Source organism: Onychostruthus taczanowskii, unplaced genomic scaffold (assembly GCF_017590055.1).
Source record: "Onychostruthus taczanowskii isolate IOZ18803 unplaced genomic scaffold, ASM1759005v1 scaffold30, whole genome shotgun sequence".
Lineage (NCBI taxonomy): Eukaryota > Metazoa > Chordata > Aves > Passeriformes > Passeridae > Onychostruthus > Onychostruthus taczanowskii.
In genome coordinates, this window is record NW_024500350.1 from 8445318 (window position 1) to 8512552 (window position 67235).

The following is a 67235-nucleotide window of genomic DNA, read 5'->3' on the forward strand; positions in this document are numbered from 1 at the left end:
CGGGGGTGACGAGGGGCTCCGGGTATGTGACGGCACGCCGGGAGAACCGAGAGCGGCGCTTTGCCGTCGGGGCGCTCCGTGGGCGCTCCCGCAGGGAACCGCTCGGGGATTCCGCCGTTCGGTGCGGCCGGAGCGGGGGCTCAGGGCACGGCGCCCCCGAGAACCGATGGCTGCAGGACACGCGTGGGTCTCTCCCACGAGCTAAGCCGATGCGGGAGGCTCCCCAGCGCCCGTGGGTCTGTGCTCCTGGAAAGAACGGCGGCTTCTCTCCGCCGTGGGCACCGCGGAAGGAAAAAAACCCGCGCTTTGCCCCGGGGCTTGGCACAACTCCCCGGGGCTCCTGCGGGCGCTCCGCCCGGCTGAACCGGCGGTGCGGGGGGGCGGCCCGGGGCGGAGGCGGCGGCAGTGCCCCCGTGGGGTGGCAGGAACGCCGCCGGTTGCGCAGAGGCCGCAGCCGCCATTTCCAGGAGGACGGTGCCACCTATGGAAAGCACCTGGAATTCACCGGGCCGGCGGGGACGCGCCGGGAAGTGCAGCGCTTCCGTGCGGCACCGTCGGGACGAGGCCGGGCTGCGCCCGCCGCTTCCCGGACGGGTTCATGGAGCATCAGAGGGACTTGGCCGCCACGGTCCTCGGCACCGACTGCCCCGGGGAAGATGTGCGGCTCAGTCCCGGGGCGGCGGCGAGACCCGAGCGGGACGGGCACTGAACTGCATCTCATCGGGGCGGTGGTTTCGCTGACTGGCCAAAGCCTCCGTAACCGGGCAATAACGATCGCAGGGGCGGAGAGAAGTTCCTCTGCCCAGGTGCCCGGTAGAGTCCCCGAAGCCGGGATCCTCTCCTCGCTCTGTGTCCGTCCACGCCGAGATCTCTCCGCGGCTCCGCCAGCCCACTTCGGTCCCCGGAGAAAGGGCAGCAACCGTACCCGGTGCCCTCCCAGACGTCGGCCGGCCCTGAGCCGTGCCCGGGGGGGCACGGTGCCTCCCGTCGCCACGTCGTCTCCGGAGCCGCCGGGGAAGCCCTGCCCCGTCATGAATTCGATGTCAAACACCTCGACACGAAAACTTACTCGCACGGGAATTTCTGGGATCTTATGGAGCGTCGGCGTAGCCGCTGCATGGGCACACCCGAGATCTCCCCTCCTCGGACCGGATACCCCCGCGCTAGCCGGCAGCAGCCCCGGAGGCACTGTGGGGTACCGGTGCCGCAGGTCGGAGCCGGTCGCTGTCTCCCCAGTTGTCCCCGAGCTGCTCGGAAACGAAAAGGCAGCGTCTTGGGGGTCCGGCTGAGCCCCCAGTCTCGGACAGGACCGTGAGCTGGCGGTGCCAAGGGGTCCCGGGTCCTCGCCCCCCCCCGTCGGCACAGCCCGGTACCGGTCTGTGGGGCAGTGAAGTGCCGATGCTGCTCCCGGCTCCATTCAGCTACCGAGGGAGAGAATAGTTTTCCTGCACGGCTCGGGCACGGAACCGAACCGGGAGAAACGCGCAGCCGATCCGGGCGGCTGGGTTGACCGGGAATCCGGGGCTGGCCTCCCCGAATGTGCAGGGGAGTGCCCACGCAAGCAGAGAACTCGCGTGGAAAGTGGCTCCGGGGCGTGCTCTGTCCTGCGCGGCGGTACCCGGGCTGCAGGATGCCTCTCCCGGGACCCCAGGGCCAGCCCGGCTGGGGGATCGCTTCGGGGGTGGGCAAGTTTTGGGGTTCTGCCGGGGGCCACTTGCTCTTCCCCGGCTCCCCTCTGCGGTCCCAGAGTGGGGGCCGTGCTCCGATCGCCCAGGAGATGGGGACACGCTGGGACGCGACCGTGGCACAAAGGGGTCTCTGAGGGACACCGGAATCCTCGGCCACCCGGGCAACCGGGTCGGGTCGGACTGGGAGCTGTGATGGATCCTGTCGTCCTCGACGCGGGTGGCCGCGGGACGGAGCAGCTTCTGAAGCGCGGCCACCGGAGCACACGGGAGTCGCGGGGAACTGCCCCGCTGCGATGCGGGGATCCGTGGTGCCGGCGGTTGGGTCGGAGCCAGGTCCGCCCCGCAGCCCCGTTCTCCCGGCTCAGCCGCACTCGGACACGCGCACTCGCCCCGCCGCCCCCACGCGCGACCCCGAGAGGGGCTCCAGCCCTCCGGTTTCGTTGCAAAACTCGCTGCCGTGGTGTCCTCTGCACAGAGAGAACCGAGGGGGGAGCCGGGCACTCTGCTCCTCAGCAGCCCTCTGAGCCCCGAGGAGTTCATCTCACGAGTGCGGGCTGGAGGAGCGTAGACCCCGCAGCCGAGAGGATGATTTGGGGTCAAATGGGAGGAAACGGGGTTTGCCGCGGCAGCAAACGCTCTCGCCGGTCCGGAGCTGTCCCCTTGTCGGCTCCGAGTCCCGGTATCCCAGAACCGGGCCACGGGCTGGTGTGGGTGACGGGAGCCGCAGGGATGAGCGGCCCCACCCGGCGAGAGCCCGTGGGGCCCCCACGCAGCTCCTGCCGTTGACCCCGGGAGCGTGGAATGCTGCCCGTGCCCGGCTCAGCTCCTGCTCCCGGTGGCTCGGTTGTGCGGGAGGGGCCCCCGCAGTGCCGGCGGCCCCGGACACCCTCCGGCAGCGGTAGGAACTGCCCGGGTACCGTCCCGCCCGCCGCTGCCTCGCCCCGCACGGCTGGAGCAGCTCTGTCCCACTTCTCCTTCCGGGCCAAGACCCCCACGAGTGGCCGCAGCCCCGGTCCCGGCTCACCCACGCGCGGGGACTTCGGGCGGTTCCCCCGCGGTGGCGGTCGCTCCGCGCTGCTTTCCCCGCTCCGTTCTCGTTTGCATCTCGCCTTCTGCCTGCCCCCCTGCACCTCAGCCGGGGCGCAGCTCCGGCCCCGCGCGTGTTCCGCGTGGGTTCCGGCGGGAGGATGGAGCTGTTTCTCCGCTGATGCCATCGTGGGAAGCAGCCGGAACCTCGGCTTCTCCCATCTGCGCCCCTACGCGTGGCCGCGGGGCTGCTCCGCGGCGCCTCGGAGCGCCGCGCAGGCGACGGGGCAAAGGCAGCTGCTCAGGCGGGAGTTACGCGGCCCCTCAGGGCTCGCGTGTGGCGTCGGTACCGGGCGGAACGGCCTCCGATCCGCGGTTCCAACGTGCACCGAGGACACCGATAGCCAAGATGCCGGGCAGACACCGACTTGCCCGGGGCTGCGGCAGCTCCACGGCCACGGGAAAGGGCGCCGCTCCGCCATCACCGGTCCTGCCGGGGGGCACGATCAGCCTCCGACCCACAGCCTCCCGCCCCCCGCCGGACCCTGCGCCCGGTGCCGCCGGTTCTGTCCTCCACGAAGCACCTTCCCAGGAACGGGGACCAGTGAGCCTCTTCCACGCCAAATCACGAGCCGCCCCGCGACCAGCCTTAATTAACAACGATTAATTTGACATTAACGAAAAACTTCCCGGGACGCAGCTCGCCGGTGGCCGGGAGACCGCGGAGGTTGCGCTTTCCCCCGGCCCGGCCACGCCAGGCAGAACTCGCGTGTCGCGACGGCTCCCGTGGCCGCGGGGTTTCAGGCTTGGTGTGAGAGTACGGGAGCTGCGGAGTGGGAATCTTCCGCCTCCTCCCCGGAGAGCGGTTTCACTTCGCCGGGAGGGGCGGGAGGAGGGATCTGCCCACGGAGAGCCCACACACGACCCCCGCGTCCCGCGTGGAGCCGTGCGGGTCCGGTTGGCGGCGCTCCCCGCGGGGTCCCGCAGCCCCACTCGTGTCCGCCGTTGGCGGTCCCTGCCCGTCCGGGTGGCGCGGCGGCAGGCAGGATCCCCGGGAAACTACGCCGGTGCCCTCCGGTCTTGGCATCCCCGGGGGGCTTCCCCAGCCGGGGAAAGGGACGGGTCTCGCAGCCCCAGCCCCCGGCCGGCGCGGCTGTGGTCTCATTCACCGGAGGGCAGGCGCAGGCGGATCCCCGCGGCCGCTCCCGCCGTGGGTTTCCCGCGCGTGAGCGTGGCGGCCGCAGCCACGCTCGTCGGCTTCGAGCTCCTTAGCGGAGGGGACACCGAGATGGGGACAGGAGGGAAAAACCCACGAGAGACTTCGTCTGGTCTCGTCCGTCGTGAACGGCGCCGCGGGAGCCCACGCACGTCCCACTCTCGGGGCAGCTCCCAGCGGCGGCGCTGCCCACGGACACGGAAACCGCTTCACTCCGCGGGACCGGGCTGAAAGGCTGCCCGGTCCTCCCGGAGCTTCACACCGACAGCGCGGGGGTCGGGTTCGGTCCCAGCCCACTTGCGAGAAGCGGTCTCGTGGGTCCTCCTGTCTCCCAGCGGCTGCACCGGTTTCCCGCGACTCGCGCGTGTCTCGTTCTTCTGTGGCCGGCTCGGGGAGAAGGCGCTGTCTCCCGACGCCGTGCCGCGGGGCGAGAGGCAGAGCCGGAGCGGGAAGGGGGTGCGGGTACCGGCTGGCAGCCTCCTCGGTACCGGCTGGCAGCTTCGCGGCGCAGCCACGTTCCTACGCCGGTTTGCTGACAGATAATGCGGGAGATGGACCAAATCCCGCGTGGGGCCGCCCCGCTGGCCCCGGGTCAGCTCTCCTCCCGCCTGAGACCGCAGCCGGGGGCTGCCGGCACAGCGAAACCGGCGGTCGCGGTGCCCTATTTTGCCGGTCGTGTCCGCGTCGCCGGGAAGGATTCTCGTTCTCGCAGCGGCGGCGGCGCCGAGCGGCACGCGCGACAGCGTCTGTCCGCGGACGGCTCCGCGAGCTCCGCCGCTACCGGGACGGCCGCTTCGCGCGGGAGCGCTCCCGCCCCTGACTCCGCTCTCTTTGTCCGACCACCGGTAGGCGTGCCAGCCCGCGGAACCCCCCATTCCGCACCGTCCGGGCGCCGCGGAACCACCCTGCCCGTCCGCGGTGCCGCGGAACCCCACTCCGCCCCTTCCCGGTTGCACAGCCCCGCTTTGTGCCCCGGTCCCCCTCCCGCCCTCCCGGGGCCGTCCCCCCGAGCGGGGCGGGGCGGTGGGCGTGTCCCGATGGGCGTGGCGGAGGGCGTGTCCCTAAGCCCCGCCCCTGCCCATCGGGACGCGGCGCACGTCGGGTGGGCGGGGCGCGGCGGGGCCAATGCGGCGCGGGCGGAATATTCCACCCGGCTCCGGCGCGGCGCGCGCGCGGGGGGGGGGCGGGCGCGGTGACGTCAGCGGGCGGAGTATTATGGTCTGGGCTGCGCCGGGGCCGCCCCTGCGCTGCGAGCGGCCGCGTAAACATGGAGCTCTCGGCCGTCGGGGAGCGCGTCTTCGCGGCCGAGGCCCTGCTCAAGCGCCGCATCCGCAAAGTAGGTACCACCCCCCGCCCCGTGCTCCGCTGCCTGCCCGGGGCGTTGCGGGGGGACCTTTGTTGCGGGGCGGTTTGTCGCGGGTTTGTCGCGGGTTTCGCTCCACGCGTATTTATTTCCCTCGCTTCCCATCCGCAGGGCCGCATGGAATATCTGGTCAAATGGAAGGGCTGGTCGCAGAAGTAAGTGGCCCGTGGGGCCGCGGGGGGATGCGGCGGGGGCCGGGGGGATGCTGGCTGCACCCCCTGCTCTCCCTTTGTGCCAGAGCGAGAACCTTTATGCCCCTGGTTTTTATTTTATTTGTCTTGCTCCCTCCTGGCTCCTTATTCTGTTCCCTCTCTCCGTCCCGCCTTCCCCCCAGGTACAGCACTTGGGAACCCGAGGAGAACATCCTGGATGCCCGGCTGCTCGCAGCCTTCGAGGAGAGGTACAAGGCCTTTACTAGCTGTAGCAGTTGCGCTTGTAAATATGTTGCTGTCTTGTAGCTATGCTGAATTGAAGCTTTGGTTCTTTTAACACCTCTAGGGAGCGAGAAATGGAGCTTTACGGGCCCAAAAAGCGAGGCCCCAAGCCCAAAACCTTCCTGCTAAAGGTAAGGAGGCCGGAGCCCGCGGGCCAGCGCAGGGGTTCCTCTCCGGCCCCCTCGGAGGATGCTCCCCTCAAAGGTGGCCTCTTGCAAGTTGCAATTACACAGCCGGATGGCAGGATAATAAAGTCACCGGGTGATTTATCTTCTTTGCAGGCCCAGGCAAAAGCCAAAGCCAAAACCTATGAATTCCGCAGTGACTCTTCCAGGGGGATCCGGGTGCCTTATCCCGGCAGGTCCCCCCAGGAGTTGGGCTCCACGTCCCGGGCTAGGGAAGGACTGAGAAACATAGCCCTGGCCCCCCAGGGCAGCTCCAGCAGCAGCGCCCCCAAGGCAGACGCCATCCGGGACCGGGTGATCCGCGTGGAGGAGAAACCCGGAGAGACCCCCAAAAAGAGAGGCCCGAAGCCCAGGAAGGAGCTTTACAAGGACCTTGCGGAGACTCTGGATGCCTCCAAGAGGAAACTGGGGGACCCGGGGGACAAGGTGGGGGACTACCTGAAGGCCAGGAAGATGGAGGAGGCGGCGGCGGGGGCAGCCAAGTTCGGCTCGGGACACAGCGTGATCCAGCTGGCCCGGCGGCAGGAGCCCGACCTGCCCGGCGCCCTGCCCGGTGCCAACCGCGCCGAGGCGGGGCCCGAGGCCTTCCCCCCGCGCCTGGCCAAGCACCGTGCGGACTTTCTGGACCCCAAGGGGCAGGGGGGGCTGGACCCCGGCGGGCCCAAGCTGCTGCACGGCGCCGTGAGCCCGGGGGCCGTGGGCAGCCTGTACCGCGACGGCGTGGGGGGCCCGGCGGGGCGGCCCTCGCTCATCGCCAGGATCCCCGTCTCCAGGATCCTGGGGGACCCCGAGGAGGAGTCCTGGAGCCCCTCTCTCAACAACCTGGAGAAGGTGGTGGTAACTGATGTGACCTCTAACTTTTTGACCGTCACCATCAAGGAGAGCAGCACGGACCAAGGATTCTTTAAGGAGAAGCGATGAGTTTGGTGGAGGTGGTGCTGGGGTTTTCTTCAGTCAGATCCAGACAAAAGCTTGGTAGAGCTTGGTGGGCCTCTCTTTTTTTCTTTTTTTTTTTGCTCTTTTTTTTTTTTTTTTCCTTTAAAATTTTTTTTTCTTTTGTTTTTGGTCCTGGAGAGAATTTAGAAACTGTCCTAAATTCATTAACTCATTCTTTTGTTTTGTTGTTTTGGTTTTTTTTTTTTCACCTCTTACATTTCGTTGGAAAGATTATCTCTAGAGTTATATTTTCTATTAGATGTAAATATGTTATTTAAGAAAAAATGCTTATATATATATATCTATATATATATATTTCAACTCTGAGTTGTTTTATTTAAATGGAGACAACAGTGACTGCTCAGTTGCTCCTAGAAAGGACAATAAAACTGAGAACTAACGAGTTCACGCATCTGCCGCAGGAGCCGGTGTACATAACAGTGTTCATAGCTAAGTATGTGCTGGTTTTTTTTAACTATTATTTTTCATATGATGCTATGGATGGTGGAGGGGGACGTGTTGCTCCCTCGGAGGGCGAAATGCCCGGATTTCTTGATTGTGATTTAAGGTGTTGCTTGTACAATCAAGTGTGCTGTGTCCAGGACTGTTGCCCTTGACAGTTGACGTGAGCACTTGAATTCACAGTGTTGTTGGGGATGGGGTGTTTCCAGTCTAACAAAAAAAGTCATGTTGCTACAAAGTCGGGGCGGGGAAAAGCAGAAATCCATAAAAAGGCTAAAAGTGTTGGAGTATTAACTTGAATTCCCTTTTCTTGCGGAGGAGAGGAGTTTGTGTGTGTAAGGTTCCTGAGGGGTGATACTGAAATGCACTTTAATAGAGTTGTCGTAGCAGTTGTGGGAGATGGGACTGAGCTGAGTATATCTGTTTTCATTTTGTCTGGTCGCTTGATTCTGTTCCCCCACCCACTAAAAACAAAAAACCCCAACAAAACCCCCCTCTGTTTACATTCCTGAAATGCCAGAGAGGTTGGGGACGGAACATCTCACTGCCCATATTTAGTTACTTTATTCTGCTACAGAAAGTGGATTATTATTATTTTTATTCCCATTCACAGTTTACTTCAGATTGCTGGAAGACTCCTGATAAAGTGTTTTCTAATATCCACATCCCTGACAAATCCCAGGGTCACCTTTATGCATTCAGAGACAATAAATGTTTCCCTTTCCTTACGGTGGTTAAACAATAGCCAAGAGGTGAAATATTCCTGTGCGGGGCAGCCCCACCGCCTCGGGTGGATTTTGTGCTGGATTTGCCCATGGGATTCCTCCGGGGCTGAGCTGCAGAGCTGAGATTCCTCCCTGGCTGGGGCAGGGAGGGTCTCGGGGCTCTGACAAGCTGCAGCAGGTTGGGGGCCTGGGGGTGCCCCTGCTCTGCTGCTCCCCCAGCTCGGCCACCCTGGGCAGGGGAGGGAGCCTGGGCCGGGCTGTGGCAGGGTGAGGTGGGGCAGGTGGCCCTGTCCTCACACCTTGCTCTGTCTGGGCAGCAGTCGGATGGGAAGCACAAGCCCGGCAGTGCCTGAGGGCTGGGACTGAGCCAGGGCCCCTTGTATTTGCAGCTCCTGGCCCAGGGAGCTCGCATGGGCTGGGCAAGGGGCATCTCTGCTCCAGGCCCCTTCAGCAGCTTCACCTTGCCCGGTCCCCTTCCCCATCCTTTTGGGACCCATGAGGTGCCTGGCAGGATGCTGGATTGGCTGTGCAAAGGGAGCCATCGTGTCCGACAGTTCCCAGTTTGTTTTTCCTTTCTTTTTTTTTTTTTTTTTTTTTTTTTGACATATTTTGTAAAATTGAAATTTTTAACTTGGTTTGTACGAAGAGCCGATGCGTTGGTTCCGGTGCTGACACGGTGTTGTTGGAGGATGAGGAGGGGGTTGAGCTGTTTGTGCTCCTGCTGCCGCCGAGGCCGGAGGATCCTTCCCTTTGCAAAGAGCCCGGAGCCGCTCCTGCCCCGCTCCAGCGCCGCGTCCGTGTGTCCGACACACCTGGAGCAAACCGTACCTGTGGGTGTAACTGTGTGTCTGTACATAGACGTGTACTCTGCGTGTGTGTGTGTGTGCGGGCGGTGCGTGTGAATTATTTAAATCTAAGACTTGTACAAAAACGATTTGGCTAAATCTCAGTCTCAGAAGTGAAGCTTAACTACGTGTCTTCTGCCAGCCGTGAATGTCCATATGAGACCTGCTTTTTATGTCAGTTTAAATATATACTTTGTAAATAGAAACGTGTCTGGCTTCCCTTTGTGGTCCTGGGGTGCCTGGGAGTTCCGTGGGGTGCGCTGGGGGTGGGTGGCCCTGCAGCCCGATCCCTCCCGGGGGACAGCTGGGGCCGGGCCCCGACGGGGCCGGGGGCAGGCGGGGGCTCCCCGGCCGCGGATGTCGCCGCTCTGGGCGCCCCCCCGGGGGTCCCGCGGTGCCCTCAGGGGGCCGTGGCGGCCGCTGTGAGCGGCTCCGGTCCGAGGAACGGCGCCGGGGCCGCCGCCACGACGCCGGCCGGTACCGGGCCGGGCCCGGGTGCTCCGCCCTTCCGACGGGTCGGGCCGCGGCGCTCCCTGCCCGTCGAGCCCGGCCTTTGTGTGCGGACGCGCCCAGGCGGGGGTGGGGGGCTCCATGGGGTTTTTGAAGCCGTGTCCTCATTAACCTCCTTTTTCTGCTCGGGCGGGTGGGGCGCAGACCCCGCGCCGCGGGAGCTGCCAGCGCCGGGAGGAGCGGGAGGAAGGGCCGCACAATGGCGCCTTTCTCCGCCGGCCCGGCGGGGGGGCCCGTTCACACGGGCCGCGGGGCCCCGCGGGCGGCCGGGGCCGGCGAGCCCCGGGCCCGGCCCGCTCCCTGTCCCGCTCCTTGGCCCGGTCCCGGCCCGCCCCCTGTCCCGCTCCTTGTCCCGGTCCCATCCCGTTCCCTGGCCCGCTCCCCGTCCCGGTCCTTGTCCCGGTCCCGGCTCGCTCTCTGTCCCGCTCCCCGGTCCGGTCCCGGTCCTTGTCCTGCTCCCTATCCCGGTCCCGGCCCGCTCCCTGTCCCGGTCCCGCAGGTGCGGGCGGAGGCACCTGAGCTCCGCTCACGGTGCAGGGGCAGCTCCAGCCGCAGCGGAGCCCGGGGCCGGAGGGGCTGCCTCCGGCACGGAGCCCCGCAGGGAAAGCGCTGCGGTTTCACCGTTCTGGTTTCCCGGCTCCGGTCCCAGCCTCACACATCCCCAGCCCGGGGCCCCGCCGCATCCCGGGCCGGGAACACGGTGCCTCGGAGAGGGGCCGGCCCCAGGCGGTGCCGGGGGTACGGAGGAGAACGGGAGCTCTCCGGAGCAGTGACCACACGAGGCTGAAAAGTTTAAAAAAATATTTATTGATATGCTAGAAAAGACGTGTGGAAAAGTCATACAAAACCCCCCACCCGATGTAAGCATTTCCTAGTGTTTTCCTGCAAATAAATTAAAAGCAGCCTAGAGCTGGGGGGCTACACTAGCGTTAGTGTCCAGGAGCACCGGAAAACTGCACAAGGAATGTGGGTGAGGGGCTGGGAGGGATGGGGGTGCTGCGTGGGGAGCTGGTCCTGCTCCCACAGCACTCATGCTTTCCCAGGGCAATAACATCCCCGACTTTTGTTCTCAGAAAATAAAAGCAAACAAACAGCTGCAGTTTAAAGCAATTATAAGTGTCATACAGGACCGATTTGGCTCTCTCTTTAATTAAAACGTACAAATCAGAGCACTGACTGGCACAAGTTATAAGAACAATTGTTTGTATTCACCTATCTCAAATTTGATAGTAAAACCTTTCTCCTGGCTCTGGAGCTCATCACACACAGCCTAGAAACTCAACACAAACCAAACCCCTAAACTATCTCCATCCCTCCGTGTACTCCTGGGAAATTTTTTTTGGTACAAAATATATATATAAAAATAGACTCAGTTTCTCGGGATGATGGCTGAATCGGCCACCTCTTCCAGTCCAATGGAAAACAACAAGGATGCTTAACCAGATTACGCCTGGGGAAAATATCCATTCACTATACAAATACCGCAGGACTTTCCACATCGGAAACCCCTTAGAAAATGACAAGTGACAAACCTTTAATTGCCTGTCTGACACCCGGCTGAACATGCCAACCCATAGCAGCAAACTCAAAAACAAAAAAAAAGGAATAAAAAAAGGTAGAACTTGAATCCTAATGGTACATAACCAGGGTCTGCACCGACCAGGGGTCTTCTAACCCCTGTCCACCAAAGATTCCAGTAAATTACTCACAGGATGTGTCTTTGGGAAGCAAACCCCAGTGGGAACCATGCACTCAACCCCCCCAGCTGCTGGGTGAGCCAAGATCCCAGAACACCAAGTGAGAAAGGAGCTGGGGAAGAAATGTAGAGTGAGATGGCCAGAAAAAAAAATCCTGGATTATCATTTTCACCATCGTTAGACCTTTGGAATTGAACCAGCTGGTGAGCAAAAGGCACAATAGCAAGTGGTGACAGCAGAGTCCTGTGCTGCTAGAGGGGACGTGCCTGGGAAGGCTGGGTGATGGAGGGGCTGCCCGCTGCTGGGACACACGTCCCCTTTGCCCGAGCAGGAGGCAGGAGCCAGGCCCTGCAGGAAGAAACCCGTGGGATAGAGGTTCTGGAGAGAGCAGCCAGCCCAGGGCTGCTGTGAAGTGCAGCCAGCACTTCACCTGCTGTCACAGCCCCACCCTTGGGGCCTGGCCCCTCCTTGGAGCATCTTCAGATGATTTTCTCCCCTTGGAAAAACCAATCCACACATCCTCTTGCTGCAGACAAGAGCATCCCTGCCTGGCCAGCTTCCCCTCTGGGGGCATTGCCCAGCAGGGCTCTGCACGACAGCAGGTGTCCCACTGGGGACCAGGACACCTCTCCCCACTGGTGTCACCGTGTCCCCAAGACCCTGTGACCACCCTGCTTTGCATAGGCACAAACCTGTGGTGGCAGCGGTGCCACAGACAAGGCTGAGATAAGGACGGTCCAAAAGGCACATTGTTATCAGTTTGGATTCGCAAAGGCCCAGTAGCAAATGTTTGGTGTGCGGCTGAGAGCGTCACCCCACGCTCCCAGAGCCCTTGGTTCTTCTCCCAAAGCACTGGCACCCCTGGCACACGGGCACAGCACACACCCTGCTTGCTGCTGACACAGCCAATGCTTCCTTGGGGCTCGTTTGGCAAAGTTACAGTAGAAGGCAAACTGCACAGACTGTGACATTTTGGCATCACCTGAGAGCGACCCCACTGCCAGGCAGTGGCAGCAGCCACCGCCATGGGGGGCTGCTGCCTCAGGGGGTCACAAGTACCTGCACCCCAGTATGGCCCAAGGACCCACACTCCTGTGAGTGGCCCTGCCTGGGGCAAAGGGAAATGCCTGCCCTGGTGCCAGCTCAGTCACCTGGGGACCCCCTAAGCAGTGACCTGCTGGTCAGGTGGAGGCATCAGAACCATGCAGGGAGGGGCAGCTGCCAGCTGTTCATCGCCTCCGAGAAAAGGACTCAGCATCAACAGAACGAAAATGACCTCGAATGCTACTAAACTCTGCCTGAACTGCTGCTAATTTTGGCTTCTAGGACAAATCTGCAGCAGGGAAAACACTGCAGTGGAAAAGCCATTAGTGGGTGCCATTACAAGCCAAAAGGAGCACCCCAGCTGCTGAGATGGCCAGGGGAAGGTGAATGGCTGCTCTGGTTCCTTGGCGAACAGCAGCTTGAGGGACCCACTGGTCGTAGCCCTTCTCCCCCTCCCCTCCCTTCCCACCACTCCAAACCACCTATGCAGGTGACCTTGACCAGCTTCTGAGCATTCTGGAGAAAACCATGAACGATCAGAGTGGGTCTAACCCAGGGAGCAGCAGTCCTGGGTGTCCTGGCAGCCCCAGCAGCAACCCACCTGCTGCTGGAAGGGTTCACACATTCTGCAAGGCTTAAAAATATTCCCCAGCTCAGTCCCTGTGAGTGCCTGGAAGCTGCTGAGCAGGAGGTGGAGATGCTGGCAATGCCAGGATGAGGTACAGGAGTGGTGTGGGGGCTCCCTGGGCTGCCCAGAAATTCATGTTCTTCTGGAAGTCAAGTCACTGCAGAAAAGCTGGTGGATCCTGCTGGCTTTCAGGGCAGGACTTTCCTCCAGCAGAAAGGAAACACCCTCCAAAAAAAAGCATCTCTGCCACCTGTTCTGTTAGTGGCATCCAGGACTTCACCTATCTTAGACTGGGGTTATTTCCCTCCCTCGTGGAAAAAAAAAATCCTTAAGAAAAAATGTAAACAATGTTTCCCTATCAGCTGGAAACCCCAACAGAAATGCTGTGGGTTTCCCATCATTGGAAATGACCTCGCCCAGGGGGGTGGCTGGGCTGAGTGTACCCTGAAAAACCCCCAAATGCAGCTGCCCTCCACAACCCTGAGGGCTGGGAGCAGCAGCTGCCTCATTTGGATTGACTTGCAGTTCCCATGGCTCACAGACAGATCCACAGGAAGCCCAGAAGAGACTCTCCCAGGTGTAAGACTGTCCCTGGCAGCTCCACACCCCTGTGGCCAGGGAGCTGCAGCCCTTGGCATCTGCTGTTTCAAAGCAGAGAGACCTGCAGGCAGTGAAGCCTGGCTCGAAACCGGCCAGCCTGACACCCCGGCAGCCCCAGTGCCCCCAGAGCATGGCATCGACCACCCCTACACGGGGCACGGCTCCAGAAGAGGATGGAGAGAAGCCAGGGAGGAAATCCAGGAGCTGCTGGCAGTTTGGAGCGGGTTTCACTGCGTTATTGGTCCAGCCTATCCAGACACGAGTTCCAGCAGGTCTCACGAGGGCTCTGCGTTTGCTTGAAGAAAAAACCCCTGATGGAAGAGCTGGGCAAAGGTGAGGGTGAGGCTGAAGGGCCCTCTCCCTCCTCTTAGGCTCCTGGGCTCAGTATTGCCTCAGGTTGAAAAACCCGACGCTGGTGGGGGACTCCTTGACCGTCACTGTGATCAGGTTAGCGGTGACATCGGTGACAAAGACGTGCTCAATCAGGCTGCGGGTGGGTTTCCAGTCCTGGCTGGTCTGGATGGAGACAGACATGTTCTGACCCACGCCTGGGAGGGAAGCTGAATCCCGGTCCGAATCCGAGCTGGTGTCCTCGCCTGTGCTCGCTTCGGACAGGGCGGAGGCTTTGCGGCTCTCTGTGGCCGCGTGTCCCTCTGGAGCGCCCGCTGAGCCACCTTTGGCCGAGTCCCTGTCACCTGCCCGGTGCGTCTGCTTCTTGCTCTTGCCTGCGTCCCCCCCTGGCAGTGCAGCAGCACCGGCGGCGCTCAGCCCGGCCCCTGTCACACCACCCTTGGCACTGCCAGCACCCTTGGCACCCGCACTGGCCGTGCAGGCAGCGGAGCCCTTGGCCAGGGAGCCGCAGAGGTGCCTGGGCAGGCTGCTCCCGCTGGCCGCGCTCGGCCCGTTTTTGACGCTCTGCAGGTTCAGAGCCTGGAGGTTCAGCTCCTGGCTGGAGGCTGCCTGGCTGCTGGCCCCAGATGAGCTCGACGGTGCCTTGCTGCCGTTGGGCAGCATCTGGCCTCCAGCAGCAAACCCCGATTTCTGGTCCCCTCCAGCGCTGCTGCCGGAAGCCTTTGCAGTTTTCGGTCCCTGTGTGTTCAGTCCCAGCTCCCCAGAGCCTTTCTGGCTCCTCATTTTCAAGTCCAGCCCTAAGCTGCCCTTACTGGCTGCCTGTGCCTTCAGCGCCAGCCTGCCCAGGGCCGAGCTTTCGGCTGCGCTCTGGCTTTGGGACATCCTGTTCATGTAGTGCACGATGGAGCTCTGCCAGCTGATGGCCTGGCTGGGGCTCGCTGAGCCGCTCTTCATCATGTTGGGCAGGTTCTCCACTGAGGAGCCCCCTGAGCTGAGCCCAGCCAAGGTGCCCGGTGGATCCTTCAGCATAGCCATGCCTGAGCCCTGCGTGCTGTGCTGGGGCTGCAGCTTCCCCACCAGCTTGGCACTGCTCCCCACCTCCTTCCGGGACGTTTTCAGCACCTTTGTCAGGTTCACAGTCCTTCGAGCTGCTTTCTGCTCTGGGGGAAGAGGTTTCCGGCCACGTTTCTTCCTGGAAGCGTCTTTCATGTCGGGCTTGGCCACCAGGATCTGAGCTTTCTTCTGCGGCACCGGGTGCGTCTCCCTACTGCGGGGACCTCTCTTTGCTTCCAGATCACTCTCATCCTCTTCCTCGGAGGAGGAGGAAGAGGAGGATGTGGAGGAAGAGGAGCTGCTTGACTTAGTTTTTGCAGGCATCTCTGGTTCCTGCAAAGCAGCAGAGACAGGGAGAGTTAACAGCAGTGACCAAGGAATGGTTATGGGCACTATAAACCCTCCAGGGTGGCCTGGCCAGGAGCCTCAGACATGGCCAGGTTCTCTCTCTGTGTAGCTGATCTTCAGGGGTCCATCAGCTGATGGGACGAGTTGTGTGCTCGAGGCCACCCCCAAACCCCGGTGCCCTCCAAGGCCAGAGCCCCTCCAGAGCTGCCCCAGCACTGCTGGGACTCACCACGTTCTTCCTGGGCCTGCCCCGGGGCCGCTTGCCCCTCTTCCGATTCTGCACTTCTTTCTCGTGTTCCCTGCAGGAAACAAGGATTAAAGACAATGTTTATGGGGAAGAAAAAACATCTGGGGAAACTGAGGCAGCCAGGTAGTGACAGGACAGCATCCCAGTCTGCACCAGCAACATCCCTGCAGCTTCCAGCACTCAGTGATTGACCACATGGTGTTACCCATCCTAAACCTGTGCCTTTACCAGGTGAGATTTGCCATTTTTCTGGCACAAGAGGATCAGGCAAAGGGAAGGGTCTGTCCCCAGCCCTGCTAAGCCTTGCTTTGATTATGCCCCTGCTGTGCTGAGCTTCCATGCTGGGTGTGGGAGAGGCAAAGGCATTCCCTGGAAGCTCAGTGTGTCCCCTCCTCTGCTGGACTCCTTCCACCTCTCCAGCACCTCCTGCTCTGGCCACGGTGGCCCAGGCTGGGATGTCTCAGGTCACAGTACTCATTTCCTAGTTCTGTTTAAATGGGATGGTGTTTAGATGTAACACATCCAGCTGATTAAACACCATCCTATCCGCACCCAACACCAGATCCTATTCTTGAATAAAATGGATCCAGAAACCAGTTATAATTAAATCCTATAATAAACTTTAATGATTTTTATTATTACTATGTCAAAGTACTTGGCAGCACTATGTCTGCCATGGCCAGCTGGCTCCCCTCTGCTCTGTGAGTGATTCCCAGGGTGCAGGGCTGTGGAACCATTGCTGTTCTCAGCCTGGCTCCAGGCAGGAGCATGCACTGGACAGGACAGACACCATTTTGTTCTGCCATCCAGGCGCTTCAGCCTGGAGAAGGCCCTAGGGAGACCTCAGAGCATCTTCCAGTACTTAAAGAGGCTCCAAGAGAGCTGGAGAGGGACTTTGGACAAGTGCCTGGAGTGACAGGACACAGGGAACTGCTTCCAACTGACTGAGGGCAGGGTTAGATGGATATTAAGAAGAAATTCTTCCCTGTGAGGGTGGTAAGGCCCTGGCACAGGCTGCCCATTACCCCATCCATGGTAATGTCTAAGGCCAGGCTGGACAGGACTTGGAGCCACTGGGATAGTGGAAATGATGGGGTGGATCGGGAAGAGCTTTAAGATCCTTCTAATCCAAACCATTCTCTACCATTTTCTCCCAGATATTATTTCGCTCACCCTCCACAAGCTCATTTTAATGCCTCACAAGCCCAGGCACCATCTCCCCCCAGGGGTCTGCGGCTGTCCCCCAAGCACAGCCAAGGTCCCTGAGCCCCGGATGGGGACAGGGAGCCCCAGGTCCGTGCCCCATTCCCCTGGTGCACCCGGAGGCCATAAACCCTCGGGGTCTGTCTGGCCAGGGCACAGCCGTTCTAGGTAGACCTGGACCGACCATGACTCCGGGGACAAACAAAAGGGCCTGGCCACAAAGGGCTCCGCCAGCTCCAGGCTGTTGTTTCCAACGGCTTCCACCACACGTGCAGCCAATTAGAAGTTAATTGACTTTACAGTTTGCTTAGAAACATTTAGAGTTTGCTCACTTCTTTTGGAAAGCCAGGAGCAGCCGGGGGTCCAGGATGTTCTCCTCAGGCTCCCAGCTGTTGTGCCTGCAACAGAGGACACGGACCGGTTGAGAGCAGGGGGCCGGACCCCCCCGCCGTGCCGGCACCGACGGGGCACCGGGGGCTTCCCCCAGGGACACCCGGGCCTGGCACGGACCGGGGCATGCCGGTACCGGGGGCCGGCACAGCCGGGGGGCGGGCAGGGGAGAGGGGCCGGGGGAGGGAGATCGGCAAGGGGGCGGCCACGCCGCCGCGGGGCGAGGCGAGCCCCGCGCATCCCGGGGGAGCTCCGGTTTCAGCACAGCGGGCGAGGGGCCGGCACAGCCGGGGGGGGCTGCACCGGCCCGGGAGGGGGGAGCGGAGCCCCACGCGGTGGCGGGGAGGGCCCGGCCGCGGTCGCTCTTATTTGTAAACAAAAGGAGCGGCACGACCCAAACAAAAGCGGCCGGGCGGGCGGTACCCGCGCCCCGCACCGCACGCCGCTCCGCACCGCATGGTTCCGCGATCCGCGCCCCGCACCGATCCGCGCCCCGCACCGCCCCGCTCACTTGGAGGACCAGCCTCGCCACTTGACCAGGTACTCCAGCTTGCCCTGCGGAGAGAGACGGGAGAGGGGCGTTAGCGGCGGCGGGGAGAGCGGGGAGAGCGGGGGGTGCGGGGGCGGCGGGTCCCACCTTGCGGAGCCGCTTGCTGAGGATGCACTCGGCGGCGAAGACCTGCTCTCCCACGCTGCTCAGCTCCTCCATGGCCCCGGCCCCGCGCACACCCCCGCGCACTCACACACAAGGGGAGCCCCCGGGCGCGCCCCCGACGGCGGCCGCGCGCGCTCCGACCCCCCCAGATCCACGCGCGCCCCCCGGCACAATACGGCGGAGGGGCGGGCGGGGGGTCCCCAAATTCCCCGCCGACCAATGGGGAGCGGGGGGCGGGGCGATCCGGCGTGGGGGGTGGGGGGAGGCATTGTCTGTGTGCGACCCCTCCTCTTCCTCCCGCGCGGGGGCGGCCGCAGCCCGGCCGGAGCGGGGACAATGGGGTGGCCCGGCCCGGGGCTTTGTTTGCCCAGGCAGCGCAGGGGGCTTCCCCGGCCGGCCCCCGCGGGGATCCCCCCGGTCCGACCCCGTGAGGGGTTCCTGCTGCGAGGAGCCGGGCTCCGAGTCCCCCGCCCGGGGTCCTTCCTGGGGACAAAGCACCCTGGGGCCGGGGCAGCCGGCGCCGGTCCCCGCCGGTCCCCGTCGGCCCGGAACAGGCGGCAGCAGCACCGGCACGTTTCAGTCCTAAAATAGTTGCTTATAATAGAATAAAAGATTTCCCGGGGGGGGTGGGCCGGTTGTGACCCTCGCGCGGTGCCGGCTAGCAGCTCGGTACCGCCCGGCCCACGATCCCTCCCGAGCCGCGCTACCGGGGGTGCGGCGGCACCGACCGCGCCGGCACCGCACGCACCGGGGCGTGCAGGGCTGCGTGAGGAGCTGCTGCACGGCGGTTGTGCGCTGTGGGCGTGGAAGGATGAAATATGGTGCTTTACAGGCATGGAAGAAGATGAGTCAGCACCTCAGGGAGTTCGCCGCCGCGGGCCCGGAGCCTGCCGTTAACCGTGCGGGAGCCGCAGGGATATGAATTGCCGTCGCCCCGGCGCCTGGGTGCCCGCGGCGCGCAGGGACTGAGCAGGAGCCGGACGGGCCATGGGGTGTCCTGCGTGGGGCCTCGCCCGCACCCCGGGCACTGCCGTCTCCGGTAAGCGATGCCGGGTTTAGCGAGGTCGGGTTTAGCGGTGCCGGGTTTAGTGAAGCTGAGTTTAGCAATGCCGGGTTTAGCGATGCCGGGTTTAGCCGGGTTTAGTGGTGCTGGGTCATTTGGAGCAGCAGCGGGTGCGTTGGCTGTCCCCGTTGCGGGGGGAATGTCACCACGGGGGACCCTCTGAAGGAGGCAATGAGAGGCTGGAGTCAGGAGCGGGACTGCTCGGGCACCGCGGGATGTGGACGTGCCTGGGGTGCTGGGTCCATGCCAGGGGGCTGTCTTGGGTCGGGCGCTGTCACCTTTCATTGTTTTCTTTGACAATTACCGTGGCCGTTCGCTGATGAGCTGTAGGAGCGGTTTTTTAGCCGAAGGTGACACAGAATTGTAACAGCGCCGCACTTTTTGTTTGAGTTCATTTACCTTCTGCCAGCTCGGCTCTTTGTGTGTGACGCCTCTGAGATTTTAGAAGCCCTGTGTGACCTCCCCTCGCCGTGTGCCTGAGCCGTGCACAGCCATCCCAAGGGATGAGCCCTCGGGCTCTCCTGGCTGCAGGGATTCGCCTCTCAGAGACCACCCCTCTTGGGAATGAGCCCTGGTTCGGGTGATGCTGGGTGAGCTCCTCTCCCAGCCGCCCCTCAGTGCTGCTGTTCCTCTGCTCCCCACGAGGATGCTGGGCTGGGGTCGCTGTTCTCTGCCCTCCCGGGGCCAGAAAGGGGAGGCCGTGTGAGTGGAGAGGTTCCATCCACTGGCTGCTGGGCTGGCGAGGGGCTGGGCTCAGAAGTGGGAGCAGTCCTGGACGTTTGTGTCTCCTTAGGGACTGCAGTGTTTGTGGGACTGTGCCATCAGCACTGTCCCTGGTCCCTTGTCGGGACTCTGAATGATCCCTAATGCTGCTCATGCCACACGTCCTGTTCCTGCTGAGGCTGGAAAGGACCGTGCTGCTCCCTGGGCTGGAAATCTCCTTTCTCCTCCCAGAGGTTTATTAGAAACTGGTCCTGGGCAGTCCCTTGGCTGCCATGGGCTCTGTGCCTTTTACCCCTGGCAGAGTGGGGTACCCCAGGGCTTCTGGGATGTCCTGTTCCCTCCTGGTCAGTCAGAGGAGACCATCCCAGCCCTGGAGCTTCCCTGGGCACTGCTGGTGGGAGCCCCTGCTGGGGCTGCCCCTGCAGGGGCTGCTCACTGGGGTGGGATGAGATGACCCCCTGCTGCTGCCAAAGCTGTGGCTCCACCTGTGAGTGCCTTTTCCGTGAATTCAGTGTTTCCCATCCCTGACATGGACTTCACCTTTCTGGAGAAACTCAGCAACACACACTGGATAACTTGGCCCCATGCTCCCACCAAGCAAAGTGACAGCAGGGCCAATAAATTCACCAATCACCATGAAAACCATCATCATCTTAAAAATGAGAGTCAGACCCCCGAACTAATCTGATGGAACATGATTTTGTAGCTTTTCCCAAGTAGGCCAGGCATCCCAGGAATGCCGTGTGTCCTGTGTTGTGTCTGTAGCAGGGGCTGTCAGGCTGAAGTGGGGGTTTGGTGTTGAAGGAAGGGATGGGGATGGTCCGAGTCCCCTTTGTGTGTTGAGGGGGAAAGGGCTGTGCTGCTCCCCAGACTGGAAATCCCTTTAAACTGGGGTTTACTGGGAACTAGTTCAGGTCACCCCTGAGCTGCTGTGGGCTCTCTCCCATCCTGCCAGGCTCAGTGAAGGACACGGCCGCTTTCCAGGGCCTTGTGGAGCACGGAGCCCTGGCCTGGTAGGTGCAGGGTGGGGGTCAAGGTGCGGGGGGATCCAGGCCGTGGGGGTTCCCACAGCGTCTCTGTGTTGGTGCTGGACCCCCCAAAAGCAGATGCATTGCAGGGGTGCCCCGTTCCCTCCAGTGCGCCGGGACCCCCATGCCAGGGGTGCCTGAGGGGGTGCGGGATGTCCCTGACCCCAGAGGGCGAGGCTGGGGCCAGCCCAGGGAACAGCCGGGCCATGGTGGCCATGTTTGTTGTGGGCAAATGGTGGCTGTTTTCCCCAAGGCATCAGCCAATCAAAGCACAGAGATCTGCATCTCATTTGGGTACTGCAGCCGGGTATGGAGCTGTGCAGCTTCCCAGGATGGGGTGGCCGGGGACCGCGTGGTGTCCGGGTCCTGTGCGGGAGTCGGAGGGGCGCGTGCCACCCCCAGAGCAGGCGTTTTGGGAGGCAGCAGTGTCCCCACACACTGCGTGCCATAAATAAATAAATACGTGTCCTTGTATGTTTGTTGTTATGTTCCCATCCCGGAGCGGCTGGGACCCCTGGGCAGCGAGCAGCTTCCCAGTGCAGGAAAAAGAAAAGGAAGCAAATGGTGTGGAAATGCATGGCAAATTGGGATGCAATACACAGCGGGGCTCTCCCTGCTGCGTGACCCCCAGCCCGGGGAGGGGGGGCGGTGGGGAATGAATTACGTGGGGCCGGGAGGGTGGGAGGAGACGCGGGGATCCGGCAGAGGCTGTGTCAGGGCAAGGCTAGGCTGGGCTTTGGCCTTTGTCATCGGGAAATATCTGCTGAAAATGTCCCACATTGCCCATGCACGAGGTGTGAGGAGCAACGGGAAGGGCTGGGAAAGGCTCCAAGGACGTGCAAAATGCTACAGTTTGGGGTTTTCCTTGGAAGAGGCTGAGCTGGACATGGCTCCTGGCTGGGGAGCAGGAGCTGGTTTAGGTTCCGTGTGTCTGTGGGATTAAAACTCGCACCCACAGCAGCGAGGATCCATCTCATCCGTCTGGCCTGGGACATGGAAGCATCCCCCAGCCCGGGCACGCAGTCAGGGCCGGGAGGGGATGGTGACATTCAGGTGTGTGTCGTGGATCTTCGGGGCATCCCTTGGATCATCCCTGCGAGGGTGGTGCAGCCGGAGCTGCAGAGGGTGCTGGGGAGCGCCCCGGGCCCGGCGGCACCGCGGGTGGTTCCCAGGCTTTGTCCCTCGGGACGAGGAGCGGATCCCTCTCCCGGGCAGCCGCCGGGGCACCGCATGGCCCCGGGGCAGCGTCCGGTGCTGGGCGGGGGGCTGGTGGCTGCGGGCGCCGCGGCTTTGGGGAGATGCTCCGGGCCGCGCTTTCACCGTGAGCCGCTTCCCCCGCCGGTGCCGGGAGCTCGGGGGAGCTGAGCGTGGCTCGGGAGCCCTCGGCCGCCGGCTGCCGGTACTGCACGGGACACCGGGACACACCGGGACACCGGTACTGCACCGGGACACTGGGACATTGGGACACCGGTACTGCACCGGCAGGGACACCGGGACATTGCGACACCAGGACATTGGGACGTCGCCATACCGGGACACTGGGACACCAGCAGGGCGGGAGGCAGCGGGACAAGGGTACGGGGGGATGGAGGAACAGGACCAGCTCTTGGGCCAGGGAGGGGATCCCCCAGGTCCCGCGTGCTCAGGAGCCCAGGACTGGGGGATGGTCCGTCCTGGAAATGCGGCTGCAGCACGTACCGTGACCAGCGTGCTGCTTCCAGCCCCCCCGAGTGGGAGCAGCCCCAGCGAGGTGTGTCTGGTGGCAATCCCTGTGACTGGAGGGCAGGGGAAACCCTCCTGCAGGGATGTGTCAGGTTCAGCATTTCTCTAGGATGGTCCCTTCCTCACCATGGATTTTTCTGGCAGAGCTCTGTCTCACCTAAATGTTGCTGGTTGAGTCAGGAGCTCAATTCCTGCTCCCAGCTGAGGGAAGATCAGCTCTCAGATGAGGATTTGTGTCAGGAGATTGGTCACTACAAACTCCATGTTCCCTGTGTGGGTCTGGGAACCAGACTGGGACCAGCCCTATGAGCACTGTGGCGCTCCAGTACTTAAAAGCTTATAAAAAAGGGAGAGTGGCATTTTAAATGGGCAGAGAGTGATAGGACAGGAAAGTGGTTTTAAACTTCCAGAGGAGAAATTTAGGTTAAATGTTAGGAGGAAATTCTTCCCTGTGGGGTGGGCAGGCCCTGGCACAGGGTGCCCAGAGCAGCTGGGGCTGCCCCTGGATCCCTGGCAGTGCCCAAGGCCAGGTTGGACACTGGGGCTTGGCCACCCTGGGACAGTGAAAGGTGTCCCTGCCATGGCAGGGGTGGCCCTGGATGGGCTTGAGGTCCCTTCCAACCAAAACCATTCCATGAGTTTGTGATCCTGCTTGTGCCTGCTGGGCATGAGGACGGTCAGAGCCGGGTACCAGCGGGTTCTGAGCTCTGCAGGCTCTGCCAGGATCTCCAGGGTACCAGCAGAGCTGGCTGCCCCTGCCCGTGGCTGTGCTGACCTGCTGGGGAAGCCCCAAGGTCACCAGCAGGAGAGCTGGGGAGGTTTCTGTGCACACTCTTATCATTTATACCATTTTCAACGGCGTGTACAGCGCTGGCCACGCTCCCCTTTCAGAGCCTCCCTGCTGCTGCTGCTGCCCTGACCCCCACCCCAGCAACGTTTCAAGCCAAACATTTTCTTCCTGTTTTTCTGAGGGCGCGGCTCTTGTTTCATCTCGTTGGGTGAAGCCGATGCAGTGAGAGAGTCTCTATGGCAACAGATGTTTATCGAGCCCCTGAGATGAGGCACAGGGCTGGGGAAAGGCACCACAGCATCTGGGAGGGGTCTGGGGATGCTGGAATGTCACTCTGGGAGGGCTGGAGTGGGGGCTGCAGGGTGGGGGGGTCTTGCTCCCTGTCCCCTGAGTGCCAGCCTGGCTGAAGGACCCTGGGCTGCTTCCTGCAGAGGGAGGTTTGGATTTGTACGGGGGCTTTTACCTCAGCCCTGCTGGGGAGAGGTCCTGGAGCCTGGCACAACCAGCCCAGGCTCTGCCAGCCCCTGGCTCAGGATTCACAGGGCTGTTTGCTGTGAGCTGGGGGGTCCTGGCCCTGGCACTGCCACATTCCCTGTCTCTCCAAAAGACACCAACGCCCCTCCCAGAACTCCCAGGAGCTGACTCGGCTGTAGCTAGGGCAGGTCTCAGCCATGGAGCAGAGCAGCCAGGCCCATCCTGCCTGCAGGTTTGCTGCTCAGGGCTGCACTGGTGGCATTTCCCAGTTTTGGCCACAGCCACAAAGCACAGAAGGACAAGCAGGATGGTGCTGGTCGGGCTCTTGGGGCAGGAGCTGGAAGTGCTGAGTGACTTTGGGACGCTTCCCAGGCTTTGGGGCTCGGGGTGCCACGGCCAGCCCTGCATATGCCCAGCAGGGACAAAGGGAGCTCCGTGTCCTCGGCAGGTCCGGGCTGAGCGGCTCCACCCTGGGTGGGGCCTGGCACCTTTCAGGGGAGGCTCCCAGCACGCTCGGAACACATTTTAATTAGATAAGACCCTCATTATGTATCAGCTGTCTCTGCTCCAAACCCACCCTGGAGCTGTCCTGCCTCCCGCATTTGGGGTGATGCAGACACGGGGTGACCGTGCCAGGGTGGATGGACAGCAGTGCCACCTCCCGCAGCAGTGCATCCCGGTGTCCCCCAAAGCCTGGGAGAGGCATCTCCTCTGGGGACTGAGGCATGCTGGAGGAGCGTGGGTCAGTCATTTAGAGAGGTTTTGCGAATTCTGTCCCATTCCCTGAGCCTGGGACTCAGGTTTTCTGTGAGCCGTGTGTCTTTCCCCATGTGTGCTGGTAGAGTTGCCTGGAGCTTGGGGGCTGCCAGGACAGGAGAGCACGGTGCTGCTGCTGCTTGTTTCAGGTCTCTGCAGCCTGTGTGTGCCAGGGGATTGGATCAGGAGTTACTTGTTCTGGTGGTTCCCTGGACAAATTTGTGCTGTGAGGGAAAAAGACAAACTCTGGTCTGGCAGCCACACAGAGCCACATGCAGAGCCAGGAGCAGTGAAGGATTCACCCCTCGTGGTTGCTCATGGTCCACACCTGGCTGCACACAGAGGAGAGAGGGGACAGGGCAGGGGGCTGTGCCAGGGTCCAAGAGGGTGCCCCCCCTTCTCTTCAGCCCAGCCCATGCCCTGGGTGGTGCCAGTGCTGACCCGGGGCAGGACAAACTCAGAGTCCTGTCTGAGGCGTGAAGCCCCTGCTGCGCCCTGCAGGGAGCGGTTTTGGGGGCTCCACAGAGGAAACCCGGGGAGACCACGCCCAAACGGGGCACGGTTTGCCGGGGTGTTTGTCCCCTCCTGGGGGTCCGTGGGGTCGGGTACCTGACTGCGGTCAGAAAAGTCCTCCCCAGCATCCCAGAAGGACAGCGAGTCCCAGCATCAGCGGCAGCTTCTCGGCGGGGTGGAGAGAGGGACCGGAACCTGCCGTGCCGAGAGCGGGGTGAGTGCCCGCCATGGCCGGTGACTGTCACCTCCTGCCACCCGTTCTGCTCCCTCCACCAGGCCGGGAGCAGCTCCGCCCCGGTGCCACGGTGACCTCTGCCCGGTTACCGAGCGCGGGAGCCAAGCGGCGGAGGGGGCGGCGGGGATGGGGGGGCACGGCCCGGTGCCCGGAGCCGCCGGGCGGTGGCGGGAGCGGCGGCGGCCGCCAGGTGTCGCTGTTCCCGCGGGAATCCTGGCGGAGCGGAGCGCTCCCGGTGCCGCTCCGGTGCCGCTCCTGGTGTCCATTGCCGCCCCCGGTGCCCTCCCGGTGCCTATTGCCGCTCCTGGTGCCCATTGCCGCCCCGGTGCCGCTCCCGGTGCACTCCCGGTGCACTCCCGGTGCCCATTGGCACTTCTGGTGGCTGTTGCTGTTCCTAGTGCCCACTGTCACTGCCTGCTGCCACTCCCCCTGCCCCCCATGACTCCCGCTGCTCACCATTGCTGCCATTGCCATTGCCGTTGTCATTGCCATTGCCATCGCCATTGCCATTGTCATTGCCATTGCCACCATTGCCACCATTGCCATTGCCATCGCCATTGCCATTGCCACCATTGCCATCACCATTGCCATTGCCATTGCCATTGTCTGTGTCTTCTCTCAGCATGGGCTTGGTGGCCTCCAGGGAGCCGTCGTGGGGCTCGGGGGTGATGCCCAGCAGCTCGCAGAGGAGGGCGTAGACATTGACGCTTTCGAAGGGCTCCACCTCCAGCCCCTTCTTGAAGGCCGGTCCCACGGCGCGGAAGATGGTTTTCATGTTCATGGCCTCGTTGTCAAAACCGTGTTCCCCTTTATTGAACTGGACCTTGTATCTCTGGAGGGGAGAGCAGGAATGTGACCACCCCAGCCCTGCTGCCCCCCACACGCCCCACCTCTCTCACCTCCTGCACCGCGCTCTGCAGCTCTGGGCTTTCGTGGTCTGGTCAGTTCCTTTCGGTTTTGGGAGTTGATCTGTTGGTGTTAAACTCTGCAGAATCCAGAAGTGCCTCCAGACATGGTTCTCAAGCAATTACATCCTACAAATTCCCTCCCTAAACGTTGGCACAGCCAAATTTTGTTGTACTGAGGAGCTTCCAGTGGGAAGCTGCCTGCTGCCCTTGATGCTGGGCCTTCCCTTAAGTCAGGCTAGGAAATTCTGCATTGGATATTCTACACTGGATATTCTGCATTGGATATTCTACATTGGATATTCTGCATTCATGCAACTCCTACTCCAAGGTTTCTGGATACTTTCTCTTCTCAACAGCAGAAAAGATCTTTACACAAAGAGCTGAAATTTATATCTGTGTGTATGGAGACCATTTAACACAAAGGCCTAAAGCTGGGAGGGTGCTGGAGTGGGAGGAGTGAGAGGCACATCCCAAAGGACAGCAGGATATGCCTGAGCAGACACCTTACCCCGTGGATCACGTAGCCTGGATCACTGTACAGCAAAAGTGGGGTGATCCGGGAATGGTTGGCGTAGTGGAACCTCTTTGGAAACTCTTCCTTCTTGTAAACATGCAGCTTTGGGTGGGCGTTTTTCAGGACTGAGTACACGTGCTCCAATTTCCCTTCCTTTGGCACCAGGAGTCCATTTGGTCCATAATCTAGGAGTTCGAAGTCAATGTCTTTGAAGGTGAAGTTGCTGACGGTGCGGAGGTGAATCTCGTCGGTTTTCAGGACGGTCTCCATGCCGTGGTCGGATGTGATGATGAGGTTGAGGGCTGACTCCAGGCCGCTTTCCCGGATACGCTGCCTCAAGTAGCCGACGGTTCTGTCCACCTGCTTGATCATGTTTTTCCTCTGTGTGGATTCAGGGCCGAACTTGTGTCCTGAGGAGTCTGGCTCCCCAAAGTAGAGCGTGATGAAGTCGAGGTTGTCCACTGTGAACCACTCCATGACGGTGTCGATGCTCTGCCTCCAGTTGGTTTCGTTGCTGTAGTTGAACAATGCGGGTTCCACCAACTTCTTGTACACTTCTTCTCCTTGGTATTTCGCTTTGGTTCCAGGGAAGTGGATAGAGCCTGTCTTCAAACCCTGTGAGTGGAGGCATTCCATAAACTCACCTGAACTCTGGGCAGCATCCTTCCATCTGTCAGTGCAGCCACCTCCTTACACGATTAGTTCATTCAGTCCCTAATGTCTACTTCTGCCTCTAATGAGGTTTGCTCATTGCCAATTAAAAGTGATTAATTGAAAGCACTGCCCTTGCACCTGGTCCCTTCACTGTGTTTTGACACCAGTTAAAACTTTGGAACCAGTGACCCATTTACACCTTGCATGGGCCCTCCACCTCTTGACCATCAAGACATTAAGGTGTGTTTTATTGAAGTCAGAGGAGCCAATTGTCAGGCAAATGTGGGCAAAGGTCTTGGGCTGGGGTTCATGTCCTGCCTCAAAGCCAGATTCCAGGCCTGCTGGGCTTGCTGCAGTTCCAGGGGAGTGGCCCCTATAGCTGCCACCACCCAGCTGCCCTGGATGTGCCTCGGGCTGTGTGGGGCTCCCTGAGGAACTGGCTGAAGGCTTCTTTAAACAGGAGCAGGATAACCTGCTTTATTGATGTCTTAATAAAGCCAAAATGCATCTATTATTTTTTGCTATTTTTAGTAGAATGTTCATAATTATTCCTGCTAGAGTCTGGGGATTTCAGTTTTTTGCTGGTCTAATTAGCCTGACGTTCATAGGGAGGCTGGGATCTCACGGCCACTAGGGATCCTGGCTTGCCTGTAGCTTTTCCCGGGGGATGGCAGGTTGGATGGGTCTGTGCAGGGTCTGTGTGTGAGGAGGTGCCACACTTGCCTGTCTCTGGGCAGTGATCCAGATGGGGAGGCTGCCGTTGTCCCACCAGCTGCTTATGCCTTGTGTGGTGTAGTAGGGCAGTTTCACGCCTGTTTTGGTGTTGAACCACATGTTATGGATCACCCCGTGGTTCTCCAGGTACTGCCCTATGGGAGAGATGAGAGGAGGGGGTGAGCCAGGCTGTGCTGGGGGGTCTCACCCCCACACTGGTGTAGGGCAGAGGGGACCTTTGGCCTCCCCTTCCTACCCTTGCCCTCTCCCAGCTGGGGTCCCAGGGCAGGGAGGGAGATGCTGGGGGACTGCTGCTTCCCATGTGGGTTAGTTGATGTCTGGTGGGTCTCACCTGGACCCAGCCAGGCACTGGCAACACCTGCAGCGGTTGCTGCCCTCTGGGCACGGGCAGGTTCCCATTATCCTGGCTGTGTCTAACCACATGGTGTTTCACTTTCGCTGTTGCTCGCAGTCTGCGAGGTCAGTGAGCAGAAGTTTCCATTAGAAGGGAGAGATGCACTTTGACTCCTACATTTTGTGCTATTTTTGTTATTCTGGCCCTGAAGACTGCGCAGTCCCTTCTGCACGACATCCCCATCCTCCCTCGTATTGACTCTGCCGCCCTGCTTTTGCCCATCAGCAGATTTCATTAGCATGCTCCACTCTTTCATGCCAAGGTTATTAATTAAAATCTTAAATAAGATTGGCTCCAAAATCGATTCTTCAGGAATTCCCCTGGTGCCCTCCCTCCAGCTTGACAATCTCCTCTCAGCATCCACTCTGTCCTCCTCCTGTAGCCTCTCACTTCCCCACATTACAGATTTTGTGCTAATCTTCATCTTCTCCGTCTTAACTAATGATTTCCCATGTGGCACTGTATCAAATGCACTACTTAAGTCCAGAAAGATTAAATTTAGAGCATCTCCCTTGTTTAAAAAATAATTTATCTTATGAAAGGAGGCTATCGAGTTGGTCTGGTGCTATTTACCTTTGATAAATACAGGTTCAGTTCATGGAATCCCAGAATGGTTTTAGTTGGGAGGGACCTGAAAAACCATCCCATTCCACCTCTCTGCCACGGGCAGGGACACCTTCCACCGGACCAGGGTGACTCCAAGCCCCGTCCAACCTGGCCTTGGACATTTCCAGGGATGGAGAAATCTGTGCCTCACCAACCTCACAGGGAGGAATTTCTTTGTGTCTGGTTTAAATCTACCATTTCTGCATCTCTTGCCTGTCTGCTCTGAAGCTCCATGTGCTGCTGGGTCAGGATGGTCTGGATGCCTCCTGACCTCATATCCTTCTCTGGCACCTAAGCCCTGACCCTGTGTGGTTGTGTTCGAGGGTCTCAGGACAAGGGAAGAAATGAGAATCTTGATTCCATGTTTCAGAAGGCTGATTTATTATTTTATGATGTTATATTAAAATGCTGTACTAAAGCTATACTAAAAAGAATAGAGAAAGGAAAGCATCAGAAGACTAGAAAAGAATGGAATGGAATGAAATCATAACGAAAGCTCATGACTCTCTGAGAGTCCACAAGCTGGACCATGGTTGGTCATTAAGTAGAAACAATGCACATGGACCAATCAAAGATGCACCTGATGCATTCCACAGCAGCAGATAATTATTGGTTTTCTTTTCCTCTGAGGTTTCTCAGCTCCTCGGGAAAAAAAATCCTAGCAAAGGGATTTTTCATGCAATATGACAGTGACAACCCTGCCCTTCCCCAGCACCCGTGCAGCTCCCGTGGCCCCGGCCGGGGCACTCACCGGTCAGCAGCGTGAAGTGGCAGGGGCTGGTGAGGGTGACGAAGGCAGGAGTCATGTACTTGGCCTTCACCCCATCTGCAGCCATGGTGTCCAGGTTGGGGGTGTCCACGTCCTGGTCGTAGTTCCAGCGAAAGCCGTCGAAGGACACCAGGAGGAGTTTGCTGCGGTTGGGCGCCTGCTGCAGCGGGATGCATCTTCCCAAGGACAGGGCAGCAAAGAGCAGCCCCAGTGACAGGAGCATCTTCATGGCCTTGAGCTGGAACAGCCCAGGTGTCCGGAGAGCTCGCATTAATACGTGCAGGATGGGACCAAGTTCAGTCCTTATCTAATCCTGCAGTTGCTGATCGGGTGTGTGGCTTCAGCCAGCATTTGCTATCAGGACAAGTGTTTGTTGTTTGTCTCTCTGCAGTAGATTATCTTAAAGTTCTTTCTGGGTCAAACACCAAATCTGCATCTTCCCTCAGCAGTGGTGGTGCTGTTCTGGTGTGAACGGGGAGGTTCCTGGTGTGGTGGGAGGCTGGGAACCTGCCTCCACAGCCCCCCGTCCCTCTCAGCCCCCCGTGGTGTCCTGTCCCCACTCCTGGCTCTCGGTGCCCTGCTCTGTGCTCAGCAGCTCAGCCTCAGAAGGCAGCTCACACCCCAGGACTGCTTGTCCACCTTGAGATGGAGGCTCCAAGGCTCAGGGAGGGGCTTGGATTTACCCACAGCTTTCCAGTGTGGCTTTGTTGAGCTGCTCACTGGAGAAGGAGGCTCTTCCTTGGATTCTGACCAGGCATCAACCCCCAGAGATGCTCCTGAGGGTGAGCCCAGTTCTGAAGCCCCCGTGTCCCACAGCGCTCTGCAGCTCTCCACGGGTGACCCTCCTCTGCTTGTGCACTGCTGATCTTCGCTGTATCAGCATCCCACCCTATCAATATCTGCTGGTTTATGGCTTCTCTGGGGTTTAATCATTGCTGACGACTCGTTTCTCAGAAAAACGGAGTTTAAGGCTTTTGTAGAGTTATGTAACAGAGGTTGCCTTGGTTCCCTGGGCTCTGAACTCACAACCTTTATGTCTTTGCTGATGTTCCTCTGCTCAGGTTGCAGATTTATTCCTCGGTGCTTTGCTTCCTAACTTTCTGCCACCCTCTCCTCACCAAGCAGAGCTGTCTCCACCTGGTTTTCCCTGCCCTGTCTGGGGTCATTCCTTGATGTTTCTCCCCAAGACTGGGCTGGGTAGATGAGTCTTAGGCACATGGGTTTGTTCTTCCTGTATGGAGTGACAGCCTCTTTGTAGTCCTGAGCATCTCAAGTATTCCCACCTGGACTGATTTGTCAGAGGGCGTTGGTGTGTCTTCCAGTGTGGGTGTTTCCCTGGTGTGACATGGGACAATCCTGCAAGAACACTGCCAGAGCACCAAGGGATCCCAGCAGGGACCTCAGGGCTGACACCAGCTGGGAGTGCAGCCTTGGGCATTTGCAGGCAGTGAAATGCTGGGGTGGATCCTGCCCTGAGCCCCCAGCCCTGCGATCCCAGCCCTGAGCCATCCCTCCTGCTAACGGAGGGCTGGACTAACAGCACCCCAGCTCTGCTGTCTGCCAGCCCACACTGCACTCCCTCAGCTCGGTGTGCCTCTCTGCCAGCCCAGCACCTTCTCTGCCAGCCCAGCACTGATGTTTACTCAAGGAACTGTTTTTTTATCTGCGTGTGTTGCCCTGAGTTCAATACTGTCCTTTAGTGAGGACAGAGCCTCCTGGCAGCACCGAGGGTTTAAAGGGCTCACGATAAAGATGTTATTGCTTGCCAAGCTCAGGGAAAGTCCTAAATATTCAGCTGTTCTGAGGTGGGTCAGCAAGTCCCTGTGCCGCTGCTAACAGCAGGTCCTGATAACGTATCGTGTCCATCGCTCCTCAGGGAGGGAGGAGATGAGCCAGGAGGAAGCACTGCACCAATCTCTGAGGAATGCTGGATGTCAGGAGTGTTTCCAGGCATATTTTGATATCGGTATCTGAGGAGCACGAGGCACAGATAAAGAACATCACCTTTGGCCACCCTGCCTGGGGCTGCTGCGAGCTCCAGCTGAAAGGGCTGATTTTGCACTAACAACGCCCCAGGTGCTGGTTCCGTGTGTGTCTGTGCCCCAGGGGCCGTGGCTGCTCTGGGCCCATCACGTCCTGCTCAGCATCCTCTGGAGCTCCAGCTCCAGGCTGGTGGCACCAATCCTGCATCCTTGGAAACACTGCTGAGTTCCAAGGGCACCACAAGCTGTCAGCCCTGTCCCTGCTGGGGCTGACACTGTCCACCCTGCATTCGTGCACCAGGTAGCTCCATGAAGATTGATGAAGGGGCTACAAATAGAGAACGTGAGCCCAGAGAAATCTCCTGCTCGTGGAACTGTCCTGCTTGGTGTCCCAGCCTGTTCCCAGCCTTTGGAAGAAGTGATGTGCTGAGCACCCCACGGGCAAACCTGCAGCTCCCTGTGGCACGTGGCTGCACGGGCAGTGCTGGGGCAAGCGGCTGCTGAGCACCAAGGAGTGGACAAGCTAAGGGTCAGTGTTACTAAAACCTCTGCTACAGCCTAATGCTGCCCCAGGAGCAGAGCCAGGGATGCTGCAGCATTCCTGAGGGTCTGGGGTGACTCTGGGGGGAGGTGTGGAGCTCTTGGGGATGGGATGCACCTGGGCAGGTGCGTGGTGTGATGGGTGTGCACCAAGGAGCAGGGCAGCGCTGCCAGGGTGTTGGATGGATCCGGGAGCAGCCCTGGTCTTGGCCCAAGCCCTGAAGCAGATGGAGGGAGGAAGGTGCTCCAGCCAAGCTGCTTGGGAGGGCTGGAAAAGAAGAAGGAGGTGGGAAAAGAAGCTTTGAGTGCTGTGGGGGGCTCTTCGGGCAGGAGCTGGCTGCCGGTACCAGCAGGCAGGGATTCGACTCCTACCCCTGAGCTGCAGCCTTGGTGCGCGCGGGAGCCGCTGTGGGGTGTCCCGGCAGCTCTCCAGCGTGGGGATGACTGAAGAGACCCCCGAAATGACCCCTTACTCTCAGCCCCTGCAGTGAAGGGTCGGGCAGTGCCCGCGGGGCCCAGGCGAGGAACTGCTACCTGCCGGGGGGAGCTCGGAGGGACCCCGGGAGGGACCCCGGGAGGGACCCCCGACCCCCCCAGCGCCGCCGGATTGGGCCAGCAGGGGGCGCTGCGGGGCCGCGGCGGGGCGGGCGAGGCCGGAGGGTCTTGGGAGCGGCGGTGCTGGGATGGAGCCGGGATGGAGAGGGGATGAGAGGGGATAGAGCGGGGATGGAGAGGGGATGGGGAAGGGATGGGGAAGGGATGGAGACGGGATGGAGCCGGGATGGAGAAGGGATGGAGCATGGATGGAGAGGGGATGGAGCAGGGATGGAGCCCGTGTCCAGAGCAACAGGAGGGCCGGGAACACCTCCCGGGATCAGGGGTGAGATTTCACCCCGGTGGGAGAAGGGAGCCCTTCCCGGTAGGGATCTCGGGGAGCAGCTGCTTTCCTTCCCCTCCTCGAGCACCGCCCCGGGCTGGAACGCTCTGAGTCAGCTCTGCCCCCGTGCCTGCTCTGCCCTCCCTGAGGATTCTCCTCATGCTGCTCCTCCCTTCTGCCTCGGGGTGATCGGGCTGTGGCCATCGAGCTTCGGCGAGTGTGGGAAGGGAGCAGCGGGGCTCAGGACTGAGGGCGACAGCCTCGGAGCACGGCGCTGCTGTTCGGCACGGGGGTCGGGCTGGCTGGAGGAGCGGGGGTGATGGAGCCCGGGGAGGGTCTCATCTCCAAGCTCGAGTGACTGGCTGCGCTGTCAGAAGCCGAGGTAGTGCCCACTTGCTGTCTGCCTTTCCTAGCACTAAATTTGCTCATGGGCTGAAAATCAAGACTCCCTCTTGAGGAATTCCCGTGCGGGGGCTCAGCCGGGTGGCTCCAGCCAGGGGAACACTGGGGCACCGCTCAAGGCTGCGCAAGCCCTGACTCAGCAGCAGCTCTGCTTACCTGGGCTGGTGCAGCCCCTTCCTTCTCGGGAGGGTGAGCTGTTCCACGCTGAGAGCGAGCTCCTCCCATGCTGGGGTCCTTGGGGAGTGATCTGGCCAGCACTCAAGGTGAGGAAAAAGCAAAAGGATGAGAGCAGGGAGGAAGACTCCGTGTCTCGCTCTCTGCAGCCAAAGCCAAGTGCCGTCCCTGGGTGATGATCAGGGGGTCCGGCCCCATTCCCTGGTCACTGCTACTGAATCTCGTGGTGATTGCCAGGGCTCAGCCTGTGCTCCTCCTTCTGCTCCTCGGTGGGCTCTGAGCCCTGTGGAGCAGAGCAGGGTCAGCCCCGGGCTCTGAGCCCTGTGGAGCAGAGCAGGGTCAGCCCTGGGGCTGCAGCCCGGCTCTGCTCTCTGCCCGGGACCCTTCCTGTGCAGCTTGGTTAATCCCGGCTCTGCTCCCCCCGGCCTGCGGCTCTCGCTCAGCTTCCTTAGCTGATGGCTGTGTCTGCCTCCCATTGATCCCCAGCTGCAGAGCTCATTGATTAACTGCATTTCTTATTACACTTAATGGTGTTTTACTCCTCTCTGTGCTTCCCTCGTGCCAGCTGCTCACCCTGCTCCTGCCGGGTGAATTCCTCTGCCCAGAGAAACGCCGTCCATGCCGGCCATGCTCTCCTCCCCCTGCCACCACCGTGGCTGCCCTTTCTCCTGCTTCCTCCTCGGCCAGGCAGTGCCTCTGCCTGCTCTCTTCCCCTTCTCTGCTCCCTGGGCCCTGCTCCCATGCAGGGCTGATTTTCTTCCAGCGGTTCCTGCAAGTGGCACAGCCCTGCCAGGGTGAGGCACTGCCCAAGGCACTGTGTTCTTCCCTCCCCGACGCCTCCACGCTCCACGTGCTACTGCTCCATGCCTCACCTCTTTTCAACTCTCTTGCATGCATCATTCAAAAGCCATAACATTATTTGGCATAAAATATTTACTTAACTGAGCTTTTTGCAAATACTCCCCTCCATTATTTCCCCTCCTTTTGGGAGCAGATGCTGCTTCAATGCTCAGTGTTCTCAAATGGCTTCTCTTAAATAATACAGCAAGAACGCATGAACACCCAGTAGCCTTTTCCTTTCTCCTGAAATACCCATAAATGTAACAGTGTCACCAGTCCATTAGGGCCACACCAGGACCATGCTCAGGAGCACCCAGCAGCTCTGCCTGCGGAATCACCTCACTCTGGGTGTGGGACAGGCAGGGAAGGTGCTCCAGGAGAGAGCAGAAATACAGGAGAAGGTCTGACATGACGCAGGGTATTAATATTAATTAAAGAATATTCCTGTCAGAAGGGACAGCTGAAGCTTGGCAGAGAGAGTGCAGGAATGAGCATTCCCAGTCTGCTTCCCACAGGATGCTGGGACAAATGCTCCAAACAGAATTCCCTCCAGCAGGGAATTGGCTGGTTCTGGGGAGGCCAGCCTGGGACACGGTGTGCCCAGAGACATGTCCTCTTGTGGGCAGCAGGATGGGCAGGTCCTAAAGATGGGATATGGAATTGTAGGAGCCCCTGGAGCCATCCCATCAGGAGAGGCTCAGCGGGTCCCTGCTGTCCTGGGCAAAGGTTTGTGGTGCACTTGGGCTTTTGCTTGTTTTCTTCTGATGAGGGGAGCGGTTTGGAGCTGAAAGGGAGCAGGTTTGGGTTCTGTTTTCTTCTGAAAGGGAGCAGGTTTGGGTTCTGTTTTCTTCTGAAAGGGAGCAGGTTTGGGTTCTGTTTTCTTCTGAAAGGGAGCAGGTTTGGGTTAGGTGTTGGACAAAACTTGTCTGTGAGGGTGCTGAGGCTGCTGGGGAGGCAGGGATGGAGCCCGGGAGCTCTGACCTGCAGCCAGGGCCGGGCCGAGGCAGCTGAGCACACGCAGCGCTGCTGCTCCGTCATTGCCCGGCCCGCGGGAGCCGGCTCTGAGCATCCCCGGCTCTGCCCGGGGCTGGGCTGGCCGCGGAGCCCGGTCACCCCGGCTTGGGACCTGCCTGTGTGTCACCGAGCCCCGTTTCGGCGTTCCGTGTTCCAGCCAGGCAAACAGCCGTGTCCCTGTAATGCCGGCAAATCCCTGCTCCTGCGGAGCCGTTAATTGATTTCCCTTCCCGGCGCTGCCGCCCGTGGCTGTGCTGACACTCGCTCTCCTGCCCGCGCTCCCGTCAGCGCCTGCGACAGCCAGATCCTGAAATTATTGATAAACACTCATCGGGGCTGGAGCCTGGGAAATTGCCAGCAACCCCAGCGGGTTTCTCTCTTGCCAGCATCATTTTTCTTGATGACAGCATGTTCCGAACTTTGGCAGGGAGGGGACAGGGCTTCCTGGTAACTTTTTTTGTTGTTGTTTTATGCATTGGTAGTTTTGAAAGATCCCTGCAAAGAGCAGAGTGGAGACGCTGGGGAGCAAGTGCCTGTGATTATCTCTGTCCTCCACCCAGCCCCACAGAGAGCCGTGCTGGGCTGGATTCTGCTCAGAGCTCTGCTCTCACAGGTCAGCCCTGCTCCTCCATCCCACTCAGTGCCTCAAGGATCCCTGTTTCTTCCTCAAGTCCTCTGGCTGTTACCCTGCAGGGACACCAGGCCGGCTGGTGTGGGCAGGAACAGGAGAGGCTGCCCAGATCCAGGACAGTCCTCATCACCACGGAGCCCAGATCCAGGACAGTCCTCACCACCACGGGGCCTGACTGCTCTGCCAGAGGGCAAAACCCGCCTGTGACAGCTCCCTGAGCTGGCCCCATCCCCGTGCCCCTGGAGCCGTGCCGGCTGGTGTTGGTGCTGTCCCGGCTCACACGGCACACTCGCATGTGGCTGGCACCTTGGATTTCTCGCTGGGGCTCCTCCTGGAGCTCGAAGCATTTTTCTCTCTGCGGGCTCTGCTAATTACTGGGAGGTTGTGGATTAGCAGCAGAGGGAAGTGTCTTTCTGTGGTTCTGGCACTAGAAATAATTGAGCCATTTTTCACCTATGGCCAATCTACTTCTGTCCACATCTTGATTTTTCTCTTAATCGCTTGGAGATGCTGTTGCAGCCCTTGGATTCGCAGCCATGTCCAGAGCTTTTCAGTAATCTCCTGGATTTTGTACTCTCTTTTGCTAACTGGTTGCTGGTTTCTCCTAAATTTGTGCTTCAGCTCCTCCGGGGCGGAGCTCACTCTGGCCAGGCTGTGTTTGCCTCTGTGCCGGTGTTGCCCAGCCCGGGCCGGTGGCTGCAGAGCCCGAGCGTGGCCGGGGCGGCTCCGGCGGATCTCGGAAATGCCCCAGGAGCACATCCCGGCACGGTCCGGCGCTCCCGGGACAGCGCTCCGCTTGTCCGGGGATCAGGGAGCCCCGGGGCCGCTCCGGGGCCGTGCCAGGGCCGTGCCAGGGCCGTGCCAGGGCTGTGCCAGGGCCGTGCCGGGGCCGTGCCAGGGCCGTGCCAGTGCCGTGCCAGGGCCGTGCCAGGGCCGTGCTTTGCCGTGGCAGCGGCCGGCCAGGCTGGGGAAGTGAAGATGTTCCCGGCGAACTGAAGGGTGTGATTTATCAGTGCTGGTCCCCAGAGGCACAGGGCCTGTCAGGCACCAAAAAATCCCATCCATCACAGTGGGGGAGTGAGCTGCCTCTTGTAGGTTTTTTTTTAAAATTTTTTTTTTTGGAGTATTTTTTGGCCATTTTATTTTTGTGTGGGTGCTGGAGCTGCGAGGGGGAGCAGTGAGAAAGGCAGCCCTGGGCATGGGGGCTGTAGGGATGGATGGTGCCTCTCTCCTTCCCGTGCATTATGGAAATCTCTCCCCTCTGCTGTGCTTTTTGGGTGCTGCAGCCGGTGTGAGGTCTCCAGACTGTGCACAAAGCAGGGGCTCAGCTGTCCCCCCCAGCTTCTCCCTGTGTCTCCCGTTTGCCCCCGTCTGTCTGCACGTGTGTGTGTGTGTGTGTGTGTGTACGTACATCTGTGTGCAGATCTGATTGTTTGCTTCTTTATAACATTTTCTTTTCCCAATGTTTATGGGCCATGGGATTGGAAGTGAAACATCTACTTAATTGCTGTCAGGCAAGGAGACGGGTTATAAAGTTGCCAAGGGAGAAAATAGCTCACTCTGGGGTAGATGCAGGGGAGCAGGGCTGATGAGAAGAGGAGGGGGTGGAAGGCTGGGGGTGGAGGAGATGAGGAGAGAGAAAGAACAGGAAGGGATCAGCAGGCAGTGAAGGAGCTGGCTCAGGAGAGGAGCTGCTGGGGAGGAGGAGAAAGGCCACACAGAGGTGTGCTGGGCAAGAGTCAGCTCCCCTTGGGGAGCCTTCTGTGTCCCCCAGGACGCTGTCATTTGCTTTCTTGTGTCATGAGTGTGGCTCCTGGAGCACTTTACAGAGGGAAAACAGGAAGAAGGAAGCCCTCCTGTCCTCCCCATCCTCCCCAGCCTCCTGCCTGCCGCTCCAGTTCCAGGTTCTTTGCTTGCAGCCCTCTTCATCTGCATCTCTTTCTTGTTTGCTTCATTATCTCCCGGTGTAACCCTGCACCGTGTCATCCTCATTGCACGGCTCCTCCCTCTCCCTGGTCTCCGCATTACTCAGGCAAGGACTCCCCTTCCCATCTTTGAGTCTCAGCACTGCACATAAAAGCGCTCTGATGGCCGTGGCGTGATAGCAAAGACAGAACTTAATTTCACAGCATTTTCGTATAATACTCCATAAAACTGAGCAAATTTGCTGGAGTCCAAATCCATCTCATTATGCAGAGTCATTGGAAGGGAGCTTTTCTGTTTGGGGCCTCAGAGCTCGGTGAGGGGACGGTGCAGAAGAAGGGAAAAATAATTAATTAGGTGCTGCTCTGGATCAAAGATCCTGCGTTGTAAGGCACATTAAATAAATGCCTGGCTCGTGGATAAAACTGCACCAAGCCCCATTTTTCTGTCCCCACACAGAACATCTTCAGTGCAGCTGAAGCTGGATCACCCCTGTGTGGGGAGATCTTGGGCCTGAGACCGTGCCCCAGGAAGAGGAGATGGAGCAGGAGAGGGGAGATGGATCTGGGCACAGAGGGGATGGATCTGGGCATGGAGGGGATGGGATGGATCTGGGCATGGCGGGGATGGGATGGATCTGGGCATGGAGGGGATGGATGTGGGCATCGAGGGGAGATGGATCTGGGCATGGAGGGGATGGATCTGGGCACGGAGGGGATGGATCTGGGCATGGAGGGGAGATGGATCTGGGCATGGAGGGGATGGATCTGGGCATGGAGGGGGTGGGTCACAGCGTGCTCAGCCAGGCAGGAGAGCAGGAAGCCTTAAGGAGGAAGCAGAGAGTGTGGCTTTACTCCTTGGCATTCCCCCAGTGCCTTGGTGTGGGAAGCAGGGCTGGCTGGAGCTCCCCTGCCCCGATGGATGGCAGTGCTGCTTGCCACGGCAGGACAGGGCAGGGCAGGTGGATTGGAACTGCAGCAGCCACGGGAGAGGAGAGGAGAGAGCTCGCTTCGCTTCACTTCACACTGTTAATTAATCTCCGAGCCAATGAGGATGTTCTCATCTGGTCTTTGCTTAATCCATAACCCAGAAATCCTCAAATTATGTCATTTGTTCAATACAGATGAAATTAATTACTCTGGGAAATGGGCAACAAGTTGCATTTCTGATGTTCCCAGCGAGCTCGGTGCAGCCGCAGCGGCAGCAGCGGGATCGCCTGCAGGGCGGGAGAGCTGAGCAGCATCAGCTGCGATCCTGCCACCGGGAGGGAGCCAGGGCTGCCTTCTGCCGGGACCCGGGGCTGGGGAGGCTCCGGGATCGCCGGGGACGCAGAGCCCGGGCGGTGCTGGAGGTGCCGAGCAGCCCCAGCTCAGCCCCCGGCTCTTCCCCTTTATTGCCCCTTGCTGCGGTGTCAGACACGGCTTGCAGCGCTCCCTGGGCACCAGAGCGAAGGAGCAGCCTGCCCACTCCCCTGGGGCTCTGCAGGATGTGTGCCCACAGCCCTGCCGGGCACGGGAGGCAGATTCTCGTCAGGATGGGTCAGAAGAGCTGGGTACAGAATTGCGGCATTTCCTCACAGAATTACAGCATTTCCTCACAGAATTGCAGCATTTCCTGACAGAATTGTGGCATTTCCTCACAGAATTACAGCATTTCCTCACAGAATTGCAGCATTTCCTCATCCCTGCAGTCATTGTGGGGACCCAGCAGCACCAGGGATCCTGTGGGGAGCACTAAGGGTGATTCCCAGAGGTGTCAGAGCCACCCTCACATCCAGGGGAGCTCCCTCCCCTCAGTGCCTGCTGTGCCCATGGCCAGGGGCTCTGAGCACCCCAGGGCACATCCCAGAAGGGCTCCAGTGACAGGACGAGTCCCTGGGCTGGGCTGCCTGCACGGGGGGACCCCTCACCCCCTCTCCCTGCTCAGATGGGGGGTTCTGGGGATCCCTGACCCCTTTCTGGGGGGAAAGCTTTACTGTAAGTGCTTAAGGCAGGTACCAGCTCACACACAACTAGCAGAAAGAGCTGTTTTAACAAAAAATCCATAGTGGTTGTTTGCTAGAATGGCTGTAATGAATTGAAAAATATGACAAGCTGGTGCAGGCAGCTATTGGGAGGTGTCAGGGCCCTCAGCCCAGCTCTGTAGCTCACCTGGGTCACCCAACACGGCGGAATCCTTTCAGAGGAGAGAAAAACCAAGTTTCACTCTGTGCTATCAATTTAAATAAATTACCTATTACATTAGCTGCACTTAAAGCAAAGCAAGAAATCAATGCCTTGCCTCGGCTGCTCTCAAATCCTTGGTTTGCACCATGAAATCTGTAACTGCCAGAGGTCCCCATGCCAGCAGTGTCTGGTGGTGAGGAGCTGTGTGTGTGGGGCAGTGTTGGGGGCACGGCCCAGCTGTCTCCAGCACTGCTGCCCTGGCCTTGGCAGTGCAGGTACCCCGAGGTACCCCCAGGTGAGTGGCAGCCCCGTGCCAGGCTGGCAGCAGTGCAGAGGCTGGGCTGGCTCTGCATCCCTGGGCACTGGCACCTTGGGGCACCCGAGCCCCAGGGCAGCTGCATGGCTTGGTCCTGGACCCCTCCAGCCCCAGCTTGCCTCGGAGGGAGTGAGCAGAGCCCTGCCCAGCAGGCAGGGAGGGGGACATGGGGCAGGGATGGATGCAGGAAGCAAGGATGCAGGCAGGGATGCAGGCAGGGATGCAGGGAGTGATGCAGGAAGCAGGGATGCAGGCAGGGATGCAGGCAGAAATGTAGGCAGGGATGCAGGCAGGGATGCAGGAAGCAGGGATGCAGGAAGCAGAAATGTGGGCAGAGACCCCTGTGGGAGCTGGGCAGGGCAGGATCCCAGAAGGCAGGGCAGATTTCAGGAGCAGCCTTTCAGACATGGCTGTTTCCTTTGGTTTTTTTTTCCTGCTGAAACTGCTGCCTTGTGCAAAGCTGCTCAAGCTCCTCAGATAAATTAGCGTCCAGGGGATTGTTTTCCTCTACATCTTGTGCAGTTGCATAAGAGGGAGGAACAGAGGAGCCCAAGGAGCAGATTGCTTTGTGGAAGCATGAAACAGCCGCTGCCCCTCCTGCTGCCAGAGCCCAGCGCCTGCAGCTGGATGGGGCTGCAGGGTCGGAGCTGGGGGAGCTGGGTCAGCCTGGGCAGGACAGGGAGGGCAGGGGCTCTTCCCAGCGTGCCTGGACATCGCCTGGCTGCTCCCGGGTGTCCCAGTCCGCCGCGAGGCCGTGCCCAGCAGTGCCTGCGGGCAGCCCAGCCCCTGCCCGCTGCTGCTGCTGTGCCTCCGCCTCGAGGGGACTGGGAGGCTCCTCGGCAGGGAGAGCCAAGGAAGCCCCAGCAGGCTGCAGGAGCTCTGGGGGCTCCCCGGCGGGGGCCATTCCCAGCACGAGGAGGAGGAGGAGGAGGGGGAGGAAGGTGTCAGTATCCACTCAGCTGCCTCCCCCTGGCCCGACCCCGTTGATTGTACCGATCCCGGCGTGAGGAGATGTGTGAGGGTCGATGTCCCTCAGCCCTGCCAGCGGAGGCACGGCCTGGGAGTTTGCTTTAACCCTTCTCGCACCCCATTGCGGGTCCCTGCTGGGCTCAGGGGCTCCTGCCCTGCTCCTGCTGGCCGGGCTGGGCTGCAGATGCGTGGCTCCTGAATTATTCCCTGTGAGCCTGGCCCACCCCATCCTGCCAGCCTCTGACCTCCCTGGGGGATTTCCCTGTGCCTGAGCAGGGGGAGAGATGCCGATGGGCTTCTCAAGCAGCACCTCCGAGCCGTGGCCTCCCCGGCCGTGCCCAGGTGGGTCCAGTCCGGTGAGGGCTTGGCTCAACGCCCCAACGTTACTGCTTCACCTTCCCGTAAAACTCCCGAGAGGAGCTGGAAATGAGCAGGGGCAGGATGAGAGACCCGACGAGGCTCCGACTTGCAGGAGGGCGAAGACACTCGGGGAAGGGGAAGGGGGAGGGAGGGAGGGAGGGAAGGAAGGGGGGAGGAGGGAGGGCAGGGGCTGCAGAGCTGTCGGGGGTGCTGGGGAAAGGAGCCGGCGGGGAGGAGGGAGCGTGGCTGGGAGCGCTTTCATAACCCTCAGCCAGAGTGATTTTCTGAGGCATAAGTGATGGAGGTAAATAGGATTGTCTCACAGAAGGGACCAGTGAAATAATAAACATCTCCTCCAGCACCGCTCTGGTGAACGAGCGGGGGTGCGGGTCACGGGGCTGAACGCGAGCCCTCGGTGCTGTTCGGGACCTGGCCCGGCTCTCGGCTCCTGTGAGTGCCGTGCCGGTCCGTGCCGGGCCGAGTGCCGGGAGGGCTGCTCCGGGGTGAGCTGGTGTCCCGCGGGGAGCTCGGTGGGGCGGTGCTCGCAGCCTGCAGGGACCCGCGGGTCCCAGGCGCGCCCCGGGCTGTGACCAGGTGCGGGCAGAGGCCGCAGGTCCCCAGCCCGGAACCCTCGAGAGGGGGGACCCGTGAGGGCTGTGCCGTGCCCTGCCGGCTGCCACCGAGGGCTCTGCCCTGCCCTGGCACTCTGCTCCTGTCCCAGAGCCCGGGGGGTGCCGGGCTGGTCTGACAGAGCCCTGCACGTCCTGTGGCAGGGGCGCTTCTGTGGGGAGGGGGAGCGGAGTGCTGGGAGCCCCTCCGGTGGGCAGGGCACGGCAGCTCGGGTGTGACCGGGAGCAGCAGTGCTGGGGGTCTGAGGGGTGTGGTGGCTGCAGGGGACAGGGGTGCAGTGGCTCCAGGGGGTCTGAGGGGTGTCCCCGCAGGCAGGGGATGCAGTGCTGGGCCTGGGGGCTTCTGCTGTCCACAGGGATCTCCTTGGGATGCTGCAGGACAGAAGGCACAAAAGTCTCCCTTGACTTTTTTGCGGTGACAGTCTCAGTCTCCTCGGGCTGGGAGAGGCTCTTTAGCCACATTAACAATCTGAGATCTGATGGGAAAGATGGAATAACTCCGTCTCCTCCCCACCACTCACTTGAGGTTCTGACAGAATTGCCACAATTAGAAAAATTCACCTCGAAGCTTCATCTGTGAAGGACCAAACCGTGATGAAGTGTTTGGCCCAGAGGGAAGCAGAGGAGGAATTTCAGCTGCCTCTCATCTTTCATCATTTGCCTTCTCCGGCTCCTATCTTGGCAGCCCCAGTATTTTGCTTTGTCTCCTTCAGGTGACTAATCATTAGACTAATTAGTTGCTAATCAATGTTTAATTAAAATGTAGTGGTTAATTACTGGAGGTGGTACTGCAGGTTGACTATGAAGTGTGATGGAAACATTTTTAAGGGCAGTTCCCAGGGAGCTGCTCCTGTTCCTCGGCTCAGGGGTGCTCCAGGCTCCCTCCCCTGGGAGCTGCAGGTGAAACACACCTGGAGCCAATTCCATTGCCTGGGACCAGCTCCTGGTGTGGGTGGCTCGGGAGCATCCCTGACACTTTCCCGTGCAGCAGCTGGGGATGGAGGTGCCTGGGCAGCCCTGGGCAGGGCGGGATGTGGAGGATGTCACCAGGCTGGAATGGGAAGCAGCCAAAGCAGGACCCCAGTGCCCACCCAGTGCTGTGAGCCCCTCGCTCTGGGAGCTGTGTGAGCATTTGGGACGCTGCTGAACGTCTGCCCAAAATCCCAGTGCAGGAGAACAGCTCCTGTTCTCCCTGCTCAGCCTCTGCCTGTTCCCATAAACCCTCGGAGGGCCAGGAGTGAAGGAGGCAGGGAATCGTGACAGGCCAGAGCCAGGAGGCTCTGCATGCTCAAGCCGTTGGAAAGCGCTGTAAACGTTCCATCAGCGGTGCTATGTAGGTCACCCAGGTGTGTTCCTGCTGCCTCCAGGAACCGCCTCGACGCAGCCCTTGGTGGGGAGCCTGAGCCTGCTCATTAGCTCTGCAGCTCTTCCCCGTGCCTGCTGTGCCAGGGCTGCTGTGCCCGCCTGGGGCAGGGGCTGGGGGGTTTGTGCCAGCTGGGGGCACCGTGTCTTGTTCAAGGCTCTGAACCCCTACAGCTCCATAGGGTGGGCACCTGAGGGAGGGCAAGGACCCCCAGGATGGCCGTGCACGAGCTGTGTCCCCTCCTGGGTAGTGGTAGGGACAGGCGCTTGGCGGGTGCTGTGCTTGTGCCAGTGCCACCATTTACATTCTCCCTGCTGCTTCCATCCCTTATTTCACTTCACTTGTCATTTTATGGCTCATTTTAATGTCTTGAGAGCAGACCCACAGCATAACAAGGTCTGATGCTGCAGAGGGTCCTGTGGCAGACACGGTGTCTCCATCCAGCTGGAGACACGAGCACAGCGAGTGTGCCTCTGTCTGGGTCAGGAGTGGGGTGTCTGTCACCAGGGATATGTTTTTTTGGGAAAAACATGCTTTTTTTTTCTCCCCTGCTAGTTAGAGGAAGATGCTAACAGCAGCCCAGGGGTTGGGTAGTTCGGGTGGTGACAATGCAAGGAACAAGCTATGTTTAGAAATAATTGCTTTGTCTTTCACAGAGGTATTAGTGCCTCCATGCTGGCAGCTACAGGAATTAGCTGGAAGTTTTGGTGACACAAATACAGAAGCAAAATTATTGCTACTTATCATGGTTTCTGTGTGTGTGAGGGGAAAGAGACGTTACCAGGGCAGAGGGAGGGAAGCAGTGAAGCAGAGGGGCTGGAGCTGGTGGAGCCCAGCCCTGGCGGCTCTTGCTCCACCAAAGAGATGCTGGTTTTATGCCAAGGGGGTGTGCCCATCCCTGGGACAGTCAGAGGGTACCTGCAGCAGCTGGACTGGGGAATGGCACACCCTGCAGTGGGAACACTCAGTGCTGGGATCCTCGTGCAGGGCTGATCCAGGTGAGCAGCACCACAGGCACGCACAGCCGAGGTGAAGGTTCCCTGTGGTAAAATTCTCCTCTCCCTGGATCCTGGTGTGCCCAATCCAGGCGCCTCTGTGGATGGAGGAGCAAACCAGGGGGCTCAGAATTGGCACCATTTGGCTGTTCACATGGCACGGGTGGCAGTGCCCGCTCACCAGCCCAGGGCCCCTCGGGATGTGGGCGCTCAGCGGGGCAGCAGCAGCTCCGTGTGGAGTACACGGTGCAGGGTAATGGGAGGATCCTCCCTCAGAGCAGGCAGCAGAGCCCCTCGGGAGGCTGCTCTCCCCGGGTGGCAGAGCTGCTGCTCCGTGGGGAGCACCCGTGGCTCTCTGCTGTTTGTTTCTGCCTGGCTCCGCCAGCGCGGTTCCCGCGGCAGCGTCCTACCCGTGCTGCCCGTCCCTGGCGGCCCACTGCCTCCAAAAGTGACGTTGAGTGTTTGGGAGGAACAGATCTCTGATGAAACGGGGCCGTTCGTGCTTTCCCATATTAAATTCCTTGCAGAATATTAAATAATTTCCTCTTCAATGATCCCGGTAAATTTAATTAGCTCTTGTTCCCCCGATAGAGTTGTTGCTGCCATCGTGAGGCGTGGATGAGGGTTGGAGCGAAGGGGAATGCCGCTGCCTTCCTGGGCCTTGCCAGTTCTGTCCCCAGCATCACCTCCCTGCTCCTCTGGAGCGAGATCCCAGCTCCAGCTGCTGCTGTGGGGAGCTGCCTGTGGGAGCCCCTTGCTCTCTGCTCTGCCTGGAGGGAGCAGGGGCTGGGAAGGAACCTGGGGCAAAATCAGGGGTATTTTGGGTGGTGGTCCAGGGCCTTTTTTATAGCTTGAGAGCTGGTTCCAGGAGGGAAGATGGGAGTCACACAAGAGTTCACTTTCAGGAGACATGTTTGCTGTGGTGGTTCTGGTGTTGCTGGTGATTGGGTTTTTTTCTGTGTATGTGATGTTTGGTTTGTTTTTACAAGTTTTAGAACATCAGAGCACAGAGGGGAAAAAAAAATCTCTTTGCAATGGAAGCAGCTAATAGTGGGTTATAAATGTGTCTCTGGCACGGTTCATTAGCTGCCATGACATATTGAGGGCTGGGAGCGGTGTGATCCCAGCAAATCAATTCCAAATTTCATCTGAGAAGGAATGTGGGGAGGCCAGATCATGCAACATGTTACCAAATATTCCTTCCCAGCCAGAACGGGGCTGCTCCTCTCTCCGGGTGCTGCTCCTGCTGGGCTGCGGCTCAGAATGCAAAATAAATAAATAACCAAGGATCTAATTTACTGATGATTAATTTGCATAATTAGTGCTGTGTCAAATCACTTCACCGAGGTGCAAGGCACACTCTGCTGAGGTGTTTGCATGGACATCTTCGCTGGTTTCCCCAAGCTCACCTTATTTCACGTTTAACAATCTCCTGAGCATGTCACATTGGTGTTGATGGGATTTCACAGGGTCGAGGGGGCTGTGAGAGCTGGGGGTCTGCAGGGCCAAACCCCTGCCAGCCTTCTGGTGCCCCATCCTGGCGCTGGAGCAGTGCCCTGCCCGGGAAACCTGTGTGGCAGCGGGTGGCTGCAGTCCTGGAGGCAGGGATGAGCTCAGCCCGAGCCCTGCTGTGGGCACGGGGCTGCCGGCTCCGGCTGATGCCAGCTCCCTGGAGAGGGGCAGCGAGGTGGCGGCTGGATCCCGGCATTCCGGATCCACTGCTGCTCCCTGATGCTCCAGGGGTGCTTCGGGAAGGGGCTTTGGCTGGGGGATCAGTGCAGAGCTGGGGCCCGAGGCGGTGCCTGGGAGGGGACAGCGGTGTCCGAGTGCCGGGCAGCACCCGCTGCCGTGTGCCCCTCGCTTTCCCAAGGGTTTTTTCTCTTTGCAGGGCGATTTCAGCCCCCATCGCTCGGCATCGGGGCAATCCCCGAGTGGGACCAGCGGCGTTTCCTCACCCTGCTCCTGCTCTCAGCAGGGACTGGGGTGCGAGCACAGGGCTGGCTCTGGGCTCCTTCCCTGCCTGCAGCAGGGGAAGCAGCTGCGGAATGCCGGCAGGTGAGGTGGCCATCGATGCCGAAATCCGCGGAATGCTCTGAAGCACGCCGCGCTGCGGGCAGCCCCGGTCACATCCCTGCTCCTGCTCCCTGTAATGGATATCAGATTGTTCTCCCAATCTTGGCATTGTTTCAATAATTGACTGATGCAGCGCAATGTTCACTGATTTAATAAGTTTGTTAGTGTAATAGAGGCTCAGGATTTCGCTGTTAACGTGCAGTGACAATTGCATTGTGGATTTGCTCATTATGTTACATAACTTAGCTATAAAATCTATCGGAAATTATATTTAAAAAAGCATTATTGCAGAACCCATCAGCATGGCTCTCCCCGCTCCTCCCACGGTGCTTTGCAGTCTGAGTGTGTCTGCTCAGTGCCTCGCTGGGATTGCACGTTCTGCTTTGGGTTTTTTGGGTCAGGGCATCTGACACTTGCCAAAAAAACAACCCGGGTCTTGCCATGTCATCCCACCTTCCCCACTGCGGCCAGGGGTGGTGCAGGTACCCGCTGCTGCGGCAGCTCACTGGGGAGAGCTCCAGCTGGCACCGTGCCCCCCGGCCCGCTGGTGGGACAGGCACTGGCAGGTGAAGCTCTTGGCAGGTCCAGCCTCGAGCTGCCGGGGCTGTGCCAGAGCTGAACACGCTGCAAACCTCCCCTTTTAGGGCAGAGTCATGAGGAGGGGCTGGACATCCTTTGGGCACCTCAAAGCTGAGGGTCCCTGAGGGCCATGGGGGAGGATGTCGGGGCTGTTGCCGCATTGTCTTGAGTCTCTCCCTGGTGCTGAGTGGCCTCCGGTGCTTTGTGGAGGAGATTCCAGGATTGGCTGCCCGGCAGTGTCCTGACTGGGGTACGGTGCTCAGCCCTGGGTCCTGAGGGGATCCCCAGAGCTGGGGCTCCACATTCCAGCAGCTGTGTTCAGGGAAAAACCCAGACGGAGGCACACTGGGTCTTGTCATCTCTGTGCTCCAGCCGTAGCTCTGAGGAAAACCTTGTCTTCCTTAAAGATAAAACAAATCCCAGCAGCAGTAATTTAAACAGCTCTGACTGCCTCCAAATGAAGGCCCTGATAGCAAATAGGCTGTGAAATCGGCTAAGAAAAAAGGAAAACCATCTTTTTCCCAGAGTAATACTTGTTCCCGCGGTTCACAAACAGCCTTGCAGGGGTTTGTTGCCTTGTGCTGTTTTCAACGGCTGCTCTTCCCTCCGCTGCCGCTCCGTGCATCCTCAGCCATTATCCCCCGCCTGCTCCTCCTCCTCCTCCTCCTCCTCCTCCTCTCCCACGGCCCGGGAGGACACTCCTCCGCTCGCCCTCTTGGAGATCCCCGGGCAGGTTCCCCCGGAGGGTTCCCCCGCGGGTGGTTCCCTGCCCGGTGTCCCGGTGCCGGTACCGGGGCTCGGGCCCGTTCCGTTCCTGCGGGCTGCTCAGCGGGGCCGGCCCCCCGAGCCCGCTCCGCGCCCCTCCCGCTGCGCCTCCCGAGTGGGAGCCGGGCTGAGATTCCAGAGCGGGTGGATGTCAGCCAGCCGGGACCCGGCTCGGCATGCGGGGAAGGTTTTGCAGAGCTGAGCTCTCCCGCGTTCCCAGCTCCTCGTTCTCCAAATCTGCTGCCTAAAGCATCTTCAGCCTCAGTGAAGCGTGAGGAAGCGGCACAGCGGGGCAGAGCCAAGAGCGGGCCTGGCTGCCTTTGTCGGGAGAACAAGGGCTGCCGCGGCTCCGAGGGCTAAAAATACACCCGTGGACCATACAAAATAGATGTGGGGATGGGTGAGGTGCAGCCCGTGTGTTCACGGTCCTCACTCATGTGGTGGCTCCTTATAACCCTGATGGTTTTCTCCAGAGTGGGAGGGAAGGGGAGCAGTGAGGGGAGGGGAGCAGTGCCTGGTTTGGGGGGCTCTGCAGGAGCCTGAGAAAGTCAGAGATGACCCTGTGCTAAAGTCATAGGAGATAACGTCCTGCTAAGGCAGGCTGTAGATATTCCAGATATTTCTCAGGAAATAGAGCTTGGGGAGCTTCACCACAGTCTTAACTATTGGGAACCACAAATAAATCGTTTGAGGCGGGAAAAAGTGCTGAGCCGCATCCAGGAGCACCAGCAGGAGCAAGTCACTGTCACAGCACTGTGACATCCCCTAGGCCGGTGGGATATGGGGGGCTTGGCTGCCCACTGAGAGGGACCTGCTGCCAGAGCGGCTCCCGGCTCTTTCCGGGCTGGAAGCTCCCGGCAGCGAGCCCAGGAAAGGGCAGAGCAGGAGCGCTGACAGCCGGGCTCTGCTCGGCCCGATAGCGCAGGTCTGCGCCGCTCCGCTGCCTTCCCAGGGGAGGAGATGAGCAGCCGGAGAGCGAGAGAGCCGTGAATGCCAGAGGTCTGCTCTTGCATAACACCCCGGGAAGCTTCCAGCTGCGGTGGGAATGCCCGGATCGCTGCCCAAAGATCCTTAAATGTGATTGAAAGGGAAGAAAGGGTAAGAGGCTGAGACACGCACGGAGCTTTAGTGCGTCTGGGGGATGCTCCAAACCCACATCCTGTGGACTCCCGGCACTGCCTCGCGTTTCCCGGTGTTTGCAGCGAGGATTGGAAATCCCCTTCCCCGCTGCCGTCCTGCCAGGGGCTGACTCGAACCTGGGCATCCCACTCAGTGCCGGGCATCCCACCCAGCGTCCCGGTGGGTGCACAGCGACGGAATCGGTGTCCCTGGTCCGGCTTGTCCGGGGGTCTTTGCTCCTCACCACCCGCGGGGCTGCAGCGCCCGGTACTGCTGAGGACGGGGAGGGATTGGGAGGAAGCCCCGGGGCAGCCCGCTCCGTGCCGGGGCCGCTGCTGGAGGCTCATTTTTGGGGGAGAAACGGACAAAACCCGGCAGCGGCGGGAGCGTGTGCGGAGCGGCCGCCGGGCGCGGTGCGGGGGGGAACAGAGGGTCCCGACGCCCCCATCCCGCTCGGGTCTCCCCGCAGAGGGAGGGAGCGAGGGAGGGGACGCCGGGCGGGGGGCGGCAGCCGCGGGGCGGGGCCGGGGGCGGGCGCGCGCGCTCGGTGGCTCCGGTGGCGCGGGCGCAGCCGCGTGCGAGCCGGCCCCGGTGAGCGCAGCCCGGAGAGCCCGACTCGCCGCCGGGCTGTCCCCGGTCGCCGCTGCTCGGGAGATGCCGCTCGGCGGGCGGAGACCCGCGGCCGCGCTGCGCCGCCGCGGCGGGGACGTCTGAGCGCGTGAGTTACCGGGGGCGGCGGCGGCACCGTCGCACCCCCGCCCGGCCGCACCGGGGAGGGGAGCGGGGGGGCGGCGGGAGGGGGCGGCGAAGTTCCGCCGGGGCGGCTCTGGGCAGGGATGTCCACCGGGAGCCGCACCGGGAGGCGCGGCGGCAGCCCCGGGGCGGCGCTGGCGGAGCGCATCCCGGGGGAAGGCTGGCGGCTCCCGGCGGAGCGGGGGAGGCCGGGGTGGCCGCGTCCACCCCCGCACCGGGCGGTCCCCGCTACGCTCCGGATCCGGTTCCGCGGCGGCGATGAGGAGCCTGTGAGGGTTCGTGGCTAAGCCGGCCCGGTCAAAGGGGCAACGCGCGATGTGCCAGGGGCCCCAGTAAGTTTGTGTTAAGGATTCGTAATGCTCCTTAATTAGGGAGGGCTGCTAACAATAACCTGGCGCTGGTTGTCATCACAGCCTCTAGGTGAAGGTAATTTGTAGGAAAAAGTTGGGTGAGGTGGAGTCTGGAGAAAGGAGGAGAAAGAGAGCGTCCTGGGTCAGTTGTGGGGCAGAGCCAGGCAGGCGAGGCAGCTTTCCCTGGGCTGTTCTCCCGAATTCCTGCCTGTCTCCTGGAATTTCGTTGCAGGACGGGCTCCCTGTGCAGGGCTCATGCGCCGGGAGGGGCGGGTGCGTGGCGCAGGCCCTTCGGGGGTCGCCTGGGGTTTGCGTGTGGTGTGTGTGACCGCCCGGTGCCGCTATCCCTGTGGAAGTGCCCAGTGCCATTCTGCAGCCGTTTTCCTGATCCCTGGAGGTGTGCGTGCCAGGAGCTGTACCGTGCTCAGTGCTCACAGCATCCCTTGCAGCGTCACCCCCGAAGGCGGCAGGGCACACCTGGAGCGAGCAGCCGCGGTGTGGGGCAGGCCCTGCACGGGCAGTGCCCGGAGCTGGGGCACGGGCTCATCCATTCGGGGGGAGCAGCCTGGCAAGGCGTTGGCAGCGCTCGTGTGTGCAGGCGGAGGGATGGGGGGAGCAGGGATTTCTCAGCTTCTCACTCCAGTGAGCGTGACATTAACAATCCCAGCTATTTTCGGCTGCTTTTGGTGAAGATTTGGCACTCGCTCACTGCCTCCAGAGATGCCTGGCACTGGGGCAGGGCAGCTCTGGCTGCTGCGTTGTGTCCTGAGGGGCACAGCCCAGGGTGGGCGTAGATCACCATTGGTGACTGCCCTGTTCATTTTCCCTTCTAATGTGCCCATCGTTCTCTGGGATGTCCAGGGCTTGTGGCTCAGCTCTCAATGTTTTGGGAGTGCATCCTGGTGCCCAGTGCTGTTTGCAATCTGGTCATACCCCAAGCTGGAGGCCTGGCTGTGCTGGGTACAGTACAGAGATGAAGGCACTCTGCTTCCCAAACAGCTTCCTGTTTTCAGGCTAAAATGGTTGAGGCTTGATAAAGCCTCACAAAGCAAGAAATTAAGGCTGTTTTTTCTGGATAACAGATGGAGAAAGAGCCCGGAGTTGATAATTTTCAGGGAGGGCTGATTGCAGTGGCTGGGGCTGGCAGGGCTGCCTGGACCTGGCTGTTGGTTGTAGCTCATTCCTGGCTCTGGGGAGAGGTGCCGAGGCTCTGTTTGTTGTTTCACAGAAAATACTGAAGAATTTTTACTGCCCCCCACCTCCTTTGGAGTGATCTTTGTGGTTGTTTGGCACGGCACAGGGCACACAACCGCAGCAGCGTGTGAACCTCTGCCGCTTGCTTTTGGGGATGGAGGGGCTGGGAAGCCCCAGCCTGGCAGTGGCAGCTCCTGCTCCTCCCTGGCACTCTGGGCACCATGTGGGGACAGGCACTGCAGGACTGAGGTGCTGAAGGAGCCGTGGCTGACAGGCACTTCCCTGGGAGCCCGCTGGGTGCGAGGCTGGCATCTCTCCTGGGCACCCTGTGCTTGGTGACAGGGCTGTGGCAGTGCCTCTCCTGTCCTTTCCTGCTGCTCCTGGGCAGCCTGGGAGGTTTTAGGATGTTTTAGGATACCAACCCTTGCTCTCTGTGATGCTCCCTTTGGAAAACCACCTCTTGCAGCCTTTCTCCCCCAGCCTCAGCCAGCTGCGTGCACTCCGTACGCTCCACGCTCACGCAGCCCCTCTGTGAAAAGGGCTGGGCATTTTCCCTTTCCCAGTTCCACTGTTTCTCCATCTCCGTCACTAGAACATGTCGTTCTGAATTACCAGGATGCCATCCCAGGCTCTGGGATGGCTGGGCAGCCTGTGCTGGTGGCAGAGCCTGTCCCTCCATGCAGCTGCTGCTGCTTTGCCACCCTGCAGGATTCCTCTTTGCCACCCAGGATGGGACAGTTGAGTTCTTTTGCCACCGTGGCTGAGGGGAATCTCCCCAGCTGGAGGGGGAGTGCATTAGTGGGGCTTGAGCCAGGTGTGTTCAGGCACTGGGGGTGAGGTCCCCTCAGTGCCCTCTCCAGCAGCCTGGGCCAGATTCCTCCTTTGGTGTGTGAAGGTTTTCAGCTGTGCATTTCTTGAATTAGTTTGTCGGCCCAGCTCTCAGCTGCTCAGCTGACGGTGGATAAATCCCTCTGAAGGTTATTGAGATAATAAAAGGCATGAGGGAAGTTCCGTAATTTATTTGAGTTCTCTTTTAATTTACAGCCTTACGGGGTGAGAGCTCAGTGGATAATGAGTCCTTATGGCAGATCTGCTCCTTTCCAAGGGCCGTGGCAGAGAAAGGGGAGCTGGGGAGGAGGTTTGAGTCGGGGCAGGGTGGAGGGGATTGTGCTGGAGGTGCTGCAGTCCTGGAGCTGTGGCTGTGTGGAGCCTGGAGCTGCTTGGGCATCACCACGGTGCTGCTGCCGGTCGGGAGCTCTTCGTGGGGCTGCTCCATCCCTGCCCGGGCCGGGGTGCTCCATCCCTGCCCGGGCTGGGGCTGCTCCATCCCTGCCCGGGCTGGGGCTGCTCCATCCCTGCCCGGGCTGGGGCTGCTCCATCCCTGCCCGGGCTGGGGCTGCTCCATCCCTGCCTGGGCCGGGGTGCTCCATCCCTGCCCGGGCTGGGGCTGCTCCATCCCTGCCCGGGCTGGGGCTGCTCCATCCCTGCCCGGGCTGGGGCTGCTCCATCCCTGCCTGGGCCGGGGTGCTCCATCCCTGCCTGGGCCGGGGTGCTCCATCCCTGCCCGGGCTGGGGCTGCTCCATCCCTGCCCGGGCTGGGGCTGCTCCATCCCTGCCCTGGCCGGGGTGCTCGGTGCTGCTGACAGCAGCTTCTCCTCCCTCCCTGCTGTTGCTGTACAGGCAGTGGCTGCTGTTGGTGCTGTTCCAGTGCTTTCTGCTGGAATTGTTTGAGGTATTTTGGGATGTGTGTTCCTGCAGATTAATTGACAGGCTGGGGTACCAGATGAGGAAGCAAAGTCTGTCATTTTGTTAGTTACTGAGATTGCAGTTGTTCTGAACCTCTGATAAACCAGTCTGAAGGCAGCTCTCCCCTTCGCTCCGCTCGCACGCAGATGCTCCAGGCATCCTTGTCTCTTCCCAGCGAGACCAGATTGAATTTCTAACGGGCAGAAACACACACAGGAGCACAGGATCCCTTTTCCTGTTCCATTACCCACTGTGGATGTGTCTCCTCATCCTGCCATCCTTGTCACCTGGGAGGTTCAGGGGCTGAGAGGACAGATCCTGAATGGGAGGAAGGGGATCCAGAGGGTTTCCTTGCTGAGAAAAGCTGGTTTCTCACAGTGTTTTGCTGTTGGTTTTCCCAGAGGTGGAAGGAGGTGCACCCTCCCATGGACCCTGCCAGATTGCCCACATTTCCCCTCTAGGATGCTTTTCTACCTGGGGGGAAAAAAGTAAAAAAAGGCTCTTCTGGAATCTGGGCTGGTGCTGCTGTGGGAGGTGTGAGATGCTGGGATGAGGATGGGGTTTCCAAGCCCCAGCAGGTTCCTTCCTGTCCTGCCTGGGCCGCTGTGCCTCTCTGGCACTCAGCACTGCCCAGGCAGAGGTGGGGGTAAAATGGGATTTCCATTAGCAAGAGGACCTGGACTAGTGGATTTTGAATGCAGCCACTGCTGCTCCCTCTGGGCAGTCTGGTGGGTTTGGAGGTTCCTGAAGTGGGAATCTGGCAGTGGCCTGGGAGCTGTAATCTGCCAGAGTTACCACAGGGATCTGTGAGAGTGTCTGGAGAAACAGGGCAATTGAAGTGAGGAAGTCACCACAGCTGGAATTTATGGAAGTGATAAAACAGCTTCTGACAACAGGCTCAGCTCCCGGCAGCTCCTCTGCAGCAAGAGAGAATATTTTCCTCCTGTTGGATCAATAAACAATTAATTCTAAAGCAGGAGCTGGAGCAAAAGGGAGAGTTTTCCAGGCTTCTAAACTCTTAATCAAGCTCTGGGTGAAACACAGATGTGAGAATCTGAGACCTGCTGATAAAATCTTGACCTTGATAAGGGGTTCCTCAGTTCCTGGGCCATGGATGATACTTCCTTAGCTGAATAAATCCTCTTGTAAATATAGAACTTGTTCCCCAATATTTATGTTTCCAACATGTTTAATGTAGCTTTGCTTAATAATCTGCTTCAAAACGCTGACTTTCCCCCCACATTTTAATTGGATTCTAATTTCCATTCAGAATCAGCTTAAATTAAATGAGTTTTAAAATATAGTAAATAATACTTATAATTCACTTACTCTCACCATAAGCTGTGAAAATAAAGACTCAAATAACCCTTTAAAGCTGCTCGTGGTGCAACCCTCTGCTTAGCAGAGAACCTGGCATCTTTGGCTGAGTGTGGCAGTTTAGGAGTTTGTGCCCAGCCGGGCTCAAGGAGCTCTTGGTGCCCCTGGGTTCTTTGGGGCTCAGACTGTGGGGACAGGAGGGGGGAGCTGGGGGCGATGGCACTGCTGTCCTGCGGGTTTGTGGGGTTCCTGATCACTGCTGATGAACCTTTGGCTCTGGCAGGTGCTCCAGCAGCCTTTGGTGCCATGGCTGATGGAAATGGGGTTTAATGGAGCTTCCCCAAACACTGCTGGGGCCAGCACTGATGGGTGAGTGCTGCTGGGTGCGCTCCAGCACAGGCTGTCTGTGAGCTGGGAGGGTCTGTTCACTCTCCAGGGCTTACTGGGCTTGTCCAAGAGCCTCTTTTGCTGGAAAAAGGGTTTAGGGAGCTCTCAGAAGCTGTGCTTTGGCTGGTGGGCAGTGATGGCAGCTCTGCCCTGTAGGGATGGGAGCTGCTGGGGGTGGACACTGGCCTGGTGGCTCTCTGGCCCTGGGATGGTGATCTGTGAGGTCACGGTGTCACTGTCCTGCTGCCTGAGTCCCTCTCTGGCAGGCTCAGGCTGCAGGGCTCCGTGTGCAGGTGTTGAGCATGCAGGAGAGGTGGATGATGCTGGAGAACACCCCCTGTGCCCAGGGGGCCGTGGGCAGCCCCCGCTGCAGGCACCCAGATCCAGGACAGAGCTCTGGGCGGGTGCGTGGGCTGTCCTGCGGGCAGTGCTGTGGTGGCAGTCAGCATGGCAGGATGTGGCAGCAGCACTGGTGAGGCTCTCCCCGTGTCCCCTCCACAAGAACAGGGCTTGGGGTGCAGCCCCCAGAGCCCCCCGAGCCACAGGCAGGCGGGGGCTGCCCGGGAAGGCTCCCAGCAGCAGATCCATCTGGGAAGGTGCTTCACGGACTGTGCAAATCCCGGCGTGGAGAGGCCCAAATTGTTCCGTGCATAGCCAGTTTTTTTTTTTAAATAAAGCTCTCTCCAGTACATTGCAGGAGTAATTAGGAATCCTGAGCTGGCTGGATCTCGATCTTTATAGCAACACAGCTGATAAAGCATGATTCAGGGACCTCGTTAGCTTTTTTTAAAGAAGTTTTTATTTAACTTCCGTGAAGTTGCCATGGTTACCCCTGTGCATGGCTTCCCTGCCTCTCCTGCCTTGAGTGCAGCTGCCAGTGCTGAGAATTAAACATCTACATTTGGAGCAGCCGTGGCCTTCCCCCAGTGCCGTCCTGGGGTTTGGAACCTTGTCCCTTTGCCCACCCTGGAAGAGGCTCCTGTTTGAGTTGTTTGATGTGGTAAAGCCCAGCCTGGGCTGTCCAAGGGCTTTCTGCTGGAGCAGGTGAGAAGGAGGCTGCTCTGTCGGTGACACTGGTGACATGAAATGTGCCATGGGCACACACTGCTGTGCACCAGCACAGCCTGGATGCTCCCACTGTGTGACACAAAGCTGCTGTGGGGCACAGGAGGCACTGGGGTGCTGGGAGGGTGAGGGGAGGCACTGGGAGCAGGGGCCAGTGCCCTGAGTGCCATCTCACTGTGGTTTGGCTGACAGGGCCTCGCTGTCCAGGAGCCAGTGGAGGCAGGGGGTTTAATGAGTCCCACATGAGCTGTCCCCAGTCCAGTGCTGGGAGGTGACAGATGTGGGCACGGGGGAGCCCAGGTGGGGTGTGAGATCAGCCCATTTCTGTGATGATGGCCATGATGTTGGACACTGACAGAGGTGCTTTGTGGCTGTGTGCTTTGAGCCAGGCAAACCCCAGGAGCTGGGGAACAGGGAGGGAGCAGCCACCCCCCACTCAGTGCGGGGTGCTGGGGGGTGCTGGAGCCTCCAGAAGGGACAGTGGGCGCTTGAGCAGGTGTTGGATGGCAAGGTGGAGCTGTGCTGCATCCTGCCGCTGCGGGGCTGTGCTCTCTGCCGGCAGGGGCAGCGGGGCTGGCGGTGCCTGGTGCTGCTGCTGCTTCTCCCCGTCCCCGCGGCTCCGGCCAGGTACCGGGGACCTTGTGCTGGGCTGGCGGTGCTGGCCATCTGTCCGGGCAGGGCTGGACTCTGTCCTCATTCTGTCAAAGTTTTGTCATGCTTCCCCCCTGCTCCTCTTGGCGTTTTCAGCAGTGGAGGGTGGGAGGGTGCGTGGGAAGTGAAGCCGCACCAGAAATAATCCTGCGCGTCCGGGTGCGAGCGGCGCTGCGGGGAGGCTCTGCCCCCCCTGCCCGCCGGCTCCTCCCTGGGGTCACCAAGTCCCCAGGCTGAGGGGAGCAGCTTTTATTTGTTTGTCTCCCGGTCTTCCTCCTCCCTTCCTTGATTTCTCTCTTCCCTTCTCCATTTTCCTTCCCGATGAAAGATTTTCTCGCAGTGTCAAGGCAATGTGACCTGGTTCCGTAATAAAGAGGAGGCTTATTAGAATTAAAGCCCAACAGTGTTAAAAAAGCAATCTTTGCAAGATTGAGGCCATGAGGGAATTGTAAATTCTCAGCAAAGACCTCATTTAAAGACTGGGATGAAAACACATGCGCATGCATGCACCGAGGCCCGGCACCGAGGGCACATCTGGTTCAAGAAGAATTTTGGGGAGGATGAGGCGTTGGAGCAGCACTTGTGTCCTTCTGGCTTTGCTCGGGGTCCTCCTGCTGGTTGGGCACGTTGGTGGCTGTGAATATCGCTGGAGTTTGGGTTTGTTTTCCTTGTTCTCCGGGGATACCCTCCCCGTAGCCCCCCCTCTCCTGCATCCGCGCTCAGCCCCTCCTGGCGCGGCCGCCCACCTGCCGCGGGGTGGGAGCGATGGCAGCCGGTGAGTCAGGGCTCCCCCGGCTCAGCGCAGCCCTCTTCCAGCTGCTCACCGCAGAAATTTCCCTCAGGGTGAGACGGGTGCTGGGTCGGTCCCGGAGCCGGGATGGGTGTCCCTCCCTGGGGCGAGGCGTGCCGGCTCCGTGGACCCCCTGCCCTGTTGCTGGCTGTGGGTGCTCTGGCCGAGGGTGCCCATGCTGGTGAGAGCTCACAGGGGCTCCCGGTGGCCCCCCAGGGCAGACAGTGCCATGGCTTTGGCCTCACCCTTGGGCGCATTTCCCTCCATCCCATCTCGATGGACGGGACCTCTTGTGGGTGCGTGGGCAGCAGCCGAGTGTGCTGCCGAGGAGAAGGAAGGGCTGCAGTGGGCAGCAGGTGGAGAGACCTCACTCCTCTCCCTTCCTCCCTCCCTCTCCTGGTTTTTTCTCCGCGGCCGCATCCCCAGGGCTGCGGGGAGCGAGCGCAGCGCGACAGAGCTGTGTCAGGCCGGAGCCGCGCTGCGGGAGCGGCAGCAGCCCCCGCCGCTCCCCTCGGTGGTCTGTTGTCATGATTTGCTGTTATCTGTGTAATTAGAGAGCCGGCTCTCCCGGCGGGGCTCCAGCGCCGCGCTCACCTACGCTGCAGCAGGATGAGGAGATCGGAGCAGCAGAGGCGGGGCGGACACGCGTGTGAGGCCAGGCTGCGGGAGCCCTCAGTGCCCAGCCGCGGGCCCCAGGGCTCCTGCTCAGCGATGCCCAAGGTCGGCAGAGGCTCTCGATGAAGTGGATCCCTAGAGCCGGTGGTGCCCGAGCCTGCTGCCCTGGGAACACAGCTGCCATCCCCAGGGGTTCGTGCCCTGGGCTCGTGGCTGAAGCTCCCCCGCTGCCTGCCCTGCTGCTGGGGCACCTGCAGGGCCGGCTGTGCCAGGGGGACAAACACACGCGTGCCAGGATCCTGCCCAGGATGGGACATCAAGGAGTTTTTCCCCCAGGTGCCCCTCGGGTGTGGGGACAGACAGGGTGGCTCCGTGGGTGGCTGTGCTGCGCTGCTGGCGAGGATGGTGCTGCTTCAGCTGCTGCCTTTGTTGTCAGTCCTGCTCCAGGATATTTATAGCAATCCAGAGCTGTGCCCAGCTCTGCTGCTCCTCCACACCTTGCAGAGGGGTCCCTTACAGGGGTTCCTCCCTGTGGGGCTTGGAGCAGATCCCTGCCCTGCTGCCTGTGGCCTGGAGGAGCCAGGCTGGCACTGCCACCTCTCCCTAACGTGCCGTTAATGTAATGTCTCGTCCAGGAGCCTTTCCTGCAGGATAAATGGCCTTTCCATCCGGAGCCTGCGTGAATTACGCTGACGTTTTGCTCCTGAGTAGATGTGTGTAGGGGAGCTGGGTATTGGATTGGTGAGAGGCAAGAGAAGCAATCTCTGGGAGGCCATCAATTTGGATTAGGCTTTGTGAACTGGGATGGAGGGTAATCACCATCCTTCATTTCAGAGAGGTAAGAAACAAGTCAGCTTCTTTATGGATCATTATAGCTGCAGCAGGAATTGCTTCCACCTTGGCCATGGCGTGGATCCCCCCGCCGGGCACAGGGGGTGGAGGAGGGTGTAAAGCCAAGGGAGGGAGCTAGCTGTGCCTTTGGAAGGACGAGCCAGCCTCCAGCCTCCTGGGTGCTGCTGCCACATTCCTTCCTGGGTGAGATGGCCCTGCTGGGGGTGCCTGTCTCTGCCTCGCTGCCGCAGCTGGAGTCGGTTGAGGTGAGGTGAGTGGTGGGAGTCAGTGAGGGAGAAAACGCTCCCCACTCCCCAGGAAACGGCTCTGGGTCTGTCTGGGGGTGGCATTGCATCTGTTCCCCTTGCAGTACCTCCACCAGCAGCATCTGCCAGTGCAGGCTCTTAGATGGGTGAGGACCTCAGCATCGTCCCTCGGCGCTGCAGGGTGGCAGGGGAACCGGCCGCTGCCCGGCTCCATGGGCACCGCATGCCCCGTCCCAGCTGTGGCACGGGGAGCGTTGGCATCCGCAGTCGCAGCCCCGGGGAGGGGCCCGGGCGGTGCCCGGCGCTGTTGGTGCCGTGTCCCTCGTCCCCACCGGCCGCGGCAGGATCGCAGCGCGTTCCCGGCCCGCTGACAGCAGCGCTCCCAGGCATCCTCCGCCCGCCGCCCGCGCACGCCCACGCGCAGCGCCGATGAAAGGCACAGCCCGTAAACAGGGGAGAGGAGGAGGGATGCCATGGGATGGAAATGGGGCAGCTCCGGCGTGTGTGCAGCTGAACCAGGCGAGCCGAGCTGGTGGGGTCGGTGCTGTGTCGCCGGCTGGGTGGGAGTTGCTCGGGGCCAGTGGGGAGGAGAGATCTGCTTTGGCCTCGAGGAGCGAAAGCTTCTCCTCCCTCCCTTTTGTTTGTACTTTTCTTTTCTTTTTTTTTTGGTATCTGAGTGCTTCATTTTCCAGAAGCTGTCATTTTACATAAACCTCTCAGCGAGGTACATCCATTCCCACTGCCAGAATCTCCATATCAAACACTTGTAACACACGGCTGAACTGACAGCCCTGCCTGTACTCGCTCCGTGCCTTTACAAAGGGATGCTGCGTCGGGGAAGGATATAAATACTCGCCTTGCAGTGACACGCAGCTCGTGCTGCCCTGCTCTCTCGCTGCCCAGTTCAAATTGATCTGAAACCTCGGCACAGGCACCCACAGGGGCCTGGTGGCAGCACAGCGCCCACAGCCCCTGGCAGCACTGGGGTGGGTGGCAGGATGCCCGTGGGCAGCTGCCGCGCTGTGGTGGGCTCGGGGCTGGGCTGTTGTGTGTGCTGAGCTGTGGGTTTGGGGGCAGCAGCCCCCCAGCAGTGATTGCTGCAGCCCCTGTGCGTGGGAAGCCTTTGCCGGTGCGGTCTGGGGGCTGAGTGCTGGCTGTGCTGGGGCTCCTGTGCCCAGGGGCTGGCAGGGTGTCCTTCCCTCGCAGGTGAGCCCCAGGGTGACCCACACACTGTGATGCAGCAGGAGGGGGGCTGCTCGGCCTGAAACTCTCTCTGTGCCTCAAATTCTGTTCCAATGGGAGTAGGGACAGAGTGTGTTAAGCAATCCAACTGCTTCCTTTTCAAACGAAATTATTTTCTTCTGGATGAAGTTCAAATCCAACCCCAAATCCCTGTTTCTTTGCAAAGGAGAAGGAAGGAAATGCAAAACATGCTCCCCACCCCCCAAGTCTATCAGTCTTGCGGCTGATGAGCAGAACCATTCCTGCTCGTCCTGGGATTGCCTCCCTCCTCGTGCAAGGACGGCGCTGCCGTAGCCGAGTTTTGTCACACTGGCTGTGATCCCCAGCTGCTCCCAGGACAGCCCTGGCTGTCTGGGCAGGCAGTGGAGTGCTGGAGCAGGTCTTGGGGGAGCACTGACAGCTCCTCTGGGGCCACCACGGTCCGTGGGCACGTGGCCCTGCTGGGGTGCCCTGGTGATGTGGCTGTCACTGGCAGGGCTGTCCCTGTCGTTTGTGCTTGGTGGTTTCTGCCGCTCTTCCAGGTGGAGACCTCGATGTGGGAAAGATGAGAGTTATTTTTTTTTTATGTGATAGCATTACAAATGGCTTTTAATTGAGTACATTTTGGCAAGTTTGATGATAATTTTTTTCAGCGCCTCAGCTGGGAGAGATAGGTCTGTGCTCAGCTCTTCTGCTTTCCACACCAGGGAAGCTCCAGGACTTGAGATGTTTCTGGGCTGAGCTGTTTCCATGCTCAGGAATCCTCTGAGATCTCTGGCCCCAGCTAAGGCAGTGGTGGCACATGTGTGGGGGAGTGTGTTGTCTGTGTCCCCAAAGCCCCCGTTCCCCCAGCTCTGCTGCTGAGGGGTGCTGATGCTCTGGGTCAGGTCTCTGCAGACCCCAGCCTGGGGCTGCCAGCAGAGGGTTTGCTGTGCTCCAGCTGGGAAGGTACCTGGGGGCTGTGATGCAGTTGTGCTGCCCAGCCGTGCATGGGGAGGGCACAGTTGCAGCCAAACATGTCACAGTGCCCAGGCTGAGGATGGGGGGTGGGTGAGCTGCCTCTGCTCTGCCTTGTGCTGCGGCTCCTTCCAGCCAGGATGAATCAGCCTTTCCCAAGGACCTGGGAGCAATCTGCCACCACTGTGGCCTTGTGTCCCCGGGGAGTCACAGCCCTCCCTGGGCAGGGAGCCATGAGGTGAGGGCAGCAGCAGTGCCAGCTGTGATGGCATCTGCTGCTCTCGCTGGCAGAAGGCACAGACCTCAACGTTCGTGTCCCCAAACTGCTCTTAGCAGAAAGAAGGGCACCGTGCTGGTGATGCTCCTGGCTCTGAAGTGCAGCTGGCAGCTCCAGGGGCTGCACTGTCCCTGAGGGGCTGCTGCACCCTTGGGGACCCTCTGTAGGCTTGGGCAGTCTCTGCAGCCGAGGGCTGGGATTCCCTTTTCCCAGGATGGTGGGAACGATCCCGGCTGGGCCCTGGCGCATGGCTCAGCCCAGAGTGCCGTGCTTGCCCTGAGGGGAGGCTGAAGGTCCCTCCTGGTGCTGGAGCCAGCCCCTGGCTCTGTCCCTGCTCTCCTGCTGCCGGTGGCAGCTGCTGCCAGCTGCCTCGGGCCACCTTCCCTCTGCCCTGCTCATCCCGGGGCTTTTCCCTTCCTCCCACCTGTGAGTGCTCCTGGCATGGAGGGCAGGAGGGCTCCAGGTTTGGCTGGAGCTGGGCAGGGGCTCAGTTGGGCTGAGAGGGATGGAGGGAAGTTGGGCTCTGCTGGCAGAGTTTCCTCCCGTTCATCACGGGTGAAGGGATGTTTTGGTGTGTGCTGATTAACGGCCTCCTCCCGATGTGCCACGGCGAGATAAAATATGAACAACCGCATTCTTTGACTTAAAATTTAATTAAAACTATATATCAAAAACGTGAGACCCCAGGCTTAATAAAACCTGATAAAATTATACTAATACACTTCAATTTCAATCCAAGGCTTCCTGATGGAAGAGCGTGAGAGGCTGAGCCTGTAACTAGATTAGAAACACCTCCTATGCAATATTTATGGTGCTGTCCTGCTTGAGATGCATGGCTGCCGAGGAAGGCTCTGACACCGTGATGAAGAGGAGTTGTCAGCCTGGCTTATGGTAAACAGGAGAGAGGGCGATATCGGACGGGCTGTTCCTGGTGGGGGAGAGTGGCTTGGGCAGAGGATGAGCTCATGGAGGGAGGAAAAAAGGGAAGAAGGAGGGATGCTTCTTCCCCCGTGCTGCTGTGCCCTGGGGATGGTCCCTGCATATGGCACCAGTGGCCCAGCAGCCCTGATGAGTTCAGCCCCTTGGTGAGTTCAGGGGTGACCTCTGCCCTGGGGGAGCTGCCAGTGGCTGTGGGCACCTCATTTGCAGGTGATTTATTGAGTGGGGGTTGGCAGCTCAGAGGCATTGTCCGTCAGCTGGGGCAGTCAAGCTGGTTTGTTCCTTGTGCAGGAGCGTGGCTGTGCCAGCAGGAATGGTGGCACCAAGCTGCTGGGGGGCACACCGTGGTGAGGTGCCTCTGCTCCAGGCAGGAATCGGCAGGAGCACTCAGTTCCCCACGTGGTCCTCTCAGGCAGGATCCCTCTGGCACAACGGAGCCTTTCCATGCAGTCCCATATCCCCAGAATTTAGCTTTTGGGTGGAAATGGGCGGGATGTGTGCCTGCAGGGGCGTTGGTGACTGGGGGGTCACCCAGAGGGCTCAGGATCACCAGCGGGGCTCGGTGTGGCACGGGCGGCTGCGGTGCCAGCTCGGAGGCAGCTGGGGCAGGCTCTTAATGGGCACCATAAATCCTGCTGAGACAGGGGAGGTCAGAGCACGGAGGCAGGAGCTGTAAAGCACTGCGGGCAGAGCGGCTCCATCCTCAGAGGAGAGCCCGGGGGCTGTGGCTGAGCAGGGAGGATAGGTGGGGATGTTCAGGGCCGGCTGCCCGTGGGGACGCAGCGGGGTCTGGGGGCTCGGGCTGTGCTGCTCGGTCTGCTGTGGTGCAGCCAGTGGGGCAGGGGTCTTTCTTCACCTTCCATGCCTTGGCTCCTGCCTGAGCCCCTCCTAGCCTGATTCTATCTTGGATGAGGTCAGTGTGCAGCCTGGCTTGGGCAGGATGCTGGGTGTGGGGTGCCAGAGTGCTCTCTTGGGGCTGGGGGTGCTGCCCCAGCGCTCTGTGCCCATCTCCCACTGCTGCCCCCCTGTTCCCCCCTCTGCTCTCCCTTCCAGGTGAGTGGGCATGCGTGCCCCTGGAGCGCTGACATGTGCTGGTGCTGCTCCAAGGCTGTGGCAGCAATTCCAGCAGCAGCAGCCTGGCATGACCCCGGGAGCTGAAGGAAGGGGGTGAGGTGAGCACTCAGCTGGCACGGAGCCCCTCCCCGGGCAGGAGGGGACTGACAGGCAGCAGTATCAGCCCTGCCAGCCACAGGCTCCTGCCCCTTGCCCCCTCTCCAGATCCCTGGGGAGCTGGAAGTGAGAGCAGAGGGAAGGGATGGGGTGTGTGTGCTGGTGCCCATCCGTGCCACCTCCACACATCCCTCCCTGGCCAGGGTGTGCCCGGACTCGTCCCTCATGCTGCCCCTCTCCCTGCTCTGTGGAGCTGTATTTTCAGAGACTGTGGGGGATGTCGTGTGTGTAAAATTAGCGCTGCCTTGTTAGTGCTTCTCAGGCTAATTCGGAGTGAAATGCTTTAGCAGCGGTGGGCTGATTCTATCAGGAGAACAAGAACTAATTAAATTCACTCTGACCATCAAGCAGTAAATTATTTATACCCAGACAGATGCAATCTAATCTGTGGTGTCCAGCCCCTCTGAACCTGCAGCCTCCTTGGGTCGGGGTGAGGAGCAGAGGGGGACCTGGGAAGGGCAGAGCAAGGGCTGCCCCAGAAGGCAAATTTTTCTTTCCCTTCTGTGCCAGTGCTGCAATGGGACCCTCCACTGGCCCTTCAGCCCCTGGGCCTGCCTGGGGAGCTCTGGAGCATGGGGACCTCTGGGGCTGAGAGCTGGAAAGAGATGGGGTGTCCTCCAGCAGCTACCCGGTCTCCTCCATCCTGGGAGCTGGCACAGACCTACCCTGCTGGCTGGGGAGGTGGTTTGCCAGCATCAGCAGGGACATGTGGGAGTCCTTCTCCTCCTCCTCCCAGGAGGAAGGCCAGGCACAGTCAGAGGTCCTCACCTCTGCTTTGCACCACCATGCTGTGGTCCCTGTGCTGCCATGTGATCTCCATCACCCCCCTTCCTGTGCCTCCCCAGGCCCCGTGCTCTCAGCCAGCTCAGCTCGGGCAGGAGCCAGCCGTTATCATCTCTGCAGGGGTTTGTTTTTTGGCCATCTGACCCGGTGCCTGATTAGATCATTCCTGTCACACAGGAACCGCAGCTTTCTCTGCCTACCAGCCGCAGTTGGCTCTAATTGTGATTGAGCCGAGATCCTTTTTCTCTCCAAACCAAAGGGAAGAGTGAAAAATCATTTGCTGATCCTCTGGGGGTTGTAAAAGATTCTGGCAGCCTGGGAAACAGCTCTGCTTGGGGCTGGGAAAATGGTGTGGTGAAAATGATCTGGTTGTTTTGTGTGTTAGAGGGACAGAAAGAAGGAATTCCAGAGCAGCCAGAACAGAGCATCACGGGTCCTTGTCCCCAAGGGGATGGTCCATGTCCCCTTGGGAATGGAGATTTCCATTCTGTCCTGGGGCAGGCGTGCTGTTGGGAGGGCTGGTTTGGTTGCAAAGAGCTTGGCTCAGTTCAGAGCAGGAGCCCCTGGAAGCAGGTTGGGGTCGCTGGTGGGTGCCCCTGCGGCCAGGCAGGATGCTGGGCTCGGTGCTCTCCAGCTGCAGCTTCCCAGCAGGCAGGGGCACCTCTGGTGGGATGCCCGGGAGCTGCCCCACAGAGGAGGGATGGATCCTTGGTACAGGGTTTGGGCTCTTGCTGCGTTTAACGAGGTGTTCAAGGATAAATCGGCTGTAACCGGTTTGTGCCCATGAGGGCTGAGCAGAGCTGGGGCTGCCCCGTGATTCCCCCGGAGGAGGCAGCACAGGCGGGCTCCCGGCTGGTGCCGTGTTTGCACGGAGCGCGCAGGCACTCGGAACCAGTCCTTTGCACAAAGAATTTGCTTTCCACAGCGCTGGAGGTGCGGGCTCCGCCGCCAGACGCGGCAGCAGCGCCGGGAGCCGGCAGCGCGCTCGGCTCAGCTCCGCTCCAGCTGCGCCGCGCTTCGGGCTCGGCTGAGCCCAGCCCCTGTTTGCATTTGCACCGGTGATTAATCTCTCTAGCAGGGGAGGGAACTCCTGTTATGAATCAGGCTCGTAACTCCCGGCACACATATTTCCAGAGCCCCGCCGGACTATTAATCCACCCGGCTCCCTGGGGTACGGAGATGGAGGGGGAAATGTCACCTTGTGGCAGCAGAGCTGTGACAGGCAGCCAAGCCAGCAGCTCCGTCTTGGAGATGGTTCCTGCTCTCCAGATTCCACCGATGGACCATGTGGCCTCGCGATTGATTTAAAAAGGAGAGGAACAAAAAAAAAAAAAAAAAAGGCAACTGCTTCACTCTGGCTTTGCTGCTGATGCTGAGGGGACAGATTTGCCTGCTGGCAGCTCTGCCATTAACTGGATGAGCTATTCAGGTGTGGGTTATGGATTTGGGATCAGCCTGACTGTGCTGGAGAAGGCACACGGTGCTGAGCCCAGATGGATGCGTGGCCCGGGGTGGGGCCTGGGGAGAGCTGAGGGCTCTTTTCAGGGGCAGCAGAAGGTGGGATGGAGGAGCCTTCCCTGCGAGCAGATAACCTTGGGAGGGTGAGGAGCTCTTCCAAACTCTGCCCAGGTCCTTCCTGGCTGCATGAGAGATTGATGGGTGGGGGCTGCAGCTCCCAGCAGCAGAAGGGCTGCAGGTGGAGCAAGGGAAGGGGGCTGGGAGCCGGGTAGCAGGAGGTTCCTTCCACTGGCAGGGAGGGAGGAAGGAATTGGGAATATCCTAGCAGCGCTGGGAGAGGAGCCATGCTTTCAGAGTCTGGGAACGACTTCCAGGCTGCAAACATCCCTTTCCAGCCCCAAAGCTGCCACAAGAATCTTCCCTGCTCCTGTAGGCAGCTGGCACTCACGGCCCTGGCATCCCTGGGCTGCTGTGGCAGTGCGAGAGTGAGCTGGACCCACGGGCTGCCAGCGAGGAGAGGGACTGGGATTCTGCTTTTGGCTCACGAGGATCACTTGAACACCGAGCACCAGGAGCTGAAGTAGTCAGGAGTTGCTCCCAACTGCTTCACTAGGGCAGGATACGAGTGCTCACAGCCTGGGATGCTCCCACAGTCCCAGCACTGCTGTCTCCTCCCTCCTGGGTGGGTCTGACCCGGCAGTGCCAGTGCGGTGCAGGAAACACAAGCATTTTGATATATTTTATTTTTATTTTCCATTTTTGCCACAGTTCCACAGCCCCTCTGTCGCACTCCTTGTTAAGCTGTTAAATCACTCCATTTATTTAGCACGAGCATTGCTGAGAGCTCATTTTTATCTTGGTGAAAACCAGACTTGCTCATGGGCACATAATGAAATTGTATAAATATACCCTTAGCTGGGAATCTAATTTATTTTTCCTGTTCATTATGGGGTGGAAGGCCATTATGAGATGTAGAACTTTTTTTTTCCAGTGCTGGAATTGAAGGGCTGGTGCGGGCAGTTTTTATACTGATGATTTTGCCCTGATTCAATTTGAAGCTGGTTAGAGCTCAAATACTGAAGCATAATTGACAGAGAGCAGTGTGGGTTGCCATGCTAATGCCCTGGCCGTGGCTCTGTGGCAGTGCCAGACCAAGGCTGGGTGGAGCACGGCCCAGAGATGGGCACGGATGGAGATTC

At 60.0% G+C, this 67235-nt stretch overlaps 3 protein-coding genes across 7 annotated transcripts; 1 reads left to right on the top strand and 2 right to left on the bottom strand.

The window, feature by feature from the left end:
* The first annotated feature begins 5126 nt into the window (after positions 1-5126).
* Positions 5127-9059, top strand: CBX8 (chromobox 8). 5 transcript variants are annotated; one of them, XM_041409540.1, is made up of 5 exons: positions 5127-5266; positions 5405-5448; positions 5628-5693; positions 5768-5858; positions 6009-9059. In XM_041409540.1, the coding sequence occupies exons 1-5, from the start codon at positions 5198-5200 to the stop codon at positions 6831-6833; spliced, it is 1095 nt and encodes a 364-aa protein (XP_041265474.1). In that variant the 5' UTR covers positions 5127-5197; the 3' UTR covers positions 6834-9059. The 5 variants fall into 5 exon arrangements, with proteins under 5 accessions (XP_041265474.1, XP_041265475.1, XP_041265476.1 ...); XM_041409541.1 differs by having other exon boundaries at positions 5792-5858; XM_041409542.1 differs by lacking the exon at positions 5768-5858.
* Positions 9060-13740: 4681 nt separating this feature from the next.
* CBX2 (chromobox 2) lies at positions 13741-17660 on the bottom strand. The gene is made up of 5 exons (XM_041409438.1): positions 17589-17660; positions 17463-17506; positions 16894-16959; positions 15341-15410; positions 13741-15096 (listed from the first exon to the last, which is right to left on the bottom strand). The coding sequence occupies exons 1-5, from the start codon at positions 17658-17660 to the stop codon at positions 13741-13743; spliced, it is 1608 nt and encodes a 535-aa protein (XP_041265372.1).
* Positions 17661-24781: 7121 nt separating this feature from the next.
* On the bottom strand, positions 24782-29719 carry ENPP7 (ectonucleotide pyrophosphatase/phosphodiesterase 7). The gene is made up of 5 exons (XM_041409303.1): positions 29473-29719; positions 27710-27855; positions 26327-26947; positions 25527-25742; positions 24782-24868 (listed from the first exon to the last, which is right to left on the bottom strand). The coding sequence occupies exons 1-5, from the start codon at positions 29717-29719 to the stop codon at positions 24782-24784; spliced, it is 1317 nt and encodes a 438-aa protein (XP_041265237.1).
* Between the last annotated feature and the right edge of the window lie 37516 nt (positions 29720-67235).

What these genes read in the sequence shown, in the direction of transcription:
- CBX8 (XM_041409540.1), top strand. Translation starts at nt 5,198, where the DNA reads ATGGAGCTCTCGGCCGTCGGGGAGCGCGTCTTCGCGGCCGAGGCCCTG. An exon ending in TCAAGCGCCGCATCCGCAAA is followed by an intron (nt 5,267 to 5,404) that starts GTAGGTACCACC and finishes TCCCATCCGCAG; the next exon opens with GGCCGCATGGAATATCTGGT. An exon ending in TGGAAGGGCTGGTCGCAGAA is followed by an intron (nt 5,449 to 5,627) that starts GTAAGTGGCCCG and finishes CCTTCCCCCCAG; the next exon opens with GTACAGCACTTGGGAACCCG.
- CBX2 (XM_041409438.1), bottom strand. Translation starts at nt 17,660, where the DNA reads ATGGAGGAGCTGAGCAGCGTGGGAGAGCAGGTCTTCGCCGCCGAGTGC. An exon ending in TGGCGAGGCTGGTCCTCCAA is followed by an intron (nt 16,960 to 17,462) that starts GTGAGCGGGGCG and finishes CCTCTGTTGCAG; the next exon opens with GCACAACAGCTGGGAGCCTG. An exon ending in CTCCTGGCTTTCCAAAAGAA is followed by an intron (nt 15,411 to 16,893) that starts GTGAGCAAACTC and finishes TGTTTCCTGCAG; the next exon opens with GGAACACGAGAAAGAAGTGC.
- ENPP7 (XM_041409303.1), bottom strand. Translation starts at nt 29,719, where the DNA reads ATGAAGATGCTCCTGTCACTGGGGCTGCTCTTTGCTGCCCTGTCCTTG. An exon ending in CAGGCTACGTGATCCACGGG is followed by an intron (nt 25,743 to 26,326) that starts GTAAGGTGTCTG and finishes TCTCCCCTCCAG; the next exon opens with AGATACAAGGTCCAGTTCAA. An exon ending in CCACCAAGCCCATGCTGAGA is followed by an intron (nt 24,869 to 25,526) that starts GAAGACACAGAC and finishes GGCACGGCAGGT; the next exon opens with TCCGGTCCCTCTCTCCACCC.